Source organism: Tenrec ecaudatus, chromosome 1 (assembly GCF_050624435.1).
Source record: "Tenrec ecaudatus isolate mTenEca1 chromosome 1, mTenEca1.hap1, whole genome shotgun sequence".
NCBI classification, from domain to species: domain Eukaryota; kingdom Metazoa; phylum Chordata; class Mammalia; order Afrosoricida; family Tenrecidae; genus Tenrec; species Tenrec ecaudatus.
In genome coordinates this window covers 144554356-144624236 of record NC_134530.1, presented here as the reverse complement: position 1 = coordinate 144624236, position 69881 = coordinate 144554356, and the positions used below count along the sequence as shown (strand labels likewise).

General features: G+C 55.6%; 1 protein-coding gene across 3 annotated transcripts; it reads right to left on the bottom strand.

The window, feature by feature from the left end:
* Positions 1-36271: 36271 nt before the first annotated feature.
* On the bottom strand, positions 36272-60753 carry KCNC4 (potassium voltage-gated channel subfamily C member 4). 3 transcript variants are annotated; one of them, XM_075540297.1, is made up of 4 exons: positions 60076-60753; positions 45402-46338; positions 42707-42910; positions 36272-36333 (listed from the first exon to the last, which is right to left on the bottom strand). In XM_075540297.1, the coding sequence occupies exons 1-4, from the start codon at positions 60751-60753 to the stop codon at positions 36272-36274; spliced, it is 1881 nt and encodes a 626-aa protein (XP_075396412.1). The 3 variants fall into 3 exon arrangements, with proteins under 3 accessions (XP_075396412.1, XP_075396413.1, XP_075396411.1); XM_075540298.1 differs by lacking the exon at positions 36272-36333 and adding an exon at positions 36340-36395; XM_075540296.1 differs by lacking the exon at positions 36272-36333 and adding an exon at positions 40305-40477.
* Positions 60754-69881: the final 9128 nt, after the last annotated feature.

Below are 69881 nucleotides of genomic sequence, written 5' to 3'. Positions count from 1 at the left end.
TCTGTCCAGAGAATGACTTTGGAGCGAGGTTCTATCTTTGTCACGTCACCTCCGACTCCTCTTCTTATTCCAGTTAATGGTTTACCCATACAGCATTTTTATTCAAAACAAAACACGCCACGTTCTCTTTCCCACACAGACATTCGGTCGTTGCTGCCTGTACCTCTGAGGTGAGGCTGACTTAGAGTGACCCCAGAAGGCAGAGGGGAGCTGCCCCCAGGGTTTTCCAGAGTGTCATCTCATAGGAGCATCGCCAGGTGTTTTCTCCGGAGGAGCAGCCCCGGGGGCTCAAATCATCAGCATTTTGGTTAGCAGCTGAGCGCCTCGTCGTTGTGCCACCAGGGCTGCTGTCGTTCATGATAGTGGCTCCAAAACTCTCTTTCTAATGCACTTCTATTATGCAAGCAGAGTCTAGCAAACCCCTCAGACAGAGGGGTTAGCGATCTCTGCATTTTAGAGCAATTCGATAATAAACGTTCAGAATAGCACACAGTTTGCAATAATATTCATTTCTTTAAAAGTCCAGCAGTGTTTTCGATGCATCTTTGAATAATGTTTGCTGACAAAAGAATACATTTTTGGCCCCACGTTGGTTCTTTATGTAGGACTCCAACAGTTTTTCATGGTCGGAGAAGCAAGTTTTTCCCTCAGGGCATGCAGCTTTTGGTGTTTTGCCATCCTAACAAACATCTAAAGATTCCTTTATCGGTTCTTCATTAAATTTTGTGAAATGCTTTTGAATGTTGGATTAAGTCGTGCAACAAATTTAGTCATCAATGAAAAAAATATATTGAGGTTTAGCTTCATGCTCCCGATGCTTGGTTTTAAATTTTCTTACTAATTGGGGAGCTTTCTGCTATCGTTAGCTAATATCTCAAGGCAAAACCTCTTAGTGAAATAATCTTCATTAAGGATAATAAATGTCAAGCGATATTTTAGGGAATTATCTTTAAAATGTTGATTTTTTTTTTTTTTGCCAACTCCTTTTTAGATTCAATTAGATGGTGATTGTTTGGGCGTCTAATGTGGCTGAGAAAGAACTTGTAGAGAAGCAGCCCTTGTGATGCAGGAGCTAAGTGCTCAGATGCTAATTGACAGCTCAGCTGTCCCGACCTGGAGAAAGCCAGGGCAGTCTGCTTCCATAGCGATTACAGCCTTGGAAACCCCATGGGGGAGTCTGAATCAGTCAGCTTGCTTGGGGCTGCAGAGGAGCACAATCATTCCAGGCATGTTTTAATGGTTCCTTGTGCTTGCAGCGCTGACATTATCTCTGGTTTTTGTTTCTTTGCAAGATCTCCTTGAGCCATTAGGTCATTTCGTGAAGGTTATGGAAACAAGGAATGGGTATTCAAAAAGATGTTGGTTGAATTGTGAAAAATCGAACAGGTGGTAGAGTCACCCCCTTACAAAGCCTTAGGACTTTAGTACCCCAAAAGACTCGTGATCTAGGGCCCATCAGTGAAGAATAGTCTTACGCCATCAATGGGTTGAAAGGGCAAGGGAGAAGACCTTGTTCCTGGCCTGGGCATGGGAAGATCAAGGTTTTAATTCTCTGTCAACTCAGCAGTGACAGTTAGGTTTTAGGTCATCCTGGCTGGGCCAGGATCCTCAGTGGTTGGGCCCAGTCGCAATCCCCCAGGATGTAGGGTAACTTAATGTACTAAACTCCATGACGGCATCTGCTGTGAGATGCCAGGCAGTGTGGGAGGATTGGGGTGACATGCAACCCCCTTACTCAGGTCACAGCCTTGATGGAGCTGAAAGGAAATCCCCTCTGGTGTGTGGCCTCATTCTTCTCTAGGGAGTCACTGCGGGGGAGCTTGCTGACTTCTTGCTGGATCTGGGCCTTGCATCAGACTCCACAACCTCTGGCTCTTGGGACCCGAGTCTGTGGCCTGTCATATCGCCTGCTGACCCTGGGAGCCATAGCAGCCTGCCATCTGACATGGTGACCTTGGCTTCATTGGTCTCTGCAGCCATAAGCCTAATCGGCTGACCTGGAGCTCCTCTACCGCGGTATCCATCAACCACTGTGAGGCCTTCCTGCTTTCTGGTTGGTCTTCCAGCTTCCTGGCTCGTCAACCCCTGCAGCTACGAGAGTCAAGAGAAACGTCTAACACCTGGACTTGAATTGGACTGGACTGACCTACTTCTACAATGGTGTGAGCTCTTCATTTTATTGATACAGATTTCAGTCTCTCCAGATGTATATATGGACATATAAATATTTATAACATATAACACAAATATATATCATGGAATTTAATAGGTAAGGATATATCACTGGTTTGGCTTCTCTGAAGAAGCCAGCCTGACACATCAGCCAACGAACATTCTCTGGCATGCCACATTCTCTCTTGGGAGGAATGAAAACAAGCCAGGAGACTTCCTTCTTCACGGTCCCCCAGAGTGATAGATACAGATGAACAACCAGGAGGAGCCTCTGGGAGTTCTGTCGGGAGGATCGGTGTCTTTCCTTGCTAAAGAGGGTGAGCTGCTCCCAAGCCTGGCCACTCGCTGACTGTAAAGGGCGCGAGCCTGGCTGGTGTGAGTCTGTGACCCTCAAAGACACTGCCTCTGACCATCCGTAGGCATCTGTTCAGACCGCATTTGTTTCCCTGTGGCAGATGCTGCCATCCCCAACCCTGCTGGCTTCCTCAAACGGGCCTTTTGTGTTTGGATCTCACATCTTCGTGCGCTTCCTGCCAACTGTGGCACACAACGGCTGCTCCCTTCTCGGCGCCTCCACCTCACCCCAGGCCGGAGACAGGGTGGATGAGGCCCAGATGCACACTCCTCTGGGACTTGGACCTTTTATCCGGGAACAGACACCCTGCCCACAGGCTCTACCTCTAGCTCCTCTGTCCATCCCTGAGGACATCACAGCCCCAAGTGAGCCGTGGGGGGGGGCGTACTCTAGCCGCACACAGCCCCCCTGCCCCCCCCCCAGATGAAATCGGCGCTCCTTAGAGAAAGAACACGGAGAGAACGAGGACTGGGATAAACTGGGTGCGTCCACCTCGTCTCATAAGTAACCAAGCCCATGTTTCAGTTTCAAATTCGACAGACTGACCGTCACTTTTCCATCTCCTTCTCTTGAAAGCGCTGGCATCATGTCCTGGACAAACTATGACTTAAAAATATTGTTGGGGGGTGGGGCTGTCTGTTGGGAGGATGCCTGGGTAAGTCCCCAGTGTCCCCCTGTCCTGCCCCTGGAATCCTGGGCTGTGGGTGACCAGTGGGGAGGAGGGGAGACTCCTCCACGTCCTTGACCTACCTTGTGGGCACTTGTGGAGGACACCTCTGATTCATAAATAACCAGAGCCGTCCGAGAGGCGCTGCAAGTTCTGAGCTCGCCTTCAGAAGCTCTGCCCTGCTGCTGCTCAGAGTGACTCCCGCAGGCGGGTGGCCTGCAGCCCAGCAGTCCCGAGGGCGTCGTGTTTCAGCCTGGAGGAGACTGTGTGGGAGGTGCTCCCAGACGGAGGAGCCGAGGGTGAGCCGAGGGGGAGGAGCCGGGCTCAGGGCAGGAGAGCTGGTTTTGCCTCAGCCTCCACTGTCTCCAGCTCCATGGTCCGCTGCGCCTCTTCCAAGGGTGATTGGGTCTGCGGCTTTCCAACAACTGCGTTGAGCGGACCCTGGCGTTGTTCAAAGACGACTTTAAGGAACTTGGCGCTGCAAAGCAGAGGGAACTCTGGACCTCTGTGGATGATTTAAAGGAAGCCTCCCCCCACCCTCTGCCCCCCTACCCTTCACCCCGTGCTGCCAAATAAATGCATACACACCGCAGACAGCTTAGAAAGGACAGAGACGTTTTAAGAAGCAGACAACAAACACTGGTCATTTTTAGCTTTTTCCTTTTTTAAAAAAGCTGTCTACCCATTCTGCCAAAGATGGGCAGTTCGAACCCATCCCAGCCCTCTGCAGAAAGATATGTCAGTATGCTTTTGTCCAAGATTATGAGTCCAAATGAACTCTATTATTATTATTTATTCCCAGACAATGCCTGGCAAATTGCCCATGAGAGAGATTGCTAGTCGCGCCCAATCTCGTTCTCCCAATTTTCATTCCTACCACAGTCCCAATTTTATAAGGTGTCCAGGCAAAAGGCATCTCCTAACCTCACTTACTCGCATCGAGGAGCTACCAATAGGTTGTGAGTGGAGGGTAGACAGCTTACAGGGAAACTCCTAAAGGGGCAGGGGCAGGGGCTGGGGTTGGGGCAGGATGGACTGACCAGACAGATCAGTGTGCATGCACTCTCCTGGGCCCCTGTCCTCTTCCCTCTTTTCTTGCCGGGAATGTACATGTGATGGCTTAAAAAAACGACAGCAGCCATCTCGGAAGTATTCCGATGGAATCTATGTCCCAAGAGCAGCCGTCAAGAAAGCGAGAAGGCGCGGCATCCACACTAGTCCTGGAGGACTTGCCTCTGGATTTCAAGAGAACAAAAGCCTAGTTTGGGTCGCTGTGGTTAGATCTGTCTTAATAGCAACTGCATGTAATTCCTCGCTGGCCCAGTGCCTGGCACAGAGCACGTGTCCAGTAAGTGTTGGAAGCAGCAGGTTTCTCGGGTAAAAACTTTGAGGAGAATGAACCAAAGCCTCCTGGCCCTGCCCTACCTCCAACTTCCCAAAAGACCAAGTCACTTGCTATCCCTGGGCCTCAGTTTCTCTTCTGTGCAGGGCGAGGATCAGGCTAAACACTCCCTAACAGCTTCTTTGGACGCTCCACCAACTGAAACTATAGCTTGGACAGACCTACTGGTCCCTGTGTCTCCTGGGCCAGCTCTCGCTGGCTGTTGTAACCAGCCGTGGCCCACTTACTCTCTTGGAGTCTCCGATGGTTCATCCTGGCTGCCTTGCATATCAGGTGCATGGGCCCTATGTGTTGATGAATGGGTAAATGAGGGTTGTGTCACCTGCCTCAGTAGCCTCCCAGAATGGCCTTAAGGACCCATATAGCAGCGCGACCGAGAATGGTAGCTTGCTCCAAGTCATTCACTAAGACTAGGTTGACTTGACACCTCCACGTCTCTCGCAGAGCCCTGCATCCTGGGTATCTACCAGGACTGGTGGATCTTATACTTGGTACTTAATCTTTCCTCCTCAAGCAGTTCCTAGACGATGCCTTGGGTGGCCAAAGCCCTAGGGGCAGGAAGGGACAGAGGGAGAATTACACCAGTCCCACAGCAGGTGTGACGATGCAAACAGAATGCATCTTCCCCTGGATGACATTCCAGAGCCAGTGTGCCCATCTCTAGATTGACTCCTTCCTAGGGACTTCTGCAACTGCTGCCTTCAGGAGAGGAAGCTGGCCATCCAAGGGGCTCCTCCCTCCCCATTGGCCCACAGCTCTACCTGTGCGACTGTTTCCCTACAGGAAGTTCGGTTGCCTTGGCACCCAATCTCCATGGCAACCTTGCTTTGGAGACACTGAATGGAAACTGCTCCAGTGTGGAGACCAGTAGCAGAATACTGATTTGCCCGTGTCTGTAACTGGAACTGCATCTCCATTCCTTTCCAGATACTCAAGGAGCTAAAAATACACCCAGCTCTGTCTAGGGCCCTCCAGCCAGGCCATGCATCTTAAAGGGCCTCTGTGCTGACGCTGGCCTGCTAATGTTAGTTATCTGCTGCGACTTGGGGCTGGGGGACAACAAGGAGGGGAGTGCTGACTGTGTGTCAGCAGAGCCCATGGCTGGAGGGGTCCTCAGAGCCAAGGTGGAATGGTGAGGAGCGTCTCCTGAGAGGGCCCTGGGGCATCCCAGGGCATCACGTCCTGATGCCCTGCAGTGCTCCAGGGAGCGCGTTGGTTCTGCTCAGAGGACCAGCCACTTGTTTGCTTGCTCATTCAACTAGCATGGAGCCCTTTCAGCGGTGTTCTTATCCCGGGAACTTGACAGCACCTCTGTTCCCTGCCCTCTCCCAAGCTTTGGGATCATTTGCTCTCAGGAGGTTCCTAGACAGGCTGGAGGTGCACCTGACATCTCTGCTTTGGGTCGGCTGGTGTCGGGTTACGCATTGGGCGGTGATCCACATGGCCAGCTGTTCTAAACCAGCTCCTCGGGTTTTCTACTCCTATCAACAATTAGTCTCAGAAACCAGCAAGGGTGGTCACGGTGAGCCTGCATAGACCCGGCGGCAGTGAGTCCATCTGTCCGTCGGTTGGTTGGTTCATAACCTGCAGATGGCTTTGCTTTGGATCCCAGCCCCGTTCCCAGCATGTGCCCGTGGTGAGTTCATCGTGGATTGAATGCCGTGGGACGGCACTGCCTGGCCGCGCTGATGCAGCTGTGGCCTACTCCAGCACGCCGCAGGCCTCCCTGTGCCGCCGTGAGGGTGTGCATCGGACGGACGTGGTGGCGGTTCCACTGACACCTGCCAAGGGAGCTCAGCACAAAGTGACAGGGGGGATTAATTCTTCGTCTCCGTGGCAGGACCTAGAGCTAGCCCTCACCCTCCATCTCTTTCGCCCGTAATTGCTGCACAAGTCACTCAGTTACTCTGTGTTTCCCGGAGCAGGGAGCAGGCAGGTTCAGAGCAGGCAGCCCGTACCAGGGCTGCACTCAAACCCAACAGAGGTCATGTGCTCTGCCCCCGTCGCAGCTTCAGGCCTGGCCTCCTCCACCAGGCAGGGAAACCACAAGATGCGGCTGTGACACCCCACTGGCACTGCTCCTGAGCGAGCTCCTGAGCCTCCAGAGGTCAGGCTGCTTGGCTTGGACCAGAGAGAAGGGGCTGGGCTTCTGGAAGCACCCCAAAACCTTGGGGCAGCCTCACTGAGAATGCAACCGAATGCCCCTTTCTGGCAAAGCGGCCACAGATGTGCCTGAGGGGAGAGTGTCCGCGCTACTTCCTCCTGGAGCTCCATGGGCCAAACCCCAACAGCAACCCCTTCTGCCTGGATGACTCCTTCCCTGCAGGCCCTAGCGCCCTTCCCTGATTTCCCTGCTCTTTCCCACTGCAGGGTGGATGGGTAGCTACCTGGGGGTTGTCTGTCACGGATCATTTGCCCCTACCAGTGTCCCTGTGCAGGACATGGAGTGGGGCAGCGACTTTGTCAACCCCAAGAAACTGCCTGTGCCCTTTGAGGCATACTTAAAGGGTTCCTTCTTGGATCAGCATCTCAATCTTGGCTGAAGCTAGACGCACGTGGCCTATCGTCCCCTGGGCTGCTGTGTCAGTCTGGGTAGACTAGAGAAACAAGTCCAGGGAGACTCATATGTCTGTAAGAGAGAACTTTATATCAAAGGGCAATTGTATATTAAGAAACATCCCAGCCCAGTCCAGATCAAGTCCATAAGTTTGATATTAGCCATATGTCAACACTAGTCCATAAATTCCTCTTTAGACTCACACAGCCGTGCAATGACACCAAATACAGGAAGATCACAGGTCAGTGGGTGGAAAGTCTTGTGGATCCCGTGGCGGTGGAAGCATCTCAGCACTGGTGTGGGTCTTCATATGGCTCCTCCAGCTCCAGGGCTCTGGCTCCATCAGTGTGTCTCCATGTAGCTTGTCAACAGGAATGTCTCACAGGGAGACTGTGTGTCCCACCTCCAGGGAGGAAGACTGGAGTTCCCAGAATCCTCAGAAGAAGGCCATGCCCACACAGAGGCCTCATGGGCTATGACCTGATTGACAGCTAGACTCCATCCCTTTGCTCAAGTTGACAGCAGATTATGTAACTGCCATAGATGCTTTTACTACCCCATCCCCTTAGCCAATCTCACCACATCTCAACCAGTCTCCCCAAGGAGCTTCTCACAGCTAACTTGGTGTGAGGAGGAAACAAAGAAGGTATCCGCTGAACTCAAGAGCACCATTCCATTCGCAGTTGACCCTAGGTAGATGACAGATAACTAGACTCAGGAGCAGAGAGCCTGGGTCTGCACCCTCACCAGCTAGTCACCTCATCCTACAGCACCTAACCTCTCAGAACCTGAGAGACCCACTTCCCCAGGTTCCTAGGAAGATTACTCAAGATCATGGAGAGGCAAGGAGCATGCACGTGTGGAGAACTGATGAACCGTGTTTGGCGCTGCCCTGGCTGCTGGGGTAGATGTGAACGTTTCGTCTCCAGCCTTGAGTTGAACCTCAGGGTTGTAAGCAATGTGTCGTCTGTGATGATTGGTTGCCCTTCCTTAGGGAAGACAAGAGGGGTCAGAAACAAGGCTCACACACACACACACACACACACACACACACACACACACACACACAGCCAACTAGGAGGCCACTAGGAAGTGCCCTTATGTTCAGTCTGGGTATAGGAGATGGGGCGGGAGAAAAGCGGGGAGCAACCTGGGCACAAAGGGTCAGGGAACGGTTTGGGGAGTATACGGGTTTCTAGGGGCTACTATAACAAAGCACTGTGAACGGGGGATTTAAAGCAGCAGGGGTGTGTTGCCTCCCAGTTCTGGGGCTAGAACTCCAAAATCAAGGTGTCATCCTCTCTGAGGGCCATCAGAAGGGTTCCTTTTTGCCTCTCCCCACAACTGAGGGACCCTAGAAATGCCCCACGTGCCTGGCCCTGTGGTTGGATCACTCACATCCCCGCCTCATCGTGACATGGCCACCGTCCATCCCTCGGCCTCTCGGGTCTTTCTTGTCATACTGGCTTAGCGCCTCCCTAGTCCCTACTCCTATGGCCTCATGCGAACTGACAGCTTCTTCACAATGTCTGCTTCCAAACAAGGTCACGTTGGTCGTTGGTCAGCACCAGGATGAGGGCTCTAGCCCACCTTTGGGGTGGGGGTTGGGGAGGCCCAAGCCAACTCACAGATGGCAGGAGTCCTTTTTTATCTAGATGGGGAGGTCTGTAGGCTTCAGACGGTTGTCTGGGAGGGTGGGGTGGGAGTGGGGGTGGAGGAGGGCACTGGAGGATTGGAGGGGAAGGAGACTCGTTGAGCAAAGGTGTAGGGGCAAAGTAAGGGTGGCGGAGGGAAGACAGCCTGCAGGAAGGGAGAGCAGATTAGGGGCTTTGGGCTCTCTGGCCGCTCTGTCACTGAGCCCTGTTTGCCTGTGGGCGAGCGTCACTAGCCTGTCTGCGCTCAACGTCTCCACCTGCAACGTTTATAAGGAGAGCTACATGGAAGGACCGCTTTGAGAGCTGCCTGGCCCAGACTCAGGAAACACGCCAAGCCTAAGGGGGCTGATCTCTAGAGTGGGGATCAGAGTCCCTGGGGTGGGGGTGGGGTGCTAGCAGTTAATCACCAGTCAGCTGCTCACCAAAAAGACGGGGTTCGAGTCCACCTTGAGGTGCCGCGGAGGAAAGCCCTGGCTCTCTACATCTGAAAGCGAGCCGCTGGAAACTTCACAGAGCACAGTTCTACGCCGACACAGGTGTCGTCTCCATGAATCACCTCCTGCCCGTCAGTTTACAGTGGAGACGGCGCCTCCTTCACGGGGCGGTGTTAGGATGAAATGAGAAAAATGTGACCTGTTGGCACCGAGGGGATGCTCAGGGAATGGGATGCCACACCAGCGTAGCTCAGGGGAAGCAGGGACTCTGGCCTGCTGGTGGCCAGCGAAAGCGTCGAGGAGGGTCCTGACTGGTCTGAGATCCACCCGTGACAGGGAGTAAGTGTCTGGTGGTGGGGAGCAACCGTCTCCTTGCTGTCCTCCCAAGCCAGTGCCCCAAGTCAGCCAGGCTCCACCACAGCTGCGCGGGGCAGCGACATGCTGTCCCGAATGACAGGCAGGGCAGAATTTGGAGAGGGCTTTTTCCTGGAAACCAGGTTGGGCTGTGGACCTCGGTTCTCCACCGAGGGAAGACACCATCACTGCCGAGGGCTTAAGTTTGTCACAGGCGTCCCGCTCACCAACCCTGGACCTCCTCTCCCAGTCTCCAAGCCTGGTTCCTGGCAAAGTGGATGCCCCCGGCAGGCAGAGTGCTGGGTCAGGGTGCTTTAGTAAGAATGGGGGTCAGAACATGGAAGAAGCACACCAGCCTGTGTGATCACGAAGTGCTGAAGGGATCTGTTTTTAGACATCAAAGAACAAAAAAATCATATCATTGTGTGCTCACCTCCATGGTATGATCGTTGAAGACAAAGCGGGTACATAAGCAAATGTGGCAAAGAAAGCTCGTGGTGCCCGGCTCTCAAAAGATACAGCGTCTGGGGTCTTAAAGGCTTGAAGGTAAACAAGTGGCCTTCTTGCTCAGAAGCAACAAAGCCCACATGGAAGAAGCACACCAGCCTGTGCGATCACGAGGTGCCGAAGGGGTTAGGTATCAGGTATCATCAGAACAAAAAATCTTATCATTGTGAATGAGGGGGCAGTGCAGAGTGGAGACCCAAAGTCCATTTGTCGGCCACTGGAGATCGCCTTGCAGAGGGGTCTCGGAGAGGAGATGAGCCAGTCAGGGTGTGAGGAAAAGCATGATGAAAAATACAACTTTCCTCTAGTTCCTAAATGCACCCCCCTGCCTGCCCCACTATCATGATCCGAATTCTACCTTACAAGTCTGGCTAGAGCAGACGATGTACACTGGTACAGATAGGAACTGGAAGCACAGAGAATCCAGGGCGGATGATCCCTTCAGGACCAGGGGTGAGAGTGGTGATACTGGGAGTGTAGCGGGAGGGTGGGTTGGAAAGGGGGAACCAATTACAAGGATTTACATGTGGGTGAAGGGAGATGTCGGATAGGGCAAGATATGACAAAACAATAATTTATAAGTTATCAAGGGTTCATGAGGGAGGGAGGTGCGGGGAGGGAGGGGAAAAATGAGGACCTGATGCCAGGGGTTTAAGTGGAGAGCAAATGTTTTGAGAATGATGAGGGCCATGAATGTACAAATGTGCTTTACACAATTGATGTATGTATGGATTATGATAAGAGTTGTATGAGCCCCTAATAAAACGATTTAAAAAAATTATGAACAAAAAAATGGGGGTCAGAATGTGGTGGAGGCTGCTTAGGTTAGGGACTCAGTGCCCCTTCCAGTCCCTTTGGTCAATCTCCAGGGAGCTGAAGATCCTCAAGAACCCACGAGGTGCCCTTTTGGGGCAGTCAGGAGAGACCACCTGGAGTGAGCCAGGACCAGGTACAGAAACAAAGGTTCAAAGCCCATGGCCTCAGCCGTCCCGGCTTCCCTCACGGCGGGTTCTGCCTGGCACATTCCATGAGGGTCATGTGGGGTCTTTGGGGTTAGGGTTGTCAACTCTTTGTAGGTGGTGGAGTCTCTTCTGACTCACAACAGCCCTATAGGCCACAGCTAGAATCGATCTTCTCTCCCGTGGAAGCAGCTGGTGGACTTGAACGGCCGACCTACTGGGTCACAGCCAAGTTCTTCACCAATGTGCCACCTGGGCTTCTTTGTCCGCATTAACCTCGCACAAATAATCAGGAGCCACGGAAGCTTCTCTGACTCTCTTTAGCAAATGAGCCCCTCCGGTCAAGCGCAAATCCTATCCCTCCCTGTGACAAATTTGCATTTGGGACCCATGGGACTAGCATGAAGCCCTCTCAACCGCAGTCCCCCCTCAACCAGGCCAGACTAGTGTTGCTGTGGTGGGGTGACCTCATGGCACGCCACCCCTGCCCCTGGCAAGCGGCGCACCTATCTGTTTACTGCCCCACACCTCTGAGTGGCTGCCTGGTCTCTTCCACTAGCCCTGATGTCAAGGCTGCCTGTGAGCTGAGCTTGCAGAAGGCGAAGTCAGGCTTCGCAGCAGAGCAGGGGCGTGACGGAGGGAGCTGCCACCTGCTTCCTTGCCCTAGGGGCTAGGCTGACCTCCCTGCCCAGCCTGCTTGGTCCCTGCACCCTGACATGGGTGGCCTGGGCTCTCCACGGCGTAGGCCCTCTCCAGATGGACAGGCTGGGGAGTAGATCTGTTAGATTTGTATTTGTTCTTATTGTGGTCAAATAAACATAAGAAAGCATCTGCCATTGGCGACCATCTCTTGGCGTACCATCCAGCGACGTGAACTATGTCCAGAGTGCTGTGTCTACACCACCACTCTCCAATTGTGAAGGCTTTCATCTGAATTACAGAAACTCAGCGGCTCTGGTGGCGCACATGGTTAAGTGGTCAGCTACTAACCGAAGGGTTGGTAGTTTGAGTCCACCCAGAGGAGCCGAGGAAGAGAGACCTGGAGATCTGCCTCTACAAGATTAGCCAGTGAAAACCCTGCGGAGCCCAGTTTGCCTCTAGTCACATGGGATCACGTATGAGAAGTCTAAGCATCCTGGCTCTAAGGGACAATCTGTCTGTACCTCTTCCAAGACAAATGAAATTTTCTTCTGGTAGTCCATGCGTGGCCTATTCAATATTCTTCACCAGGACCATAATTCAAATACACAAATTCATCCTCCATCCTCCTTTAAGGTCCAGCTTTTATAGGCATATGAGGTGACTGAAGAGACCATGACTTGGGTCAGGCACATCTTAGTCCTTGTGGTAGTGACATAATCTGTTGTCAATCTGAGACTTAGGAGTGAAGGGGTGGAGTTTACCTGTCAATCAGGCCACAGCTTGATGACCTCATTTGCAGGGACTAAGGAGGTAAATAGCTCTTTGGAGGTGAGACACTGGCTCACTCCCTGCGAGACATTTCTGATAAGAAGTCACATGATGCTTTCTCAATATTCAATTACTCTTTATATAAAGCTCTTGCCTATACACATATGAGTGGCTATGAATGAATTTGTTTCTCTGGTCAACCGGCCTAACACCGTCCTCAAAGTGCCTTCTTTGATTTTTATTTAATACTTTAAAGAGGTCTTTTGTTGCAGATTTTTCTGTTTGATTTCTTTTTAAAAACCAATGAAAAATACTTTTATTGGCCTATAATTCACATAACATGCAACAATAGTTCAATATATTAAGAAGAGCTATATAATCATCACCACAATCAATTTTAGAGCGTTTTTTCCTTTATTGTACTTTTTGCTATTAGCTTGCTATTTCTCCCCCAACCTCCCATGCTGTACCCTGAAGGATCCCCTCATCCAGGTACTGTCTCCATAGATTGAGCACTCCTGGATTCATGTACAGAAACACACAAACACACAACAAAAACACCACCACCAACACCAAAGTAAAGCAAGCAAACAAACAAAAAACCCTCAATTGAAAACAAAGCAGAAAATATTAAACACTAGAACAAGTGAAACATGGGTCAGAAAGGAGATCAACTGATACGTTATTACGTTTCAACCTCTCCGGCTCTGCTGGAATCGACTTTACGACTCTACCGTGCTCTCAGTGGGAGAGTGAGGCTGTTCATCCTCCTGACTTCCCACTTGATTTCCTGATTGCCGCTTCATGAGTGTCAATCATTTCTTCCTTCATCGGGATGTCTATTGTTCCAGTTGTGAGGATTGTTTATATCTTTCTCAACTATACTAGAGGCGGCAGTCTTTGATCTTCATCAGTAAGAGCTTCAAGCTCTCTTTGCCTTCAACAAGCAAGGTTGTGTCATCTGCATATCCCAGGCTGTTAATGAGCCTTCCTCGAATCCTACTTCCACACTCTTCTTCACAGAGCCCCCTTCCTCGGATTATTTGCTCAGTTGACAGATGGTTGATTTTGGAGCACATGGTTGCCCTTGTTCTGTTCCAAAGCCTAGCTCCTCGTCTATGAGCACGATTGTTTTGGAATTCCCATTCGTCACCATGTTACCATAGTGTAAGCTGATCGAGTTTGCATGGTCAACAATACACACGTGAACATCTTTCTGGTATTCTCTGCTTTCAGGTAATAGCCACCTGTTGTTACACATCCGCCTCTGAATCTGGCTTGAAATTCCGACAATTGCTTGTCGATGTGGTCTTGAGACCATTGAGTGGCCTGTTGAATGATCTTCAACAGAACTTTACTTGCGTGGGATAGGACTGATAATCTTAGATAATTTCCAGATTCCATTGGGTCACTTTTCTTTGGGATGGGCACAGACTTGGCTGGCCACGGAGCTGTCTTCTAAACATCTTGACATGGAGGAGTGAGTGCTTCTGGTAGTGCATCTATTTGTTGATGCATTTGAATGGACATTCCATCATCTCTTGGAGCCATGATTTTTCACGTATGCCTTCGGTATAAGTTGGACTTCTTCGTTTACACTGGTTCTTGATCATATGCCATCTCCTGGGATGGTTAAACACCGCCGACTCTTTCTGGTAAAGTGACTAGAAGGTGGGGGAGGGGGTAAATACAAACCGATAGCTCATTATCTTCTGTCACTTTGTTTTGCTGTGAGGCTGGAACCTGTGCCAATGACATTTCAAAAATAACAAACAGCAAGACAGCCCAAGGTGGGCAGGTTTGAGCAGAACTTCCAGACTGAAATACACTAGGAAGAAAGGTCTGGTGATCTATTTCCAAAAATTCAATGAAAATCCCATAGGTCACAGTAAGAAATGCTGAATCACCAATGATTGTGAAAATGGCCCAGGACCTGGCAAGGTTTTGTTCTGTTAAAAGTAGAATTGCCAAGAGTTAGATCAGTAACAACAAGTCCACAGCCCAGGGTACAGGGTGGCCTACTAGAGGTGGGGCCAGGAGTCCAGGGAGGCTGGGAACACTGCGGGATGGTGATGAAGAAATTGGAGCTGAGTCATGGAGACATACACCGGGGACATTAGGGGGTTCTGGGAATGCTGTAAGGAGACTTGGTGGCACTGTGAGCTAGGCACTGCGCTATTCACCACAAAGTCTGCTATTCAAACCCACCAACCTTCTCCTCGGTGGGAGAAGGATGAGGGCGGCTGCTTCCATCAAGGATTGCAGTCTTGGAAACACACGGCGTCGTAATGCACTCAATGTCAGGGGTTAGGATGTGGAGGAGGAAGGGTAAGAGGCACGGGGAAGGAGAATTTTGTCTGGAATCATCTGAAAAACAATGTTTTCTTCTTCAGCACAGGACACATAAGTGATGTCCCATTCCTGCCATTCCTGTGTGCAGGTTAGCAAGGAATTCCTACCAAGGTGCTAATTGTTAACTTAGGAAAGCGCTAGGTGCTCACTGCTTTAAGGTGTGGCCCCCTGCCTCCTAGACTGTCTGTTTTCTTTACTCACCCGCTGGTGTGAGGACAGGGTGGCTTTGGAAGGAAACAGACGAGTTCAAACTATGATTGCCATTCACTAACAGTGACCTTGAGCAAGTCATGTTCCGGGTACCTCCAGATCCTGTCAAATGGAGACAATCATGCCATAGGGTGTTGGGTGGGTTCAGTGGGATGCCCTAGAGCCTAGCCAATCTGCAAAGGCAGTCTACTGTGTCACATGAGGACACCCACCCTGCGAGCCAAAATCGACTCCACAGCACCCAACTCAACAGCAACATGCGAGGGCCCTTGCTCAGAGCCAGCACCAAACCCGGTGTTCATGCGTGCTGATCTCATGACGCTGCTCCAAGACCACAGCCTTGATCATCATAGACCAGCAGTTCTCAGCCTGTGGGTCATGACCCCTTTGGGGGTCGAACAACCCTTTCACAGGGGTCACCTGATTCATAACAGTAGCAAAATGACAGTGATGAAGTAGGAAGGAAAATAATTTTTTGGTTGGGGGGAGGGGTCACCACAACATGAGGAACTGTATGAAAGGGCCACGGCATTAGGAAGGTTGAAAGCCACTGCCGTAGAGGAAGGGGGTGCGGGGCGGTGCTGGAGGAGGAGTGGAACAAGAGCAAATTTGCTGTCATTTCTACAGGATCATCAACTCTGAGCTCGGCACCTAATTATCACCTGGGCCTGCCTGGAATCCCAGAGCAGGGATTGATTAATCAATGTTCTGTCCGACTCTCAGGCTCATTGGGAGGAAGCTGACTGTGGTGCCAGAGCTGGGGGCAGGGAAGAGGCCCGGATTAGTATTCACCATGAGCAGGCAAAGCCAGGTCCCAGGCATGCAAGCGAAAAGCTTTTGCCTCAAGGAATTTGCAATCCATTTACACCCCCCCCCCCCAGTTGCCAGTCAGCCATCTCAAACTCTGCCTGCGTGGCGGCGACAAAAAAGATAATGTGTAAGTGACCTCTTTGTGCAATTGTCGGGCACTTGGGACTCAGAGATGTTGTCTGAAGATCAGGATGATAATCACAAGGTCTGTGGTTCAAATCCACCAGCTTCTCCTCCAGAGAAAGAAGAGGCTGTCTGCTTCAGTCCAGAAACCCACAGGGACAGGTCTGCTCTGTCCCATAGAGACATTATGAATCAGAATTGACTAGCATCACTGGCTCTCATTGGAGGCACTGTGCCTGACTTCCAACCACCACAGCTTCTCTGTACCCAGACCGTGGAGATCCTGGGTGGTGTGAAAGTGGTACCTGCTCAACTGTTCCCTGAAAGGGGGGAGGTCCCAGTGTACCTGGGGAACTGCTTCCCCAAATACCAGCCACTGAAAAACCCTAGCAAGTACAGTTCTGCTCTGAAACGCATCGGTGCCACCTCGAAAGCAACTGGGTTTTAATCCAGACTTTGAGGTGCAGTTGGGGGGATCTCTATGGTGCTGCAGTTTGCAACAGCCTGGGACACTGGGTAGGTAAGGAAGGAGAACCACACAGGGCCCCCTGATTCCTGCAGGTGAAAGGCCTTCATTCTTGAGCTGATTGTAAAGACTTGCTGTGACAGGTGTCAGGCCCCCAAGAATCTGGGTACCTTCATGGGACCCTCAAAATTGTTTGGTGCCCTAAAAGAAAGTCTCATCTTGGTGTCTACCAAGTCCACATGGAAGACGCGTACCAGCCTGTGTGATCCAAGGATTGCAAATACTGAAACCCAAATCTGCAGGAGGGAATGGTACAGAGTTTAAGTTGTGAACACCTGGTTTGCAGAAGGCTATAGATGACAGTGGAGCCCCAAATCTATTTGCACGGACCCCACATGGATTAAGTCTGTGAATAGCCTTGTAACTAGACAAAGAGCATTGTAAAGTAGATTATTGCAGATATAATTGGGTTAAAATGTAATCTCTTATCACTTGATCTCTCCTTTGACCCATTTTAAATGTGTGCCAGTTTAAAAAAAGGGGGGGAAACATGGATTAAGTCTCCAGTGAAGTCTCTCTGGCCACAGACCAAGGATGTGATGTCCTTGCTACCACGCACAGTGAGCTGGAAAGTGATTACTACAGATGCAACGAGATCAAAGTTTAACACCTTATCGTTTGAGCTCCCTTCTGATCTCTTTTAAATTTGCTCTACTATTTAATAGCGTCTGCTTTCATTTTGATTGAGGCTTTTCTATGTTTTATTTTGTGTTGTGAGTTGTTGTTGTTTGGGGCTTTTCTTTTATGAAATCCTGGAGTGGTAAATCCATAGCGACAGTAACTGGATTAATAGGTGTGGCGGGGGAGGTTGGGGGAAATGGGGAGCTAATAACTGGGTACCAGAAAGCAGGAAGTGTTCTCAAATGGATGGTGGTGATGCTTGCACAACTCCTCTTAATATGATTGAGCTGCTGGATTGATATGTGAATGATATGCCAATTAAAAAAACAGAGGATCTCATCTCTATCAGACACCACTTCAAGGAGGTGCCATTCAACACGTATTGAGCCCCCGCTCAACACCAGGCAAGGCAGTGATCCAGGGTTTGCTCTCAAGCTCTGTCCAGAGAGAGGGCTCTGCTGCCAAAGTATAATTTCCAAAACATCAAAAACGCAAGCCTCACACAACTATAGAACGGACACATGTCACAGAATTGACGGGAGGAAACCATATGATGATAAAACTGGGCCAAGAGCAGTTGAGGAACTAGTGTTTAAAGCGAGGGATCTATCTATATGAACGCTCTATTCTTTACATGCAAGAATATTCAATATCGGCGGAGGTTCGTGCAGCGGTTGCTGGTAGTACGTTGAAAAAAAAGAATATTCAATATCTATTTAACGTTAAAGACAAACTTGGCCTTTTAAAAAGACCTATAGAGCAATGAAATCAGGGCTGTCTTTCCTATTTGGATAAAAATTATTTGAATCTCTACCAGATTAAAAAGTTACCGTGTTACACCACAGTGTGAGCCCTTAATCAATGATAGCAAATAACAAAGTCCAACAAGGATGCAATCTTTCAAAGCAGTGCTTTCCAATGAAAAAATAAAGAACTTTCATATACTTTTAACTTTTCTAGAAGTCACACAGGAGCATTGGTGGCACACGGTTAGGTTAATTGCTCAATGGTGAACCTAAAGGTTGTCAGTTCAAATCCATCCGCAGCAGCAAGGGAGAAGCACCTGGCATTCTGCTCTGGTAAGGAGGTCAGTCTTGGAAGCCCTCTGGGGCAGTGTGACACAGAGACAGAGGGTTGAATCAGAACCAGAGTCAGCTGATGTCCGCGCACCACAACTGCAGCCCCATTTACAGGGCGGGAGATATTAGAAATCACATTATATCCATTTTAACGATCTATTTTATTTCACACAATATATCCCAAAGTATTGCCACTTTTGGCATGAACATTAGCTACATCTTTGGTGCACAGTTCCGGAGAGTTCATCTCTGTGTGGTCTGTTAAACGCAGCTTCAGCATCATGTTGAAGCGATTCAATCATCCTCTTGGCCGTATCTAAATGTTGGATACTTTTCTTGACGTATTTTGACATATCCGTCTCTATGACCCACTTGGTCAGTCCACCATCTGACCCATAAACGACTTTGTGCGCAACCACACGGTGACCGTCTAGTGCAGGGGTGGGGGGGGTCGATACCAGCCAACATCAAAGATAAGCCGCTTCCAGCCATCACATTAGGGTGAGTTAATGAAATACGTGACCCAAATGGCCTGTGAATGGTGTTATAAATATCCAGGCAGCCTTTGGTCAGATAACAGATCCCCCACCTGATAGGGTAGAAGATACGGGCTTGTCAAGGTGTTTAACGCACTGTGGGACATACACTTCAGCTGGTGACAGGGAGCTTGGGGAAAACCTCGCAAGTGGTGAGAGGGTTTCCAGGGGCGGAGACGTGGTTACGGATACACCAAGCAAAGAGAATCAAAGAAACAACCAGATCCACTGCCACTGAGCCGGAAAGTGCACAGATTCAAGAACCCTCATTGGGTGCGGCTGGAGCCGAGGGCACGTGTGGGGAAGGACGGACTAAGTAAGGCCCGGTAGATAGGTTGGGATTTGAGAGTAAAGGGTTGGGGGAAGCCATGCTAGAACATCTAACCTTAAGTCTACAGGTTAGTGGGCACCAGGGCGGAGTGTTTAGTAAGGAGAGATATAGCCCGATCTGTCTCTCAGGAAGCGTCTTCCAGCCACCGTCAGCCCCGTGGTGGGTGCCATCAGCCCTGCTCTCCACCCTCTATCCACCCCAGCCGCGAGTGGGCAGGGCGTGTGGCTCTTGGGTGGGAGCTAAAAATACTTTCTGGGCATCAAGTTACATATGTGATGTCCAAACTCGGAGTGAAGAAAGCCTGCAGAATGGATAGGGTCCAGGTGGCTTCTGAGGACAAGATGGTACGACTCTTTCCTGACCTAAGAAGGCAGGAGGGTCACAGGCTTCGAGATTACCTTGTGGACAGGGGATTCCATTAAGACCACCGCCCTGGGTCAGGCTTGTTTGGGGCCAGGTTAGTTCGAGGCAAGGGAAATCCCAGCCTGGTACCGGTTCAGCTCTAGCCACGTGAGACACAAAAGGAGACTGGGCTGAGCTGCGTTGCCCCCATCATCTAGCTGGAGATAACAGTGACTTTGGTTTCTCTTGCCTTTTACACCTGAGTGAGCATGGGAATGCTTCACGGGCTTAAACTCCTGGAAGAAGCAGGCTAGACCAGTGCCAATGAACAAGAAGGACTCCTTCATTCTCCAAAACATGCCCCCTTGAGCTCCACTTGCTTTCCTCCTAGCTCTACCTGAAGACAAACTAAGTGCACCGAGCAGGTTTCTTAAGCCCGGGAGCCTGGGACCAGCAGGAGGGGGAGAGGCAGTGCAGGGCCGCAGAGAGATTGCAGGATGGCTGTCCTCGCATCTCTCTTGATGGTGTGTGTGGCGGGAACGTAGCAGGGAGGAGGCTCTCACATCAGCTCCGTCCTGGCTGGCTGGTTTCTAAGTGCCTCGTCTGGGAGGACTGTAGGCTCGAGGATCATATTTCCACGTGGCGTTATATAATCGCCATCCTGTCGAAACAGGAAAAAATCGGATCTAATCTCCTTGGAGATAAGACTTCCTCTTGCTTCCGACACTTTTCCCCATGAGCTGATCACCAGCTGGGGCTTCCTGTGAATGTCTTCTGATGGCAGGGAGCAGAGAAACGGGAACACTGCAGCTGAGAGTCACAGCTGAGTTGGAACTTGCGGAATGAACCCGGGTGTGCCAGCCCCACGCTTAGAAATGGGCTCTAGAGAATGCCAGGTATGTGGTCAGAACAGAAATTCCACAGGACACCCGCTGGGCTCCAAGTACCACATAGGGTTAGTTGCCCCACCATACATAAGCAGCTCGCACTTCAACTGAGCCCTACTTACTGCTTCCATCCCTGCTTCCATCCCTTCTTCCATCCTCCATCAACCCTGGTTCCCTCTCCTCCAGGTGAGGCTGCCTGGAGGTATAAGTGGGTAACACAGTTGGTAGGAAAAAGGTCTGCGATCACCCTTGGGTGCCTCAGAAGAGAGGCCTGGCATTTGCTTCTGTGGAATCATTCCCTGAAAACCCTCTGGGGCACCATTCTGCCTTGACCCACATGGAGTCGCCATGGATCGGCATCACCCGGACAGCAACAGGCTGGCTGGCTGCTTCCTGAGAACATTGGAAGGGGTCTTAGAGTTCATCCAGAAAAAAGGGAGGAGAGCACAGAAGGAAATTAGGTTTTACGAAATGTCAGTGACGGAGCTACACATGATGTCAGTCGTTGAAGCCATGCAAGGACTAACGGACATGGGGACAGGGCCTCTGCTTTTAGAAACGGGGGAGTGAAGCTACAACACGGGGCATGGCTGTGAGCTCATGTCTCTCCCTCCCCACCCACCCACCCCCACCCCCCCGCTTCTGTCAACAATTGGTCCGAGTTGGAGTTGAGCTGCTCTGGTCTCTGGAGAAATCGGCGATGGAGCCATGGAGCAGTAGCTCCTGGATTCCTGCTGAGTCCTTGGGCTACCCTGAAACCCAGCGACCGGGTCCCAGGCTCCAGCCCCTGGTCGGCATGTGCTTGCCCAGTGTGGCCCTGAGAGCCGAAGTTCTCCACATTTGGGAGGCTGGATAAACCCCTCTAGAACCTGATGAACATTCTAGATGCTTCCTCCAGAACACTCTCCCACACATATACTGAATTGTGCCTGAGGTGTCACTGGGCCCTCGCGATGGCTCTGTGTCTTTCATGCAGGAGACCCAGGTTGGAGGTCTGGCCATTGTACCTTGGGCAGGGCCACCCCTGAGTTGATCATCAGGGAGGGCTTGTCTGTTGGTATGGTGCTGCCCACAGGATTCCAGACTTCGATGAACCGTGGAGAAGAGCCTGGTGGTCGCCTTCCTAACCACAGTGCACTTTGTAAGTGACTGTGGGGATGGCATAGGACGGGGTGTGTGGGTCTGAGTCTGAGGGTCGGCTACGTAGTGTGGAAGCCCACGGCCTCCAGGGGCATATCAGTAGGGAAGGAGAGGAAGGGCTTGGGAGACTACAGGGAGAGACACCAGGCGCCCAGAGAGCAGGGGAAGAGCAGAAAAGGGGGTGTCATGGAGGTCAGGGCAGGAGTCAGCATGGGGCAGCCTCTGCCTTGGGGGCTGGGAAACTCCCAAAGTGAAGTTTGCTCACCTCATGTGAGGTTGTCTAACGGAGAAGGAAGTTCCCAGCCAGGCTCCCCGAGGTCAGTCTTGACGCACCCTGGGGCTGGGCTCAGTTCTAATAAGGGAAGACAGATTCTGTTACATAGCTCCTGGACTCTTGCTGACTCTACATTCGGACAGTGGATTAAGATCCCTTCCCTGAAACCCAGCAGCATCCACAGCTAGAATAAACCCCCAGAATGATCTTGGTCTCAAAGTAGCCTAAACCCTCTGACTGCCAAGGGTGGGGTGGCGCCAGGCTAACCCGGTCGACCTGTTAAAAATGATGATGACGGAAGACTGGCTTCCCCAGAAAGGGAAGCCTGGCTCCTGCCCCGACTCACCTTCATGGGAAGCGCTGTCTCTCCCTGCCCGCGCCACTCAGCAGACGCCAGCCAGGACACTTTGGGTCTGCCCAGCTGTTCTGTTGCCTGTGCTGCTCATATGAGGCCTGGTCCCTCCTCTCTGCCTTCCTCTCCTGCTCCTCCCCGCTTCCCCTCTCCCTCATCTGCCTTCCAAGCTTCCTCCTCCCATGCTGTCTTCTCCCTGTCTTCTCTGGCTCCCATTTCTGACCCTCTTTCCGCACCCCACTCCTCCTCCTCCTCCTCCTCCTCCTCCTTCTCCTTCTTCTTCTTCTTCAGAGATCTTCTCCATTCTCTCTCCCTTCCTGGGCAACCAGTCCCCTGACTCACAGTAGACAAGACCTGAGGGCAGCTCCCAGGCCTGGACCTTAGGGGAGGCCAGAGGAAGGTGGTGGTCTGGGGTATGGCTTCTCTCTGACGCTGGGGAGCCAGCAGACAGGTCACTCTAGCGCCAAGGCCACACCAGCCAGTCATCTCAAGAGCTTGACTGCCTGAGACTCTGCTGCAAGTTGACTGTGGCCTCTTCCCGCCAGCCCAGCCGGCAGTGAGGGGCTCCAGCCGGGATCCTCTAGGGCTTTCTGCTGTGGAGGTCAGCCCCCTTGCTACCGCCCCACATGGAAACGGGGAAGGACAGGTATGCAACTGCAGGATCCATATGCTTCACCTCTCAGTAAAACCTGACAGAGGTGTGTCCTGATTCTCAATTTTATGACGAGGACTTGGGAACCTGGGAGGCGAAGTCATTTGCCTGTGGTCACACAGCCTAAAACAGAGGTGCCAGTGGCAGCCGGGATGGCAGCCAGACGTGGGCTGGGAGTGGTGACCTTAGTGGCGCTGGTGCCCGGGAGCCACCTCCTGCCCGAGGCTCCACCTGGCCTGACAGCTGGTGACCAGGAGAACAAAGGCCAAAGCAGGCCGGGAGATTTGCTGTCTGCGAGCTCTCTGCCTCACTGCTCCCTCTCTGGGCCCCACATCTGTAAAATGGACATGGCAGAAGCAGCCTTTGCCTCCCAGTGCACGCTGCACAGAAAGGAGGGCTCATCTATAGCGAGTGGGCTTGGAATCGTGTCTGATCCCTAGTTAGCGCTCCATCCACATCGACGTTGATGTTTCCAGAGTCACTGCTGTCTGCCGGCCACACACTTTCTCATCCCCCCTAAAGGTGCCACCCACTGCTTCACAGAGGAACCGGAGCCCAGTGAGATGTAGGGGCTGGCTCCAGCCCCGAGAAGCTGGCCACCCAAGGCCCGCCTGTACAGCATCTCAGAGCTCACGCTCGCTCACTCCAGGGACCAGACTAGCCCTTCCTTGGTGCGCGGAGAAGGGCCAGGGACTCGGGGAAGACCATTCTTCATAAAGACTGAGAAGGAGAAAGAAAGAGCCCAGCACGCGGGCCCCTGGCTGGCTGGGGCCTGGGAAGCTTCGGGGGTTGTGGGTTGTGGGCGGGAGTGCCGGTGGTACAGGGATGGGGCAGGTGGAAGTGGGGTGGAGTGGGGCATGGCTGGCACACAGTGATTGGGATGGTACAGTGAGAGACCCAGACAATTGAGCAATCTTCTGAACAAACTCTGAGGGCCAGATGCATGGCTGGAATGACAGTGAGCCACAGGGGTCATCCAAGGGAAGTCACCGGATCACTAGCTCTTCCTTCCTTCCTTCCTTCCTTCCTTCCTTCCTTCCTTCCTTCCTTCCTTCCTTCCTCCCTCCCTCCCTCCCTCCCTTCCTCCCTCCCTCCCTCCCTCCCTCCCTCCCTCCCTTCCTTCCTCCCTCTGTTCTCTCTTGAGATCCTGGGCACTAAACAGAGGCTGGCGATGAAGGCAGTAACAGGTGGAAAACTCAAACCAAACGTCCTGCGATTGAGTCCATTCTTCCTCACTATGATCCTTTACACAGAGAACTGCCCCCTTTGGGTTTCTGAAGTTGTAAATATTTCTGGGAGCAAGAAATCTTTCTCCCACCGAGGGGCTGGTGGATTCGAACTGCCGACCTTGCGGTTAGCAGTCCAGTGCAAAACCACTACTACACTGTCGGGGCTCCTGCATAACAAGTGACACATCCATAAACCAGTAAACTGTAACAGTACCGTAATGGAGGAGGGCACCCGCTGCTGTGAACGTATAAAGGGAAGGTGGACGTCCATCTGAGCGAGCCCAGCAAAGCTTCAGGTCAGGACAGAATTCCTTGTATGACCCTGGCCATTGGTTTGAGCCCCAAAAAGAAGCTGCTGCTTTCTCAGAGAGAGAGAGAGAGAGAAACAAAAAATATTTCATACACCAAGAGGAAAAGAAATCTAGTCTACTCAGAGCTCTCTAGTGCTAGGATTTCTTGTGACAGAGAACAAGGCTCTCATTATGTATGTTGAGAGAAGGTCTAATGCAAGATACACCAACCCAAATTCTTACAAGAGTGTGAATGACTGCTATGAAGTACTTTCTTATGCATAAAAGATGCCATCTCTTCTGAGAAGCTATCCTTCGGGACGAGGGCAGAAGGACACTGAAAACAGGCATGTAGTCTAGCTGGTAGTAAAGTATTGGTTGTTAGGGAGAGTTCCCTGGCATGGCTAGGGTAAAGCCCAGGGAGAGAGATGGAGAGAGATAAGAGGCCAAACTTCTGGTTCCTCATTGAGACCCGGAGCCAGAGTGCTAACAGTGGGGTCTTCTTATTGCTCTCCCTCCTTGAGAACCACCTGCCACCTCTAGTGGGGTCCGGGAAGAACTGGTCCCTACTATACTTGCCAGCAGTACACACAGAGCTGGGTCCTCAGGGGAAGAGGAAGCCCTGAGGCTCGGGCTGGATGGAGCTGGGGAACTGGGGAGGGGCTCGCACACGGGCTGCCTGGTGCACAGGCTGGGCAGCACACATCAGCCACCCAGGCCGACTGGCTAGCAGTCTGGGAGGATTTAGGTCCCAACAGCAACTTCTTTGTGGTGACAGAGGTGATGGCGGCGGTGGTGGTGGCCCACGTGGAACTCCATAGCAACTCCAGAGCCACCACCCGAGGGAAGGGGCCACCATGGCAACAGCTGCTCTGGGAGCAGCCCCTCTGGGGTTCCTAGCCTCCTGGGTGGCCCTCCGGTCTTCCCAAGGGGCAGCTGGCCCAGGCTGGGCTGGGGGAGGAGCGGACGTCTCTTCCCCAAGCCTCCCCTCTGGGGCAACGGCTGTGGGCACGGAGAAAGCCTTGCCTGTTGCTTGTTGGCTGTGACTATTCGGTCACTGATAAAGAATATGAAGTGAACTGTCTTTGCACTTGGGGCCTAGATATGAGGAATGGCAGGGAGGTCTGTTTAGGGGGTGGTCTCTGGGGATGTCAGGATGGAATTGTGTCACAGGCAAGGAGTCCCCCAGCTCTGGTCCCTGCAGAGGGCTCCTTGGGGCTGTCTGGCCCAGGGGTGAGGGGAAGAGGGGGGCAAGGTGTCTGGGAGTCAGCAGTTCAGGATGTCATTGGTGTTGGTGACTGGCTCGCCCCACTGTCCCACCCTGACCTGCACTGGATCAGAAGGCCCAGGAGTCAGGAAAGAATGGGGGGTGGGGAGGGGGGCTGGGGCTGGCTTGGTGACGAAGCCTGAAACCCATGGTGAGTCAGCACCTCCTGCCTCAAGCTTCTGCCCCTTTCCTCACCCCACAGCCCCACTTCCCTCCCTCCTCCTTCCTCTCTTCTTCTCTCCCTGGCGATTCTTCTTTATTTCTTCATCTCCGTCACCTCTTCATTCATTCACCAAACATTTCTCCGTAGCCCTCGCGCGTGCGCGTGTGTGCTCGTGTGAGGGCTGGGTGCCTGAGTTGACCAGCACCCCCTTGTAGCTCTGAGTGAGGGATGGGGGCTGCTCTTGCCAGTATCCACTAATACCAAGTGGAAAGAGCCAAGTCCTTCCCCTCCCTCCCACCCCCCGGAAGCCTCCTTCAGGTCGCGCTCGGGCTCTGGTATCGGCCAGTATCCACCAATACCCGGTGGAAAGAGCCAAGTCCCCCCGGAAGCCTCCTTCAGCTCTCTTGCAGGCTCTCATTATTCTGGCAGTCTCTCCTCCTCCGGTAGGAAGAGCATATTGTAAAGAGAAAGCTTTCTGTTCCCCAGGGGCTCCCAGGAATGCCCCAGAAGCAAGGTGCAGAAGCCAACTGGAGACAGCACGTGGGAGGAACAGGAGAGGAAAGCACTGGCGGCGGGGACGCTGGCCTGGCCCCGCTCCTGGCCATTCATTCATGGCATATTTACTGAGCCCTCTGCACGGTGCTAGACCCTAGGAAGGCACCCTCCAGCCGGGGGACTGGCCACAGCAAGTACACAAATATAGATACTGACCAAGAGTCTGAGAGGCCAGGAGAAAGGGGACGGGCTGTGGTGCTCCGGGGCTAGGCCTAGGGATGAGGGTGCAGTCACACTGGGGGAGCTGCGAGTGGGACCCGAGGGGAGGGAGGGGTCCCATGAGAGGCCCACCCGTGACCCAGGCGTGGCTTGTGTGAGGGTCACAGGGGAGCTGCTGCTTCCCAGGGCTGAGTGGAGGGAGGCCTGGGCCAGCTAAGTGGCACGAGGGTCCCTTGAGGGCCCCCCTAAGGCGTTTGGATTTCATCCAGCCATGGAGGGCTGTAAGCAGGGGTAACCTGATCTGGTCTTGGGTTTAAGTGTCCCTCTCCGGCTGCTGGCAGGGGACTGTGGGTGGAGGGGCAGATGGGGCATAGGAGACCAGGCTGATTGGCAACAGAGACTGGCTGGGAGTGAAGAGGGGAGGGGAGATGGAGACTATTTGCGATGATTCTTAAGTGGTGGAATTCCCACCTCCCAGGCGGGAGATTGGGCCCATGCACCTCTTGTTGGCCTTCCCTCATCTGCCTGCAGAGGGCTGTGGGCTGCACTGCTGTGGAGCGGTTTGGGCGGAGCTTCCAGACAAAGCGGGACGAGGAAGAAATGACTGGCAACTTATGCCCTGAAATCGGCCAGTGCAAGAAAAAAGCCTATATATCCCGCCAGTCCAGTCTGCCCTCGATCATGGGGATGTGCGGATGGTGGGCTGGAACTAGGGGTTGGGGGGAGCTTTCCTTCATGTTAAGAGTGTCAACTCCGCGCGGGCAGGGATCTTTGGCTGTGGTTTCCCCCAGTGGGGAGAGGACCTGGCCTTGGTGAACATTTTCATAAAGATGGATTGAATGCTAACCAAGAGAGAGACTATGAATGAGACAGTGGGCATAGGGTGACATCCAAGCTTCTGGTTCAGGCCCAGGGAAGGTGGATGGTGGTCGCCCATGCAGAGGGGAGAGCGGGAAGCAGAGGCCAAACAGAGCCGGTGTCTGGAAGCGTGGAGACCCCTTCAGGAAGCCCTGGAGGCGGCACTGGGGCAGGGAGGGAGAGGAGCTCGTTTGGCCCACTGTCGTATCGGCAGCCTCTGTGATTTGGCACTGTCGAGTCCTCTCCAAATCAGAGACCCGGTCTACAACAGATGAACCAAACCCAAGACAAATTCACCACCAGCGAGTCGAGGCCGACTCCTCGGGCCCCTGTAAGATGGTGTTGACCTGCCCCCTGTGCTTCTGAGACTGCTCACTTCCCACGAAGCTGGGATGCCTGTGTCAGGAGAGACCAGTCCCTGGGGCGGGACCTTCCATTTGGTAGGGGGCAGTGAGAGTCAGGAGAGGTCCTCACGGCAATGGGCTGGCACAATGGGCTCAGGTGTGGTGACCATGGGGAGGACAGCGCAGGACCGGGCAGGGTTTGTTCGGTGGTGCACAGGGTCACTATGGGCCAGAACCACAAACAACAGCATCCACAACAGAAGGAACCACCGCCCGGTCCTGCACCCTCCTCTCCATTGTGACATTTGAGCCCCGTGCAGCAGCCACGGTGTCAATCCATCTTGCCGAAAGTCTTCCTCGGATGTGCTAACCTTGTATTTGACCAAGCCTGACGTCCTTCTCCAGGGGCTGCTCTCTCCAGCCAACACGTCTGAAGTACATGAGGTGAAACCTTGCCATCCTGGCTTCGAAAGACCATTCTGGCTGCACTGCTTCCAAAACAGATTTGTTGGTTTATCTGGCAGTCCATGGCACTTACATAGCCTTCACCAACACCCTACTTCAAGAGCATCGACTCTCCTTGGTCCTGTGAGTCCCTGTCCAACTTACACCAGCATCCGAAGCCATTGCAAACCCCCTGGCTTGGGCCAGGCACACCTTCGTCTCCAAAGCAGTGCCTGGAATGTTTGATGTCATAGTCAATCATGGCTCCTAGCGAGCCATGTGACAGACGGCCTGTAGGGTGTTCTTGGTTGCAGGACTGATGGAAGCAGAGTCAAGGGGTGAGAGTGGCTGGGTGGGTTCCAACCTTTAGCCTTTTGGAGAGCAGCCAAGCACTCAGCTGTTGCGCCAGCAGGGTGCCCCTCCTGGATCAGAGAGGCTGCGTGCGTGTGTGTGTGTGTGTATGTGTGTGTGTGTGTGTGTGTGTGTAACGGATGGGTGTTGAAAGGATGGAGCTGAGAGGGAGTTCTGGGCAGCAACAACAAATGGCTGGGAGAGTGGTCACCTAGAGGAAAGTGTGTGGGGAGAGAAGGAAGGGGGCCCTTTCTTGCCCCCCCACCACCCTCCTTAAGATGCAGGGGCCCTACCTTGGCTAGAAGCAGAACCCTGCTATTGTGGGAGGCTGGTATTCAGTCGCTGCTGTGGTTGTTGGTGGCTGTTAAGTGGGCAGCACCTCATGGGAACCCCATGTGTGCAGGGTACAGCTGTTACACTGGGCTGCCAGACCAACCACTGGGCCTATCTGCTGGGACGATTGGCGTGTGGTTTGGCACTTAACAATTTGTACCACCCGGAACTCCCCTGGTATGAAGTAGCCCTGTGTGCATTTGCTGACACCTGGAGAGGCTGGCAGACACCGGGGCCTGGGAGCCACAGCCAGGAGAGGCGCAGGGAGAGGCTTCCAGAGCAAGCCTGCAGCTGGATCCTCCTGCTTCTTGTCTGTGAAGCTTTGGCTGGGGCCAATGGAGGTTCCCCGGTGGAGACAAGGCCCCTGGCAGTCTTACCTGGCTTCTAGGTAAAGTGTGTGGTTGCTGCAGCCCCAGGTGACGGAGCCAGCTCAAATGCCACCTGCTGCATGGGTGCCAGAGAGTGCACATGCCAGGACTCGGAGCTGGCAAGAGAAGCATCTTGCCCCTGGCAACCATGCCTGAGGGTCTCCAGGAGGGCAAGGCTACAGATGGCCGGTACCGCTGACATCGCTGTACTACTGCTGATGAGATACCACACACACTGCTCCCTGGGAAGAGCAGAGTATTGGTGCTGAGTGGATCCCATTCCAATGTATCAAGGCCCCGGGTGACACCGGGGAGCGGTTGCATACAAGCTTCTGGGCTGTAAGCATTATGGGGGCAGGGCTGCTAGGTCTTCTCTCCTGCGGGGCTGCTGCGGGTGGGGTGGGGGTGCGGAGTGGCGTCACCCAACCTTGTTAGCAGGCGTGTTCTTCATCGGTGCACCACCGGGCTTAGGGGAGTTTTTGGTGCTGGCAAAGAAGTTCATCGCAGGTCCCTGTTCAGAAGGCCTGGCTCCCCCTGATCCCATCTCCACCCTGAACCAGCATGCAGCCCCACGTCTGAGCTGGGAAGCCACAGGAAGGGAGGAGGCTTCAAGTTCCACTTGCTACGCTGAGCAGGAATCCCAGCCCATGAGCATCCGGGTCTCTCCAAACACTACCCGCAGAGTCCCACCCACGGCCACCAGTCGGTTCCCACTCAGCCACTCTGTCCCGGGCTCCTGAGGCCGCGCCTCTTGCGGGCAGCAGGGGGAAGGGGCTGGTGGGGTTGGACCACCACCTTGCCGAGAGCTATCTAATGCTTAACCGACAGCACCACCAGGCAGCTTGCACCGATGTCATCTTACTTTTTCCACAGGCCGGGAAAGACCCACATGTGTCAGCATCCCCTCTGGCTGGAGGGGTGGGGTGGGGAGACAGTAGAGAAGAGAGGGTGGCAGCTTACCTTGTGGGTTGCTCAGAGGTGCTTCCTAAGACCAGGTGTTCAGTTTGTCACTGCAAGGCAAGCAGCACCAGTAAGGTGGCCTTTATTCAAACATAACTTGCCTTCACAATGAGTCTGACATCTGCCTTCCGTGATCAGATGTCTTGGAAGTACAGGAAGGGGGGACAGTGTGTCTGGTTTGAGGCTAAGCAGCTCCTCCCGGGACTTGGTTATGATCCCCTGCGGTGCCCCAGGGCATGGCATTCCGTGGGGTCACAGAACCAGGAGCTGCGGTCTGGTCCATTGCGGAGAGCTGTCTGGGAGTCCGCTGGGTATGCAGGGTAGAACTGTGCTTTGCAGGGTTCAGGCTGGAACCTTTCACAAGCAAATCTCCAAGCCTATCTCCCAGAGGTGCCTCTGGGGCAGGGGGGTGTAGGGGTTCAGTCCATCAACCTTCTGGTTAGTTGTCAAGCACTGTTTTTGCTACTTACCTCCTGTTAATGAGTGAATGAATGTGAGGAGATAGCCCCCCTTATATATATATATATGTGTGTGTGTGTGTGTGTGTGTGTGTGTGTGTTCAATAGCATTAAATAAAGTCCTCCCTGGTTTTCTTTTCTGTAAAAGAGGAACCGAACATAATGCCCTTGCTTTTGGAATCAAATGACCTTCAGGAAACTCAGACACGGGGGAAAGCACACCTCCCTCCAGCAACAGGGCCCATGGGTGGCGTGGGGACTGCACGTCGGGCTGCAGGTCACGAGGTCAGCACTTCGAGGTCACCAGCTGTCTCAAGTGTGTAAAGAGAAGGCTGTCTGTGTAAAGAATTGACAGTCCTGGCAACCCCAAAGCCCCACAGAGTGAGACTGAGTGGGGGCGTATTGCTTTTACAATCCCTACTCCGTTCAGGAAGCAGCTCAGCACTGGGCAAGCTTGGCTGTGAAAAGAACCCTCAGGCAGCCCTCCTCTGGCACAGGGCTCTCTCGGAGGGAGACCAACTTGACAGTATTCGGCACGCACTCGGCTTGTTCCACCAGCTGCCGCTTTGCTCCTGATCAGCCGGCCGCAGTGCGCTCGCAAAGCAAGCTCGCTGCCACCCGTCGAGTCACGCTCTCAGTGACCGCCGTCCGTCCGGGGCAGGGTAGAACTGCTCCCAGGGGCTTCCAGGATGGTGAGTCTTCACGGGAGCAGGCAGCCTCCACTTGCTCCCGCAGACCAGCTAGTGGGTTTGCACGGCTGACTTTGCGGTTAGCAGCCCAACGCCTCGCCAACTACGGCACCGGGGCTCCTGTCATGAGCGTTACTGCTCTGAAAACCAAACTCGCCGAGGCTGCATTGATTCTGATGCATGACTACCTCACGGGCAGATTGAAAGTGGCCCCTGGGTTCCCACGACTGCAAGTCGCTATGGAAGCAGACTGCCACCAATTTCTTCCGAGGAGCGGCTAGTGGGCGCCAACTGCCAACCTTGGAATGAGCTGCCAAGCCACCAGCCCCTTGACTAACTCTTTGCTGTTTGGCATCGTTAGCTCGTCTTCCCAGCTTGCACGGAAAGGTGCCACTGGAAGAGGGTTGGTTCACAGCTCCTGTCTTGAAAAGCGGGGCGTCAGACCAAACTTCAGGGCCCCTGTGGTCAGGAGTTCTCCCCAAGCAGTTCTAACCACCAGCCCTGTGCAGAGGGCTTCAGAGGAATGGCCTGGTCCTCCCTCCCCACGGCTCAGGGAGGTAGGTACCATGTGACTCCTATTTCACAGAATCGGTAACGGGAGCTCAGAGAAGCTAAACAGCTCGCCCAAGGTCAACCAACTCAGAAATGACAGAGCCTGGACTCAGATCAGTTCTGACTCCAGAAGTCACCACTCAAAACCAAGAGCCAACCTGACTGCCATCAGGCCCATTCCCACTCACGGGGACACTTGAAGGCAGGGTGAAACTAACTGCCCCTGTGGGTTTCTGAGGTTGTGACTCTATGGGAGTAGAAAGCCTGGTCCTTCTCCCACGTTGTGGCTGCTGGTTTCAAGCTGCCTACTTTGTAGTTAGCAGCCCAACTTGTAATCCCACAAGGGCCTGGTGTTCTAACCAGCTCCCTCCTGTGGGCTCAGGGACCAGAGTTGGCTCCGTACAGCTCTGCTGGCTGCTGCCCTGGGTGGAGGAGGTACGGCAGGCTCTGACTTCTCCCCCAAAACTCTGCCCTCCTCCTGCAGGGGTCTGCAGGTGTCACTGGGGACCCCAGCCATTCAGGTCTCCTCAGGACCACCCTGCCCGAGACCCATGCCGTGGGTCCTCAGACAGACTGTGAAATGGTTCAACATTGATCAAACAGCATCACACACACACACACAGACCCAGCCATTTGGCCGTGGGCCCTGGTGCGTAATATCAGTGTGGAGCCAGCAGTGCACTGCAACCCATTATCGCCCAGCCAAGCCTCTCGGGGCGAGCCTGCTTGCAAATGGCTGTCTTCTGTCTGGGGGGCGGGGGTAGGGTGCAGCCCCTCCTTGCCCTCCAGTTGCTGGAGGAGAGATTTTATCTTTAATGGACAACTGGCTGCCTGCCACCGCTTTGCCTCACCTCGCTGGGCCAGGCACAATGCCCAGGTTTCGTCTTCACTTCAGGAATAGGCTTCCCTTGGCTTCTTCCCTTCCCTCAGCCCCTCCCTCCTCACCTGACAGCTTCGAGCTCTCCTTCGAGCTCTACGGTGCTTTCCTGGTGTGGCTGGGCAAGGAGACCCCCTAAACGGTCTCAGCCAATTCTTGTGCACCTACTGTGTGTCCCAAGTGCTGGCTCTTAACACATCTCTGAAGTAGGTACTCTTAGGAGCCTCATTGTACAGACAGGGTTGGGTGAGTGGCAGCAGGTTATTCAGCTAATGAAGAAAGAAACAAAAGGTCCAGGTGACTCTGAATCTATGCCTGGGGACAGGCCAGAGTAAGAGGACAAACATGCACCTAGAACAGGGTCCCTAATTCTCAGAGCTTACTGCAAAATGACGGTGTCCTGGTGGCGTACTGGGATACATAATGACCTGCTACCCATAAGGTCAGCGGTTCAAATCCACTAGCCGTTCCACAGGAGAAAAACGAGGCTGCCTGCTCCCATAAAGGTTTATCGCCTCAGAAACTCCCAGGCAGCGCTTTACTCTGCCCGATCAGATCAGAATGGTCCAGATGGCAGCCGAGTGTGGCGTGCACAATGAAAATGCAGGTGCTTTCAGGTCTGTCTACGTTAGAGAGACTGGATGAACAATCTGGAGGAGAAAACAATGGGACCGACAGTTCTGGGGGTACATGAGAGGGAGATGGGGGGAAAGGTAGTGGCATTAACAAACCCAGGGACAAGGGAACAACAAGTGATCCAAATCAGTGATGAGGAGGGTATAGGAGGCATGGTAGGGCGTGACTAAGGGCAATGTAACCAAGAGGAATTGCTGAAACCCTAATGAAGGCTGAATATGACAGTGGGACAAAAGGAAAGTCAAATGAGATAGAGGAAAGAGCTAGGAGGCAAAGAGCATTTATAGAGGTCTAAATAAAGACATGTACATATAGAAATATATTTATATAGGAGGATGTGGAAATAGATCTATGTGCATATATGTATAGGTTTAGCATTAAGGTAGCAGATGGACATTGGGTATCCACTCAAGTACTCCCTCAATGCAAGAATACTTTGTTCTATTAAACTGGCATTCCATAATGCTCACCTTCCCAACACAATTGCTGAAGAAAAATGGGTGCATAAGTAAATGTGAAGAAAGCTGATGGTGCCCGGCTATCAAAAGATATAGCATCTGGGGTCTTAAAGGCTTGAAGGTAAACAAGCGGCCATCTAGCTCAGAAGTAACAAAGCCCACATGGAAGAAGCATATCAGCCTGTGCGATCACGAGGTGTCAAAGTGATCAGGTATCAGGCATCATCAGAACAAAAAAATCTTACCGTAGTGACTGAGGGGGGGAGTGCCGAGTGGAGACCCAAAACCCATCTGTAGGCAATTGGATATCCCCTTACGCAAGAGTTGCGAGGAGGAGACAACCAGTCAGGATGCAGTGTACCAATGATGAAACATACAACTTTCCTCTAGTTCCTAAGCGCTTCCTCCCTCTCCCCCCACCCATCATGATCCCAATTCTACCTTACAAATCTGGCTTGACCAGAGGATGTACACTGGTACAGATAGGAACTGGAAACACAGGGAATGTAGAATGGATGATCCCTTCAGGACCAGTGGTGAGAGAGGCAATACTGGGAGGGTGGAGGGAGGGTGGGGTGGAAAGGGGGAACCGATTACAAGGATCTACATATAACCTCCTCCCTGGGGGATGGACAACAGAAAAGTGGGTGAAAGGAGATGTTGGACAGGGCAAGATATGACAAAACAATAATTTATAAATTATCAAGGGTTCATTAGGGAGGGGGAAGCGGGGAGGAAAAGGGAAAAATGAGAGGCTTAAGTGGAGAGGAAATGGTTTGAGAATGATGAGGGTAACGAATGTACAAATGTATACAACTGGTGTATGTAAGGATTGTGATACGAATTGTATAAGCCCCTAATAAAATGATTTTTTTTTAAAGAAAAAGAAAATGCAGATGTTTCTTTCCAGGTTACCGTTTCGAGATGGTGCCTGTCAGACACTAGACCAGGTGGGGGTCCTGCTGAGCAACTGGGCCGGTGGCAGAGTGGGACATCGTGTAGCCCTGTCTGAGGTGAAGGACAAGCCACCTGTGGCCCCGACTTCCCACCACCCCTATCCTTCCTGGGCCCAGGATGTGTATATTTCCCACCCCTGCTCCCCAGTGACCTCCCAGCCATGTTGTGATTGGCAGCCTCAGGGTCTGGGCCGATGGATAGCTGGTGCCATATCAGGGAGAGGGTCTGCTTGGCAAACGAGCAGGAACAATGTGGAATTCCTTAAAAAGTCCCAGTCCTTTCTCCCCGGGACAGCAGGGACAGGAGCGTCCACGTCAGTCATACAGGCATGTGGTCTGGGAGCCCAGCATCACCAATCATCTTCCCTTTGTGTGACCTCAGGCTAATCTCTCCCCTGTCGGAGCACTTGTATCTGGAGCAGGAGGTGAGCTGCCTTGCAGTCCCAGGTAGGGCGGCGGTTGCTTAACTCAGGTGATGGGGTGGGAGGCCCGCAGTCCCCGAACACACAGCGCAAGAAAGGAGAGGCCAAGGCAGACAGTCACAGCAGGAGCAGCCAGGTGGCTCCAGTTGTCTTTATTGAGGCTCCAGCACAGCATGACAGTCAGAGGCCTGCAGACAGGGCAGGGGGCCCCGCGTCAGCACACCTCAGACACACACAAGGAGACAGCTCAGAAAAGGACGGACCAACACCAGGGACAGGGCAGGGACGGCAGGGTGGGGACGGGAGTGGGGCTGGGGTGGGGGGCAGAGGCCAAGGCTGAAGGGGTCACCTGGCCTCTGCTATTGCACTCATCCTCTGGCCAGCGGCCAGGAAGTACAGTATTGCAACTGGTCTCCGCTCGCTCGCCTGAGGCGGCCCCTTCTCGGACCCCTGAGCCAGCTGGGCAGGCAAAGCCCGTTCCTGCCTGCCTGCCCAGCAGCATCTTTGAAAGCAAACGGACAAAGGAGACGGGGCAACAAGATGACAGTAAGACAAACCGCCCCCTTAGGCAGGGACACAGGTGGGGCCAGAGAGAGGAGTGGGGGCTGCACGGGAGCCCCTGGAAGGCCCCACAACTGGGGCATGGGGTGGGAGGTAGAAACCCAATCTAGGGTCAGGGGCTAGTGGAGCAGTGATTGTGGGGAGTGGGCAGGATGACCTTCTACTGGCCACCTACTGCCTTAGGAAACACCCCCAGGAGGGAGAGTCAAACACGGGGCCAGCCAGCTGGACCGGCGGCACCCAGGTGCACCTTCCCCAGGACATTTCAGACGTTTTCAGCAAGAAATCTGTGAAGAAGGAAGGGGTGGGGGTGGGGGTGGAGGACGGACTTGGGGAGACACAGCCTAGCAAAGAGGACAGACCACCAATAGCACGTGCACTACACACAAGAGTAGAGTATGTATGAATATAGATACTATATGTGCATATATCTCTCTTCAATGTACAGTAGAACAGAACTTCAGGCCCAGATGGCTCCGGGTCCTGAGGGTTGCATGGGAGGGTTCCCATCAGTCCTGTGCAAACAAGGATATCTGCGTCTTTCCCAGCGGCAGATTCTTGCCTGGTTTCCAGAGTCTCCCTATAGCCTTGGGCTTTCTGTCTGTCTGCCTGTCTCTCTCGCGCTGGTGCCACTTTAAGAGAGGGTGGGAACTTCAGCCTGGGCATAGTTGGACGAGAGGGCGTCTTGGCAGGTCTCTGTGTTTAAAGAGCACAGGTATGAGACACTGGGACGCACGCTTTCGGCTCAACATTGCCTTCTGGGGCGGGGCAAGGAGATCAGCGAAAGAAAGGGGGAGACAAAGAGTGAGATGTTAGGAGGCAGCGGCGGCTGACCCACAGGCTGCAGGCGAAGGAGCAGGCCGAGAGCAGAGCTGGGAGGCATGGGGGACCCAGAACTAAGAGGCCAGGAAGAGCAGGGACGGGTCAGGGAGTAGGGCAGGCCCTTCCAGCACCGGTCTGCCCACCCAGCTCTGGGCCAGGTTGATACATAGCTGATGTTACAGCGTTACATCTCCATGCCTGCTCCAGCGATGGCCGAGGAACACTAGCGCTAGATCTTCACAGTCCAGAGGGGTTAACGCTCAGCAGCCTGGCCTGGAGGCAATGACAGGTTCCCACCTGACCTCCTCATCTTCCATCACAACCCCAGGCTGCCCCCTGCCCCCGGGGCTGCTCCCAAAGACTCCTAAACCCACTGCCTGGACAGGCCTGGCCTGGCCCTGTTCCTCAATCTGAAGGAACGTACAGCCCACAGCCTCCCGGGAATGCTGAAGGGGAAGTTAGGGAGGGCGGCTGTGCCCATCTCCACAGAGAATGCCGGAAAGGAGCCTGCCGTTCAGCAGCCCAGCCCCTCGGGGAGCCTTTCTGCAGCCCATCCTCGGCCCGGGTCTTGGGGGTCTGGTCTGATCTTCCCTCCACTTGGTTTCCCTAAGGAAGCACAGGGAGGGGGCTGCTGCCACCATGCAGAGCTGGGTTGAGAGTGCAGGCTCTGCTCACTCCAGGTCACCTTGCCACAGCCCTGCAGCTACTAAGAGGCTGTGCGGTCCCAGGGCCCCAGGCCAGGCCCCTGTAAAGGTGAAGTTCGCATCAGCGTCCACACCTCACAACATCCATCCTGGACCGCCCAGCCGTGCCCAAGAGTTCCCACTGCTTTCCTTGTCTTGTAATGGCTGCTTCTGCCTCACTGGACTCCCTCCTAGACTGGCCCTTGGCCGACGTGTTCTCTGGCCCTCCGAGTAAGTCTTGGAGAACGGCACAGACGCTCAAGGCTGCTGGCTTCTCTTTCTGGGTGCAAGCAGAGAGCGAGCTTCCATCCTGCCCAGTACTCCTAGCTCCAAACTTTCTAGGTCACTTTAGAACCGCCCGTACACACGCTGATGCCCAACTCATCAGCGTGGGCAGGGTCTCTGGGCCTCCCTGCCAGCAGCTGGGTCCTAAGGCACACCGGTGGCCAGGCTGAGTGGCCGGGGCATCTCGGACAGGCAGAGGGTGAGGTGTGAGGTTGCAGGAGAGCCCAGGCAAAGTGGGGAAGTGTGTGTGGGGGAGCCGGGGAGTGGATGAGCCTGCTCTGGGGAAACAATGACATGAGGATGCCTTCTCCAGGAGCTTCCCATCCTCAGGAGCCTCTGAGAGTTGGGGAGAGAGTTCTTGGTGTGTGTCCCTGCACTCCCCTCGGCTCAGGGATCCATCCAGGAACACAGGCCCTATGCCCTCTGGTCCCGCCTGTGGCCACAGCAGTGGCCTCAGCTGGGGTGGTCTGGAAACAGATAAGATAAAGAATGCCTGCTGGGGCTATTTCCCACCACCCCCCCTGTCCCTCTGCCCAGGAAGGTACTGAGCATTTGATTGAGATGTCCAACCCCTTGGTGAGCCCTTATCTGCACCTCCACCTCAGCCTGGCAGTCAGTGACCTGGGAGGTCCCCCCTAGGCCCAGTCCCCTGCAAAGATCTGGGGACTACAGTGGTCAGCAGAGGTCCAGGAATGCAAGCTGCACTCTCAGTCTGTGGGAGGGAGGGTGGCCCCGGGCCTGGGAGAGCCTGAAGCTCTGCAGGCAGCCTCCTCTGCAGAGAGAGGTTGGTGGGCATACAGTGGGGCTGTTTTTCCCTAGGGCAGCCCCACACTGGCCTGCGCCAGGTCGCTGGGAAGGCCCAGAGGTTCTGAGAGGTAGGCCAGCCCATTCTCTTCCTTGGCGGGGGCCTGTCTCTCCCCTGAGGCACCGGGGCACCAGCCTGGCACTGCTGCATCACAAGCCCAGGGACATCTGTGCCCACCATAGGGGTGCAGCGAGCATGCCCATCCCCGTGGGAGGGGAGGGGCGGGGAGGAGGCGGTGGGTGCTGTGGAAACCTGGGCTCCTGACAGCGAGAGGCTGCCGCAGAAATAGTTGCCTCAGTCCCCTGCACCAGAATGGCGAGGAGAAGAGAAAATAGGTGCGGTGTCCACGCTCCACTGGACGCTTAACCCATCGTGTCCTGTCCAATCTGGGAGCCGGGGGCCCTTGCGGGGGCAGGACTGGGCCTGTCCTCACCAGGGTTCTCAGCCGTGAGGGGAGCGAGCCCCAGCTTCTCCAGCCTGCTCCAGAAGCTTTCCTATCCTGGAAGGGGACCTGTCCAAGTCTGATAAGCCTGCCGTCACCCAGATGCCCCTGAGAGCAAGTGGGAGGTAGGCCGCACAGACTAGAGCAGAGCTAGGGCGTGCCAGGACCCACCTTCAACACCACAGGCCTCTTTCGGGGGAGGGTGGTGCCAGCCTGGAGCCCCAGTGCCTTAGGGAGATGGGTCCCCTCTGGAAGGGGGGCAGGCAGGTCCCAGCCACCCCTCTGCCTTCCCTGCTCCCTGCCCCTTTTCGGATGGCCCTCCGACTCCCAGCCTCCTGCGTCTCCTCGCGAGGCCTCACCACCCCTTTACAAAGAGCAGACGGGGCCCTGCCTTAGTCATTGCCCCCACACCGTCGCAGAACCTGACTCTGAAAATGGCCGGGCTCACGGCTCTCCTGTCAGGTCTAATTCCCATCAGGTGAAGCAGGAAGTGTCTCAGCTGAGGAGTTCCTTGGGTGGGGGAGGCCCCAGAGAGAGGCTTGCTGGGGGCCACCGCTGGGGGATGGGAGCAACAGCCAGGCCTGGCCACAGCATCCCGTGCTGCCTGGGGTCACGTGCAGGAGCAGGCGGGGCCAGGGTGGCACCGTGTGCACACGTTTCCTCAGCTGCCCCTGCCCAAGGTGTACTCCTGCCCTCTCGGTGACTCACAAACCTGGGCTCCCGGGCTCGTTAGGTAAATGAATACGCTTAATTATAGAAATTAGATGAGTCTCCGGTCCTGGCAGGGATGCAGCGCACAGAGGCTGGTGGGAGCGGCAGGTGACTCAGAGGCAGGGCTGGGAGTTTGTGGGGGGCGGAGAGGGAAGAAAACCGTCTGCGGAAGCAAAGGACGCAGCGCGGGGAGCGATGCCGCAGCTCGCAGACAGGGACACAGGGTCACACGTGCTGGGTCTGAGCAGGGTCCCCGGAGGACAGAGCATCTCTGCACTCGGCGGTCCCATCCCAGATGTGAGCCAGCCGTGGGGGGCTGCCCCTGGAGGCCCTGCCTGCGCTCCTGGCTGGAGCTGGAAAGCACCAGGGCTCCCCTGCTCCTGGGGGCACACATGCAGGCCCCTCGATAGTGCCCTACATGGCAGCCTTGGTCCCCGCTGGTGGGGGGGTGGACAGACAGACAGACAGAGACCTTCCATTGCAGCTCATTTTGGCTGCTGGTTCAAAGCCAGGTGAAATGGAAATGCATTCTCTAAGATTAAAAATAGGGAAAGATAGGCTCGGCTCCCCAGCCCAGCGGTCTGGCCTGTAAGTGGGCTTGGCCCACGGTGGGGGTCCCTGAGAGGGGCTCAGAAAGCCTGATTCTGGGTGATCTGGCACCTCTGGCTCAGGAAGGGGCGAGTGGGGTAGATGCCCCGGATGCAATCCCCAATTGCTCTGGAGTGCAGAGCTGGCCATTTGGGGGGCTGGCTGTGTTTAAAAGAGGCTCCGGGGCACATTCCTCTTCCCCATCCCACTCCTCACCCTCAGTCTGTGGGCAGTACTGAGCCCGGGGAGGTCTGGGAGCTGGGAGGCAGCGCAGGGAGGGTATGGGAGTGCCCGTGCCCAAGTGGGAGCCATGCAGAGAGGGAGGCTGCGGCTAAGGGGCAGGGTGTCCTGGCGGTGGGCTAGTGAGGGGGTGGAAGGGGTGGGAGAGCGGGAGCTTTCTCGGAGGGTAGGGCGAGCTGAATCGAGACGTCAGCGGAGACAGCCCCAGACTGGTTCCAGCTGCACCGGCTATGTTGTTTAGGCTCCGGGACTTTTCGCCGCAGCCTTAGTGAAGAAAAGGCACACGGGTCAGGGATGCGATTCTAGGTGACACCGCTCCAGAGGATCCGTGCCTCAGGGACCCTATGGGCAGGCACCGGGCTGGGGTGGAGGGGGCTGGCTCTCCCCAGAAGGCTCTGAAGGACAGACTCTAGGGCCCCCCCCCAGACCCCTCTACTGGCCCTAAGTGAGTTTGCCTCCCCCTCCTCCAGAGCCCGGCTGTACAGAGACCCCACAGCCCTCACTGGGCATCTGTCTGGATGGCCCAGACAGGACCTGCCCAGGGTTCGCCCTCGAACATGTGGGCAGCCTCCAGCTAAGGAGGCCGGTGTTGGCGGTTGGGGAGGCCCTGCGGCTCTGGGTCCTGACTCAGTCTGACTAGGGCACAGTGCAGCGCGGTGCTCGGGGAAAGGTGCTGGCGCACACTGGGAGTTTGGCACCGCTAATTGCCACACTTGCTGAGCAGGGCCCGTTTCCCAGCAACCCACCTGTTCCCTCTCTGAGGTCACTTTGATTGGCTGAGCTGCGTGCTTGTTGCCAAGCTGTGTGGAGGCATCTTGAAATCAGAGCAGCCGGGCCCCATAGCCCCAGAGGGCTGGTGGGGGCCAAAGGTGCCCCCTCCCCCTGGGGCCATGCACTGCACACATGCCACCTCTTTTCCCCAGGTGACACCAGTCTCAAAAACGCACCATCCTTCCATGACTGTAGCTCTCTGCCTCTTCCAGGCCTCTACCTGCCCCGAGCCTCACAGCACATGGATGGCAGGGCACAGGGCCCTCAGGCATTTTGTTCAGGAGCCTGTGTGGTGGGCTGCCCTGCTTCCCACGTTCCAGCTGGACACCCATTAGAAGCACACAGGGGAAGCCAGAGGCTGGGGGCTGGAGTAGGCAGGGAAAGACATATTGGAGCCCAGGGATGGGGTGGACAGAGGCCAGGGGCAGTGAGAGGGACACAGGGGCAGTGAGAGGGACACAGGCTAGGTTCCAGGTCTGCCCACATGCCACCTGCAGCCCCTTAGCAGACAGAGCCTCTGGGCCATCTCCTCCCAGCTGCCGGACCACTGCTTTTGCTTCTGCCACTCGAAATGCCCAGCCAAGCGGGAGACATGCCACTCAGCCCTGGCTGGTGTCAGGCCGGCCTAGAATCCCATGGGAAGAGTGGGCCATGGATGGAAAGAGCCCAGGCAGGTGGGGGAGGGGGGACTACACAGTGCTACACAGGCGGGGTAGGTGAGGGGACAGTCTGAGTGGAGGGAGAGGAGGTGCCCAGCCTATTCCTGCACCAGCCACTGCCCCTCCTCCCTCCTTCCAGGCTAGCTCTGGGGTTCAGGCACCCCAAACCAGCTGCAGTCAGGGGCCTGGCTGAGAAGAGGGCAGAGGAACCAGGGATGTTTTGAGGGGGAGTTGAGGTTTATCCAGGGACTCTGCAAGATGTTTGGAGTCACAAGGAGGACAGGAAGCTGAATGTGAACTGACAGAATGAGCCCCTGGTCTGGAGACCCCTAGAGCCCCACCCCCTCCAGCCCTCAGCCAGCTTCCATGATTTCTGCCTCACCTTTGCCGGCCAGGATGCTCCGCTCCACTGCCTAACATCTGCTCTGCCTCTGCCCCTGCCCCTGCCCCTGTCCTTGGCATGGGGCTGGTGGTGGAAATCCAGCTGCCCTTCCTAAAGCCTCAGATCCTACGCTGCTACAGACAGGACCTCCATCTGGCTCTGGCTCTGGCTCGAGGCCAGTGCTGCTGCAGGGACCTGCAGAGCTGGACGAGCCTGTCTTAGCTCCAGAGCCTCCGTGCAGGACGGGAGGAGGTAGGGCCCAAGGATCCTCTGCTTGCCAGCCTGTTCCTGGGCCTATTTGCTAGGGAGTTCGAGCTGTGCTTATGGGAGGCCTGGGGGTGGGGTGGGGGGTGGAGTGGCCCGGTGGGGCACCCTGATGAGCCAGGCCTGGGAATGGCAGTACACTCAGAGGGCACTGATGTCCACCACCATCTAGAACTGCCTTTCAGAGCTCTTCCGACTGGCCACCTAGGGTGGGTGGGCTTGTGTGCACTTTGGGGTGCTGAAGACCTTACTAATGCAGAACCTGGGTAACCAGGGCACTGCTTTAAAAGCGGGGGCGTGTCCAAGGCAGAGGGGATGGTGGCCATGGCCTCAGCGGGGGCGGGGAGCTCAAGCTCTGTTGGGGAGACTCAGCCCACAGATGGGGGCTCCCCACCTGCCCAGCCTGAGGGGCCGTACCTTTCCGGACACTGCCATCAGCACAGGCGTAGTCCCCGGCGCTGAGCAGGAAGCAGGCTGTGGCCTTCTTGTTTCTGTCTCGGGTGCCCGCTCGGCGCACGGCCTGGCGCTCCTCCGGAGTGGGAGCGGAGGCCAGGGGCTGCGTGAGGCCAGCCCCCTCCTCATCGGACAGCACAGCATTTGCATCCCCATTCTGCTTGGAGTCTGGGGGAGCAGACAGAGGGAGTAAGGGGCTGGCTGCCCACTTGCTTATCCTCACCTGAAGGTCAACACATGCTCCTTTCCCAGCCTTGGCTGAAGGTCTTCTGTGGGAGCATGGGACCTCCCCAGATATCCTCCAGCAGAGAGCCCCCCACCAACCCCGTGCGGAGGGCTGCCCCAGCCAAGCTCAAGGCAGGCTGCAAAGTCAGCAGTTTGAAATCACTTGGATCCGTGGGAGGAAAAGTAGGCTTTCCACTCCTGTAAAGAGTTATCATCTCGGAAGCCCACAGAGGCAGTTCTACTCTGTCCTTTAGGGTCGCTATGAGCCGGCATCAACTCAGTGGCAGTGAGTTTGGAGTTTGGTTTCAAGTCTGGCTCGGACTGACGTGTGGCAAGTCTGCATTTCTGTAGAGAATGCTCGCTCGTGTGTATATGTGTGTGTGTGTGTGTGTGTGTGTGTGTGCGTGTGGTGATGGTGGTAGCGGTGATGGTGGTGGTGGAGGTGGTGATGGTGGTGGTAGTGATGGTGGTGGGGATGGGGATAGGGATGACGGTGATGGTGGTGGTGGAGGTGGTGAAGGCTCTGATTTCTGTGTGGGCTCTGAGCATCAGTGCCCCATCTGTTAGGCAGTAGCTCCGGTGAAGCTGGGTCCTTGGATCTTAAGGGCAAGGACTGCTCCATTGTCTGGAGCTTTGGCCCATTACAGCCAGGCTAAGGGCTGGGCTGGCAGGGCCACCATGAGGCAGACGTTGACCGCGTGCAAGACCTGGGTTCTGACATGAAGATTCTCTCAGAGCACAGCCGAGATGCCCTGGGCTGTGGGTTCCACTACCTGGCCACTGCCGTGGGGCCAGTGTTTTCTCCGAAGGACCCTATAGGACTGAGCAGAACTGGATCTCTGAGGATGTAAGTATTTATGGAGGCAGACTGCCTCATTTTTCTCATAGAGAACAGCTGGTGCATTTGAACTGCTGACCATTCAGGTGGCAGCCTATTGTTTAACCCACTGTGCCACCTGGGCTCCTGGGCTCCCTCAGTGCACTGGGCTAAGGAATAGTCAGGGATAGTGAGTGAGTATCTCTAGCAGAGGGGAGCCTGGTGCTTCTCTATCAAGGTCTTTGATGGTGTCAGCTGATTAGTGAGTGCTGGACTGAGTGGGCATCAGCATGCATGGTGGGCACATAGCAACAGGCCACCGGGGAGGGTCCTGAGTCAGGCACGTCCTCTGGAGAACTAGTCCCACTTCATTGCTAGGGCCAAGCTCCCAGATGGCCCATATGCAAGGGCTCCCACACCAGGAGCCCCCAGCCGCTCCCCAGAGCCCCTTCCATCCCTAAGTCACTGGGCACCTTTCTTCTCTCTGGCCTAACTCCACCCTACCATGGCAACCTGATTTCCTCTCCTGTCTCCTGACTCTGGCGAAGGCTTTGTTGGAATGAGTTTTCCCATCCTCCAAGGACAAGAGCAGCCCCTAGCCCTCTATTCCCAAGGTGCAGGCACCAGCTTCTCCTCTACCCCTCCACGCCAACACCCTCTGGGCTACTCCCTCCGCAGCCCCCTCCCGTGCCATGTCAACCCGCCACCCAGGCCTCCAGTCTCGTTTGTGCGAACAGAAGGCAGCCTCCCACTGCTGTTACGTTATCACATTTATTAGGCCAAGAGACACTAGACTCCAGCGCTGGGGAAGAAGTGATTCATGTGTTGATGCACCTTGGGCGAACAGCTGCCCTGTTCTCCTGCAAATAACGACAGTGCCTGACATTTGTGCGTGCTTCCATCTGTCACTCAGTCAGGACTCATTCATGTCCGGGGGGTAGGGCACTGATACCATCTCCACTTCATAGGTGAGGAAGCTGCCCAGAGAACAGGAGTGACTGGGACCATCTCAAGACGGGATTCGAAACCAGAGCTCCTCATCTACAATCCTGTGCATGGTCTACATTGGGTGGGATGCTCATTCCAAGGGCCTGAGGTTCAGGAAGGAGCCCTGGTGCTGTAGTAGATTGCATACTGGGCTGTTAACCACCAGGTCAGCAGTTTGAAACCACCAGCTACTCCCCAGGAGAAAGATGAGGCTTTGGGCTCTCTTCTAAGATGTATAGCCTCAGAAATGCACAGGGGCAGTTCTACCCTGTCTTATAGGGTCTCTCTGTCAGTCAGAATTGCCTCCATGACAGTGAGGTGGTGGTTGTTGGTACTGTCTTGATGTTCAGGACACTATCAGAGAATCAGAAGAGACAGAAATTCAGTCTCAATACTTGGCCTTCAGAAAACTCACTGCCATCAAGTCAATCCTGACTCACAGTGACCCCATGGGGCAGGGTAGAACTGCCCCTGTGGGTTTCCACAGCTGTCCACCTTTACGGGAGTAGAAAGACTCGTCTTTCTCCCTCTGCCTTCAGACATGCAGGCCTTAGGCAACAAAACCCAATCCCAGATTCCAAGGGCTCATCTAGCTAGGGGGTTTTCCTCAGCCCCCAGAGAGAATCTCACCTGCCCGTTTCCTCTCCAGCATCCCCTCCTCCCGGGCAGGGGGGCTGGTGTCGCTGTAGGTGCTGTCCCGGGGCGACGTCTCCTCGGACTTGCAGTAGATGGGCGACTCGAGCTGGGGCGGCCGCGGCACATGCTTCTTCCGTTTCTTGGGCAGCTTCTGCTTGGCCATGGCCAGGGAGTAGTACATGCCGAAGTTGTTGACGATGACGGGTACCGGCATGGCGATGGTGAGCACGCCAGCCAGTGCACACAGCGCGCCCACCAGCATGCCCGACCACGTCTTGGGGTACATGTCCCCGTAGCCCAGCGTCGTCATGGTGACCACGGCCCACCAGAAGCCGATGGGGATGTTCTTGAAGTCGGTGTGGTCGTTGCCCCGGGGGTCGGAGGGCCTGGCGCCGATGCGCTCGGCGTAGTAGATCATGGTGGCGAAGATGAGCACGCCCAGCGCCAGGAAGATGATGAGCAGCAGGAACTCGTTGGTGCTGGCGCGCAGCGTGTGGCCCAGCACGCGCAGCCCCACGAAGTGGCGCGTCAGCTTGAAGATGCGCAGGATGCGCACGAAGCGCACCACGCGCAGGAAGCCCAGCACGTCGCGCGCAGCCTTGGACGACAGCCCGCTCAGCCCCACCTCCAGGTAGAAGGGCAGGATGGCCACGAAGTCGATGATGTTGAGCAGGTTCTTGATGAAGTCCAGCGTGTCGGGGCAGCACGCGATGCGCACCAGGAACTCCAGCGTGAACCACAGCACGCACACGCCCTCGATGTACGTCAGGATGGGCTCCGTCTCCACCTCCCGCCGCAAGCGCACGCTGGTGACGTTCCCCACGCGGTGGATCTCCGTCACGTTGCGGTCGATGTTGAAGGCCTCGTGGGTCTCTAAGCAGAAGGTGGTGATGGAGACCAGAATGAAGAAGAGCGAGGCGAAGGCCACCACCTGTAGGGTGGGGGAGGCAGTAGCTGTCAGGCAGGCCTGGGCCCAGGGCGCCCCCTCCTTCCCCGGTTTGGGGGGAGGAAGGGGCCTGGGTCACCAGACAGTTGTGTAGACACTTCAAGTGGCGATTAGGACATGAGGGGCAAAGGAGAGTGAAGAACCCGGGCTAGAAGGCTCGGCCAGGGGCCCAACTGCCCACTCCGCTCCCCAGCCCTTCCTGGGCATGCTGTGTAAAAAGGGGGCGGCTCTGGTCCCCACCCTGTGGTGTGACTGTCAGGTCACCTGCACGGCAGGAGCTTGGCTCAGGAGATACAAGTTCTTACTGACATGACTGAGTCCCTGGTTACGTGGTGGGCCGCTAACTTAAAGGTTGATAGTTCAGACACAGCCAGACATGCCTCCGATTAGAGGCCTGGTGATCTCCTTCCAACAGAGCACACCCTGGGCAGCCCTCTGGAGCGGAATCCCCAGGGGGTCTGGATTCCACTGCTTGGCTGCATAAGGTGGTGCTTCCCCGTTGTTACCACCATTCCAGTGCACAGAAGAGGGGGATGGCGGCTGTGCTCTTGGCTGGCAGCCCTGGGCCAGGGAAGTAGAGCTGCCCAGCCCTGCCCTGCAATCTACTCACTCCTCCGTCCACCTCTAACCCATCTGTGGTCTGAGGCCCTTCAAACTGGAACAGGAACCCAAACCGCCTGGGACTCCCACCAGCACGTTCCTCTGCATCAGGTCTACCGCAGGGCCTGGCCATCTGCATTGCTGACAGCTCTCCGCTGAGGCTGTGGGTGCCCAGGCCACAGCAGGAGTGTAAGGCAGTGGCTCCCAAGGGAGCCTTCCCTGGCTTAGGAGCAGCAGCGGTGTCTGGAAACTGGTTCAAAATAGTTGCCTTCAAATCCCCTTTGACTCTGCGTGGGTCCGGTTTCTAGAAAACTTTCAAGGACTGATTTGTTTTTGGGGTTCTCTTTTTAAAACTCACAGGCCTTTCTCCTGACGTATCTCTGGGCAGACTCTTGTCTCTAACCTTTATAGGGAATTGTGCCCTCCCCCCCCCAAAAAAATTGTGTTGGCTTGACTAGCAGGATGTAAACATCCCTCACGCTGCATTCTAGTATAATTATCTTAACTTCTCTGATTCAAACCAAGCATGAGGAAGCAGTTGTGTTAAAAAGGCAGGATACAATCTACCGGACTAGACTGTATCTTAAGCCAACCTTGTTCGAGGTATCATAGACACACAAGAGAGCTGAGACCAGAGGGACCTGATTCCCACCGAGACAGAAGAGCTGGGAGCAGTGCACATCCTCTGGATCCAGGGCCCCTGCACTGAGAACCTAAGAGACCCAGGGAAGAGGGATGCCAAGGAATATGGAGATTGCCAAGGCAGAGTGGCCCCCAGATGTTGAAAGGTGATAGGACCTTTCTCCAGAGCCCATAGGTAGTCTTCCGCCTAGAGCTAGCACTTGGAATTCAGACTTGTAGCCTTCTGCACCGTGAGACTACATTTCTATTTATTAAAAGAATCCACTTGTGGGATTTCTGCTGAAGCAGCACTAGAAAAAGACAGCTCATTAACTGTACCACCCAGAGACTCCAACTGGCTAGAAAGGCAAACTCCTGGGGCTCACCCAAACCTACAGAATAAGATACTCTGGGTGTAGGGTCCAGTGATCTGCTTTAACGAGCCTTTTAGATAATTCTGCTGTATTCTAAGGTTTGAAGTCCCCTGCTTTTGGGAATATGCACAGAGGAGGGGGCTGGGGGAAATGGTGAGGCCTTTCTGACAGTCATGGCTAGCACCTACAGCTCCAGCCACCATGACCCACCCCTCAGGCCACATGCCCCAGCCCTGGCACTTGCTTCCTGCCCCAGGATGTCCCTGATGACTGCCCCAGATGGTGGGGCAGTATTCTGGAGGAAAGTAACACACATGCTGGCAGGAAACAGGGTGGTCTGCCCAGAGATGCTAGCTCCCTCCCGCATGCTGGGGCACGGAGCTCCAGGGAGAAACAGACTGCGCCCAGCAGTTTCTTCAGCGGCAGCTGCTGGCAGCTGCAGGGATCCCGGCTGGAATGAGGAGAGCGGCAGTTGCTGGACGAGCCGCGGGGTTGAAGTGTCCAATCGTTATGAATGGAGATGAGATGCGTGTGTAATAACACCAATTATGCAGCCTTCATCGGCTGTTCACGCCACGCCATCCACCACTGTCAGGACACCAGTTGCCAGGCGCTGGTCTGCAGCCTGTCTTGCTTGGTGGGTGGAGTGGGTGTCCTTCCTAAGAAGAGGACTAGGCATCCTCAGGCAGGTTAGAGGAGTCCAAGGCTCCATACCAAGTGGGCTCCCCCGTCTGCCCCACCGTGTCTAATTGGCTGTGGGCTTCTCCTGGGAACCAGGTCTCATCTGCTCATTCTACACAGAAGCTGACGATCAGAGACGGCCACTGCTTCAGGGGGTATGCACAGTGGCAGGAGGCTGGAGGGAACAACTTGGCTACTTGCCAAAGGTCCCACAGCCTAGAGGGGTGGAGGCCACATGTGAACTCAGAACTCTCTAACTCCAGAGGCTGAGCCTTGTTGTCTCAAGCCATGCTGCCGTCCCCTCTCCCATCGTTGTATGCGTTGATCGCCAACTCACGACAACCCCTGTGCTCTACAGCGTTTACAGTGACTGGTTGATGGAGAATGGGCTTTCAGGCCTTTCTTCCAAAGTGCTTTTGGGTGGACTTGAACTTCCAACCTATCAATTAGCAACTGAGCAACACCCACCCCACCCCCCCACCAAAAAAAGCCAAACCCGCTGCCCTTGAGTCAATTCTGACTCAGTGGCTCTTTCGGGCTGACTAGCACTTCCCCACTGGGTTTCTGAGAGTACCTTTACAGGAGTAGAAAGCCTCATCTCTCTCCTACAGGGAGTGGCTGGTGGTTTGGAACCACTGGCTTTGAGGTAAGCAGCCCACGCATAACCCACTAGGCCACGAGGCAGAGTCAATCTGCAGGCCCAGTAAAGCCTTTTCTGAATTACTGGCAGTGCTCCTGGCCAGCAAGCTCCCTGTTGCCTGCTGCTTCACTCTTAGGGATGTGTACCACTGGCTAGACTGGATCCTGTTCCGTGCTGTATGGCTGATCTGATTCATACTATAGCATGGATTAGTTGACAAGAAGAAGCTGCGAAGGCTGGGGTAGGAAAGAGGGCTAAGGACGGAATTCCTTCCCACCTGCTGGCTTTGCCTGATGCTTCTCCTACCCCGAAAAGCCAATGTCAGATTCCTTTTCTAGCCGCCTTTCCCCTCCTTTGAGAAGCAGACTGACCGAACAACATAGTCCCATGAGACCCTGGATGAATGGCTCTCCCTGGCCACCCAGAGAGAAGTCGGTGTGGGTACTTGCGTGGTGGCGGCACTGGGGAGCCAGGCTTGGCTTTGCTCACCTGCTCTGCCCACTACCAAAGTAGAAGCAGCCCTGGGAGTTGGGGGCAGAGAGAAGTCGATGTGGGTACTTGCGTGGTGGCGGCACCGGGGAGCCAGGCTTGGCTTTGCCCACTTGCTCTGTCCACTCCCAAAGTAGAGGCAGCCCTGGGAGTTGGGGGCAGGGGTGGGGACAGCATAGCCTAGCTCTGCCAGGAAGAGAGAGCTTTTCTCTCCACAGGAAAGTTAGCCAAGAGACCTGGCCCACCTGGGAGCCTGGGCTTGAAGTTAATTAGTGATTTGGAAAAACAAGTTCAGGAAGCGCTGCCAAGGGGGCTGTGCACAGGGCACGGGAGTGGGAGGGGCCTGCCCAGCCACTGGGAAGGGCCAAGGAGACGGCCACTGCCTTGCTTGGCTGCCACCCACAAGGGCTCAGTCCCCAGCAGTCAAAGGAATCCTTCTGATACATACAGGGGTGCACACCACCCCTCCTGGACTCCTGCCGCCTCCACTCGCCTTTGTCTCAGACAAACACACTGGTTCCCTTCCCCACCCCCTGCTCTTTCAGAAGACGGAGGGAGGTCAAGGGTAGCCGCCCTGTGTGCCCATTTCTCAGGGGGAAATAGAGGCACAAGGAGGCAGATGACTTGGTCAGGATCAAACTGCATCTGGGTCTTTCGACAGCTTGGAGCTCTTGCCCCCTAGTCCATCTGGTCAAAGGAACAGGGAGAATCTTTTCCTTAGACGAGAACTGGGTGGGACTCAGTCTCCCCTGAGCCCTCTCCAGGCTGATCTGTGGGTGATGGGGGACCTCAGGAAGCCTAACTCTGAGGAGCTGGAGCCATGCGCCTGGCCTCTGGCAGGCTCTGCGTCAGGCCCTGATTCTTCCCTTAGCCCCAAGGTGCCCCCCTAAGCGGACTTCCTTGGTGAGTGGTTGAGCTGGCTGGCAATCAGGGCTCCCTGGACCTTCTCCCACCTCCCGCTTCCTTCTCACAGCCCCACTGACCTGGGGCCTCCCTGGGCGGAGGGGATCTGGGAGGAGGCAGTGACAACACCTCTGCCTAGAGGTCAAATCTGCTGAGCTTGACCCTCAACTCACACCCTGCCCTCCCCCCCAACTCCAAGGCCATCCTACAGGCCTGACAGTGGGCATCTGACCCTCCTTCCCTGGTACCCCCAGATTGGGCCTCAGGGACCGAGAGGAGGGGAAAGGATGGCTAAAGAACGCAAATGAGAAGACTCGGCCGTTGTCGACACTGGCAAGTTCCTTGTTCCGGCCCTGCCCCTCAGCAAGGTGATGGACGCCCTGCTGGGTCCTCTCTGAAACTGGGGCAGTGCGGTCACCCACCCTGCGGTGTGACTGTCGGCGTAAAGAGCACCCGCACCGCAGTTGCTATTGACACGACGGAGTCCCTGCGTGGTACCGAGGGCTCCGTGCCCGGCCGCTAACTGAAAGGCTGGTGGTTCAGATGCACTCAGACGTGGCTCGGAACAGAGGCCTGGCAATCTCCTTTCAAACGATCACCGCCCTGGCAGCCCTCTGAGCAAGCACAATTCTTCTCTAACATAGACGGGCATATGCCACCCCCACCACACACAGCAACAGGTAAGCAGGGCTGACAGGACAGCTGAGGTGGTGCCAGAGCCCAGTGCAGTTCCAGGGCCGCTTTGAAGGCAAGCTGGATCTAGTTTGTTGAGCTGAAACACGGATGCTATGTCGGAAGGTCATCTGGCTCAGCTCCCTTTCTGCTGTCTTACAGATGCAGAGACCGGGGTTGAGAGAGAGGTGGCTGGCCCCGGCTCTCGTGTGAACTCTGGGGCCCAAGTTGTCAGTTTTCCACAGAAGACGACCAGGCGTCATGCATTCGGCCAGAAACCAGCGCCACCCAAGCAGAAAACAGCTAGTGTGAGTGGGCTCTGCCGGGAGCAGGCCCCTCTCCTGCCTGCTGGAGGACACAGCAGGGCTCACTGGCCTGGACCAGGCCCCCCCTCCACCGCTCAGCCTCCTGAGGAGGAGCTGTCACCTGCTGGGTCCTGGCTCTTTTTTGGGCTACAAAGGAGGACCGGCTTACAATTGCTGCTATTGTTGTTTGAGAGCCCTTTGGGAAGAGTAGCTGACCCATCCATCCCCAAAGGCCCAGATGTTTCAGCTGCTGGGCCAGCCCTGTGACTGGCCTCCTCCCCCAACCCCACCTGGGCTGTTCAAATCCAGCTCGGCTGTCTGTGAAGTGCAACACCTCTGGGACCTTGTTTGTCAATGGAAAACCGAATAGCCAGTATGTGCCCAGCCCTGGCCTGGGTGCTGGGGAGCACCTGCAATCAGACAAACACCCCTGGACCCTTGTGTTCACTTGTGTGTGGGAGCGGGGGCTGGGGGAGACCGTTAACCAACAAGTAAGTAAAAGACATAATATAAAGAGGCTTCAAAAACTTCATGGAAAAACCCCAGTACCTTTGATTCTGTTTTTTTCTGCAAACTTTTTTAAACAGCCCCCCGCCCCCACTGTATGTTGGACAATTTAAGCACCTGGAGGTGGGACATGAAGAGGAAAGGGGGATGAGGACTGTGGAGGTGGGGGGCATGGTTTCAAAGAGGGTGGTCACAAGGCAGCATCTGAGCCCTAAAGGGAGTGAGGGGTGTGAGGAGCTGGGAGCTGTGACAAGCAGGGGGAACAGCAGTGCAAAGGGCCGAGGCCAGACCATGGCGGGTGTGTTTGCAGGATCCTTCTGAGGACTGAATGAAATAGCGCTTGTAAAACTCTGCACAGAGCTTCCTGAATCTGGCTCGGGACGGGCCAAGCGAAGAGGTGACAGACACCAGTCACGGGGAACTGGCTTTTCAATGAGCGGCGTCAGCTTGGGGGTGGGAGGGCCACAAGAAGAAGTGCTGGGCAGACAGATGGACAGATACACATAAGGAAGGAGACTCGGGCACAAAAGCCCAGCCTATATTAAGGACAGCGTGTAGGAGAAAGGAAAAACCGCAAGCACAGCCAAAGACACTTGCAGAGGAAGATCCGTGGGGAGAGGAGCTTTCCAGGGAAGCAAGATCCTAGTGCCCAGGCAATGGTGGAACGAGAGTGGGAGTGGGGAGGAGCACAGCCTGGGCCTTGACGGTTCCACTAGGACCTCCTAAAACTGGGCTGCCCGGAATGGAGGCTCAGCCCCAGAAGAAATTAAGTCCAGTCAAAGTCACTGGCCAAGAACCCACCAAAATCTCTTCGGCTGCAGTTCCTGGTTATAGCCTAGCCAGGTTCCCACGTGATCCCCTCTCTGCTTGGGCTGGTTCTGACTTAGAAGTGCCCTTTGTCCCCAACCTGACATGTCTTCCAAAACCAAACTCGCTGCCATCGAGTTGATGCCAACTCACGGTCACCCTACAGGACAGAGAACTGCCCCTGCAGGTCTCCGAGGCTGTCACTCTCGACAGAAGTAGAAAGCCTCATCTTTCTCCCACAGAGCGGTTGGTGGTTTCAAACCGCTGACCTTGTGGTTAGCAGGGCAGCGTGCGACAACTGCGCCATTCAGGGCTCTTGCAGACATGGCTCAGCGCAACCAAGGCTGAAAGGTGATGTGTGAATTTGCACACGTCTTTGTCACCTGGCTCCTCCCCAGAATTATGTAGTTACCCTCCTGCCAGTCCCAACTTCTATACCCTTGTTGAAGGTTCCCTATCAAGAAGCCCAAACTCATAGCCACCTAATCAGTTCCAACTCAGTCACCATATAGGGGGTTTCTGAGACCGTACATCTTTAGGGGATCAGTGAGTCTCAGGTTTCTTCCCTAGGTGTGGCTACGGGGGACGGGTTTGAACCATCAACCTTGTGGTCGGCAGTCCCACACCTACCCCACAGATCCACCGGGATGGAATAAAACTGCCCCTGGGGCTGCCAAGGCTGCACATCTTGACAGAAGCAGTCTGGCACATCTCACTCCCGCAGTGTGGCTGGTGATGGGTTCGAACTGCCGACCTTCTAGTTCGTATCTGAGCACTTAACCACGACATCACCATTATTCCTGACATGGCCCCAAACCCAATCCCACAGAGAGACGGGGCTGACTGCTCCCTCCTCTGAGCTCTGACTAAGCTTCGTTACTGAGTTTTACAATTCCTGCGCCTCCTCTCACGCTCCATCTCAGGTTACCTTGACCATCCTGGGTCACCTCATTCCCCTTCTGCACCTCTGCTGTGACCTGGGCGCGCTCTGTACTTCAGACCCAGCCTGGAGCCTGGCACAGGAGCACTCAGTGAATCCACCCAGCTCCCAGGAAGCATGCCGTAGGGAAGGACTAGGGCAAGAGGGGCCTAGGGATTGGGCTTCCAGGGACAGCAGCAGTTCACAGGTAGGATTCTGCCCTCTGCAGTGGGGCGTACAGGTTTGAAGCCTGGCCACGACGTAGGGGGGCTCGCATGTGGCTAGGATGTCCAGGGTGTACGTGAGCTTTCCAGGGAAGGCAGGCCAGGGAGAAAGGCCTGGGGCTTACAGCTGTTGAAAACACTATGAATTGCAAATGTTTGGGGTGGCTCCACAGCAGCCAAGCACCTTGGCCTTCAGATCTCCCCTGCTTTCTGGGGTGGGCCTGATGGGGCCCTCCACCAGGGCTGACAATGCCCCCCACCCCCCCACCCCCGGCCTGAAGAAAATGCCAGCACTGAGCGGGGCCAGGGGTCACGGCAGACTGGTGGTGTCATGGAATGATGGCTTGAGTGCCTTGTGGCCCAGAATCCCTGCTGGCCACGGGCGGAAGCGAGGGGCCCATGGGCTCCCCAGTCCCTAGGCCCATCTGCTTGGCTCTGCTCTTCCCTCCATTACCAAAATAGCTCAAGTTTATTTTATTCTCCCCTCGCGCCACACCCCACCCCAAACAATGACGAGGAGAAAACACCTCAGCACCCAAGGACAAGATGTGCAGAGGAAAATGCTGGTCTGTTCCCGACTGAGAGAGGAAAACACGAAACACCCCCAGGAGGAAACCAGGAGGTTGCCTCAGGGCACGGTCTGCCAAGAAGCCTGTGGCCCTGGACCTGGTCCCTTTCTGCCCCTCAGAAGGGAAGGAGGCAGAGAGGTTGTCTGGGGCCTCCTAGCCTCCTGGGGGGTGGGGGGGTGGGTAGATGGTGGCACCTAGCCTCCTGGGCTCAGGTTCCTAGCTCACTAGCCCAGATGGCACTCACTCAGAAGCCAGATATGACCACAGCTGGCTGCCTGCCCCCCCAGGCCATGCCAGGTCCAGAGAAGATGGGGTGGGGGGGAGGCTCCTAAGGGTGCCAGAAGGAGGCAGCACAGAGCTACACCCCTGGAAAGCCTTGACTTCCCTCCTCTGCTTGCACCAGGGGGACCTAGGCCCCCCCTCAACCCAGCCTTTGTCCTTTTGCCTAAGAAAGTCGCAGCCTAGGAGGCTAAACATGAGAGAGAGAACTTAAGATCTGGGTCATTCTTTGGGGGAAGGAGACCCGAGCTTGTCTTCAGAGGAAGATACATCGGAAGGGCTGAGGGGAGGGGGAAAAGGAACAGGAACACCCTCACCCCTCCTTCAGCCTCGTGCTGAGGGGTGCCCTCAGAGCCCCAGAAGCCAGAGGCTCCCTCTAAGCAGCGGGTACAAGAGGCGGCTGAGCCACTGGCGTGGCATCACGGGACCTAGCTTTGAAGCTGTTTGCCACTGAGCAAGCTCCTCTCTGGGTGCTACCTTTTCTGGAAATGGAGGGTAATCATCCCGGGCTCACTCGGACCAAAGGAGCATCTCACACACTAGGGGCGCTTCTTCCTGCCATCGAGTCAAATCCGACTCGCAGTCGTCCACAGGTCAGGGTAGAACTGCCCCTGTGGGTCTCTGAGACTCTAACTGTTTACGGCAGTAGAAAGCCTCATCTTTCTCCTGTGGCGCAGCTGGTGGTTTCAAACTACCGACCTACCTGCTAGCAGCCAGACGCATCACCCACTAAGCCGCCGGGGCCCCATGATGAATTATGCGTTGGACTGCTAACCACAAGGTCAGCTGTTCAAAACCACTAACCACGCCACAGAACGGTAAGGCTTTCTATTCCTGAGAAGGAAGAGCTACCATCTCGGACACCCGCAGGGGTAGCTCTACTCTGTCCTGTGGGGTGGCTATGGTTTGAATCCACTCCATGGCAGCGGGTCTCGGGGGAGTAGATGCGAAGCCCAGCCCGAGCTGCATGCCTGGAGCCCTTGGGAAGCCATGGGCCACTTCAGAGCAGGAAGGCTTGTGGGAGAGCGCGGTCTGTAACGCCGGACTGCTAAGCACAGAGTCAGCAGTTCGAACCCACCGGGGGAGAAAGATGAGGCTGTCTGATCCTGCAAGATGTCAAACTGCCCAAAGAGGGCAGTTCTTCGTCCTACAGAGTCTTGTGAGTTTCAGTGGACTTGATGGTGGTGGGTTTGGTTTTTATTGTTGTTAAACGTTGTAATAGGGGCACCAAGTTAAAGCTCAATCAGCCCGAGGTCTCTCTGGAGACTGAGTGTGAGGAAGGGTCCCCATCCATCAGGTCCTCAGAAAAGGACAATTCTGTAGGTGTGGAGACGGTCCAAGCCTCTGTGAACCCCCTTTGAGCCCTGAAGCATCCCGGCTGTTGTTAGTGAGGCTGCCCTCTGCCTGGGTGGTGGACAGGTGGACACAAGAGCCGCCTGTCCCCACTGTGGTCAGGCCACAGCAGCTGCTGCCCATGGGCCAACCACAGTGAAAGGAGCAGTGGGGAGCACCCCAGGCCGGGAACCTGACTTACCGGGAATGGCTCCACAGGCCAGGCCGGTAGCTAGGCAACAGGCTCCCATAATCAGCTCAGCTCACTTTCCGTTTGTGTCTGCTTTGCTCCTGTCATAACGCGCTACTCAAATGACCAGACCGCTGTGTGAGAAGATGCCTCAAGACGGGCGGGGCGTGCTCCTCTGCCCTTGGTCGCCCTCGGCCAGCACCCCAGCCCTCCCCGACCCAGCTTGGGAGCTCAGGGCTGCAGGTCCCTTCCAGAGAGGCAGTGGCTGGGGGAGGGAAGGCTGCTGGAACACCTAGGGGAAGGAGGGGGTGGTGTAGTAGGGGGAGAGGCGCAGTGGTACTGACGTGGACAGAGGAAGTGGCAGGGGGAGGGCTTAAGCCCAGGACCCCTTGAACAGGACTGTCCCTTAGGTATAGAGGGCAACCAGAGCAAGTTCCTTTTGGATACCCCATCTGACCCCTACGTCTCCTGCTGTCACCCGTAGGAGGAAGAGAAGTTCCAGAACAACTCCCAAGCCAGGCCAGCGGGAAGACTAGGTTGTCACCAGAGGGCCAGGGGTTGGGAGGCAAGGAGGCCCAGTTTGGAGGCCCTCTGTAGCCAGGCGATCTCTGGGAAGCTGTTTACCCCTGAACATCCTGCTTCCCAATCCCTTCCATGGGAACAGTATCTCTTCCTCTCCAGCTGAAGGGTGATCATATCTACCTCTTGGCACCATGAAGTATTTGGGGCTGCAAAGCACAAAGTCGGTCGGTTCAAAGCAACCAAGCGCTCTGAGGAAGAAAGAGGAGGCTCACCTGTGCCCATGAAGATCAACAGTCTTGGAAACCTAATACAGCATCACTATAGGTCAGAGTCAACTCATGGCAGTGGGTTTGGTTTGGCACAAGGGGAGGTACCTACACAAGGTGCTCAGTCAGCGGCAGTTAAGACATTCTTGTAACCCTCATTGTGTGTCCCTGTGAGCAGCTGCAGGGCTGCCCTCCCCGTATTCCTAGCAGTGGGCACATCCTTGCTCGCAGGTCGGTCCATGTAGCTAGTCACACTAGAGGGAAGAGCTGGACGACGGGAAAGGGAGGGAGACTTGCTGGCTGGTTCAGTGTCTCTGGCCAGACCCTTCACTGCCGAGGCTCTGTTCCCTCGTGGCAGAAACGGGGAGAATTCATCCTGCCTTGCCCCAGACTTCAGATCTCAACCGGAATGCCCTGGCTGGTGTGATTTCATGACAAAAAGGCAGCGTTCTGCTGCTGTGCCAGGGAGCCCTGATGGTGCTAGGGTTCAGCGCTCGGCTGCCAATGGGAAGCTTGGCAGTTCGCATCCACACTAGGAAGACCTGGTGGTTTGCTCCAGTGGAGACCACGGCTAAGAAAACCCCAGGGAGCAATTCTACTCTGTCACATGAAGCCACTCTGGATTGAAAAATGCGCTTACCACCTTGGGCTCCTGCAAGGGTAACAACGGGACAGCCCAGGCCCTGAGCCTATTCACAGAGCCCCCTTGGTTGGGTTACCCTGCTGTGAGCTAATGAGAAACACACTCACTGGTGGTACTCTCCCCTGGAACTCCAGAGGGACACATCCGAGCAGGTGAAAAGCCTCCAGAGATCCCAGAAGGCTCAGCGGTCGGGTCTGGCTCCCCTAATCACCTCATCTCGGCGCTGCTTCTCTGGCTGTCCCCTTTGCCCAGCTCCATCAAGCTGAATGCCTCTCTCGCTCCCCTCCTCCTCGTTTTCATAGAGGGGGATATCTGTGCTTGTCCCTCTGGGGCAGCCAGACCAGAGGTGCCACTAGCAGGCTGCGTTTACTGTGTGGGACGCCCATGGACAGCACTCACCCGGCACTCCGGCCAGGCCACAGCACGCCATGCCATTGCCACGCTCGCCCCTCCGGAGCTGCCCTGGGGTCAGGCTTGTAAGGGAAAGGTGAGGGCAGCTGCTGCAGGCTTCTTCCTCAGTGCTCAGTAAGGTCCCTTCCCTCCTGGAGACTCCGGGGAGGCCACAGCCCGACACCTCCCTTCTCTGGCGAGTATGCCAGCCTGGGCCCTCCTGGCAGCCCTCCTGCCCCCCACTGTCTGACCTCCCCTGGGTTGGGAAGTGGAATGTTTCCTTTCATGACTGGGTAGAGGCCCAGTACAGGTGAAGCTGGGGGTGGTGGCAGGGCTCTGAGACTCATTAGCTTGACAACTTGGGAGAACAAAGGTGACAACCTGTGTCCAGGGCAGGAAGCAGTCCAGATCCAACAAATCATGTGGCTTTCCTTTTGGCCAGACAGACCCAGCTATGCCTCAGGATGTCCCGGGAGGCCAGCGTTGGGCCCCCAGGGCTTTCTTGTGCTGAAGCTAAAGCCGGGAGAAGGAATCCACTATACAGCAACTGTTTGCTGTCATCCTTATTGCTAAAGCCAAGCTTTAGGGTTAAAAACATTTTTTAACAGCTGCCCCATTATAATGGGGAGAGTTTGAGTATCTCTCCCACCAGCCCTTAGATAGGAAGGGATGAAGGGGACCTAAATTGATTTCTGAGGAGCCTGGTGGCGTGGCTTCAGGGGAATATGCATCGGAGTGCTAACCATCAAGTCAGCCGTTCAGACCCAATGGACACGACGGGAAAGATGAGGCTCAGAAAGCTGTACAGCCTCAGAAACCCACAAGGGCCATACTCCTCTGTCTCACGGGGTCCCTCTGAGTCAGAATCAACTCAGTGGCAGTGAGTTAGGTGGGAAAGGCTTAGGTCTTGCTTAAATCAACCTGTTCTCACACACAATTCACGCAGGAATGTGCCCCAGGGGGTTCTGGGAAATGCGTGTTGCAGCCAAGGAAAAACAGCAGTGACGAGTCTGGTACCACCACCACCACCACCACCCCCTGCAGCCTTTGGCTCCCCTCTAGCTGTGGGGGCTCAAAGGGCCCAGAACACCAGGCCCTGCCTATTGGTCCTCTTTCTGTTGAAGCCAGGACATGCCACATGTGATCCTGGTCAGGTTTGTGTACCCCCCGGGGGGTGGGGCCTGGCATGGGCATGCATCTTGATTTATCTTCTCACAAGAGAAGGCCTCACCAAAACCTGGCCCAGAGGCCTGAGCTTTGGTCCCACCACTGCCTGTCCTGAACCGAAGATGCTGGAAGCCTGTGGCCTAGAACCAAGGAATCATTCTTACTACCCAGGGAAGCATCTAGCTGGATGCCCGCTGGCCAGAGAAGGTGCCTAACACACCCTGGTACTCATCTCCTAAACCCTCCTTGACCCCTGCAGAGGGTCTAATCCCAGATCTCCCACACAGAGGCTCTGTTGAGGCATGGGGGGCATGAGACAACAGTCCAGACCAGAGACCAGAAAAGGGGGTGGAAGAGAGCTAAGAGCACCCCACTCTGGGGGGGGGGGCGGTGCTGCAGGGAGACTGCTGGGATTAGATCCAAGTAGTGTGTGAAGTGTGTGCAAGCTCCCACGAGGCATGCTGAAGAGGGTGGGAGTGTGTACCTCCCCAGAGGTGAGTTGGGAGAGAGCAAAGCAGCCAAGGGTAAGGTAAGCCACAGCCTCTCCAGGGTCCCTCTCTGGGCCCTGTCCCTACCCACCACCTCCTGGGCCCCTTCACAGCCCCTGCATTCTGCCACTCACCCTGGCCGCACGAGATGAGTAGGGATCCTCGAAGAGCGCCCACATGCGGGGCTGCCAGCTGCGGCAGCTCCCGGGCCCGGCACCCTGGCCCGGGCCGCCCTCGTGGGGGCCCAGGCGCTGCAGGGCCAGCTCCCGCTCATCTTCGCCGACCTCGTCGCTGGGCCCAGCGCCGCCGCCTCCGTCCGGGCTCTCGAAGATGTCCAGCGCCTCCTCGGCGTCGCGGTGCTGGCGGTAGGTCATCCAGCAGCAGGGCTCCACGTCGGTCTCGTCAATGCCCCAGAAAGTGAGCTCCTCCTCGAAGAGCGGCCCGCACACGTCGGCCGGGCAGTGCAGCTTGCCCGTGCGGTAGTAGTTGAGCACGTAGGCGAAGACGCCCGGGTGCCGGTCGAAGAAGAACTCGCAGCCCCCGCCGCCGCCACTGCTGCCGCTGCTGCCCGCGCCGCCGCCATCGGATTCCGGCCGGCCCCCGCCGTCGGGATCGGCCAGCCAGGCGAGGCGGGTGCCCGGGAGGGTGCGCAGGGTGCTGCGGTAGGTCTCATGTCGCGTGCCGCCCACGTTGATGATGATCTTCTCCGACGCCTCGCCCTTGGCCATCTCTTCCTTCAGACATGTTTTGGACGGAGGCTTGTTCCCCGACTTGCGCCCGCGGTAGGAGGAGACACACACCGAGCTGATCATAAGCAGCGCTGCGGGGCTCCGGCTTGGGGCGGCCGCTGCCCTCCAAACACCCTTCCCGAGGAGTCAGCGTCAGACGGGGGCGGGGGGAGAGGCGAGCAGGCGGAGGCAGGAGGCGGCGGCGGCGGCGGGCCCCCTCTGCGGCGCGGCCCTGCCCCTGCCGGCCTGCCCCCCGGGCGCGAGCGGGAGGAGGTGCACAGGTGGTTGAGGTTTGGGCAGGCAGCGCCGGGGCGGGAGGCGGGCGCGGGAGAGGTGGGCCCGAGGACGCAAGTGAGGGGTCTGCGGAGGCAGGGGCAAGCGCACACACGCTCCCCACGCGGGCACAGGACACACAGACGCTCGGGGTCGGGACACACACACCCCGCACCCCCAAGAAAAGACGAGGAAGCGCACAGGACGAGCGCACTGCGAGCGGCCGGGACGCGCGCGCTCACTCTCTCCCGGACCCCCCTCCGGCTCCCCGACCGCACCGAGCTCCGGGAGCTGCCCGCTTCCCCGCGGCGGCCGCAGCGCAGCAGCAACAAGTCTTCCTGGCGGCAGCCGGGGCCGGGGCCGGGGCGACGCTCTCACCGCAGCGGGAGCTCCGCGAACCCGGGCTGCGGGCGGTCACCACGAAGCGGCGGCGGCGGCATGTGGCCTCTTCCCCCCATTCATAAATCCAGCGGAGGGCGGGCGGGGCGGAGCGGAGCGGAGCGCTGCGGCCCGCCGGCCGGCCGGGCGGGGGCTGCGCAGGGCGAGGCGGCGGCGGCGGCAGGAAAACAAGCGCATCCGCAGGAGCGAGCCTCTGGTCCTGCGTCCGCGGCTCGGCGGCGGCAGCGAACGGGACTGGGCTGGGCGCAGCGCTGCGGGGGCCGCGCCCGGGCGGGGGGGCTCAGACGGGGCGTCCTGCGCGGCGCCGAGCCAGGGGGGCGGGGCCGCTCCGGGGCGCGCGGCGCTGGGCACTGGCGAAGGAGTCTGCCGGGCGGCGGCGACCGGGCGCCCAAGGACACCTGCAGGCTTCCCGGGCCGCGCCGAGCGGGAGCCTCAGCGCAGCGCCCCGGCGCCGGGCTCCTGCGATCCGGCGGCGCGGGGAGCCTCGCCATCCACGCGTCTGCCCATCTCCGGGCCGGGGAGGTGGCCTAGGGGAGGGGGATGCCTGGCCGCCGGTTGGCAGGCGCTCAGGGTGCGCTCGGTCTCCCGCCCGCGATGGCTGCGGTCTCCGCGCTCCAGTGGCGCCTTTTCCTCCGGGCCCCGCCTCGCCCGGGCGCGCCCTCCCCGGGGCGGGGTGGGTGGGTGGGGCGTGGGGTCGGCCCGGTGCGCTGCTGGGCCCCAGTGGCCGAGCTCAGGCTGCCGCCGCGGAGCCCAGCCGAGGCGCGCAACCCTCTCGCCGCCCGCGCCCAGCCCTGCGCGCCGCCCCTGCGCGCCTCCGCCGCCATCCCCTCCCGCTCCCCCGCAGTCGGGCTCCCCACCGCCCCGGAGCCCGCAGCTCCTCCCACTGCAGCCCGGGGACGCGGATGCGCCCTGGACCCCTGACCTCTAACCTCAGCCTCGCCTCTGTCCCGCTCGCGCGCCTGGGCCCGTCGCCCCCTCCCCGCCAATCTGGTCGCTTGGTTGCCGTTTCACCGCGGCGGACTGGAGGCCGGGAAAGGAAGAGAGTGGGGAGACGGTGTCGCTTAGAGGAGGCGGCTCCAGACACCATATTGGGACCTCCTGACCATCCCTCCCCTATCCTGAGGTTCAAGGCCATAACAGAGCCCAAGATGTCACAGTGACTGAGCAACGGGCGATGGGATGGGGGGACACGGCAGTTTAGGCCATAGAAGCTACTCCTTTCCTGGGTGATAGGAAACTAGACCTTGGGGTTGGGGTGGGGGGGGGGGGGCGGCGCTCGGTAAGGTAGTATGTGGCCCTGAAGGATCATTATGTGAAATTGCTCTTTGCTGCCTTAGGTGGGCACTAGAAGGTGCCTGCCTTGTGAGGGACCCATCCTGGTTTCGGTCCTTGTCCTTTGCCTTTACCCAGCCCGTGAGCCGCTGCCCTCGCTCGCTGCCCAGAGTCTTCCAGGCCTGCACTGTGCATTCTCATCTTCTCATCTTGCTAGCTGCCACCGCACAGAGCCTGCCTGGGAGAACCTATTTGCTAAGTGATTGAGAAGCTGCCATACCAAAACATTAGGCTCCAACCCGACTTTCTGGCCCAATATCAAGAACCATTTCCAGATTTATTTGTTTCTGTTTTTAAGGTCAGAACCACTTTTCTGTCTTGGATCCCCGGTTTTGATTGCTTGAGGAAGCCTCCCTGTCAGTCTTGGTGATAAAAGGTGGATTGCTAAGGAAGAAATGCAAGGCCGCTGAGGCATCTGCCCTGGACACCGGAGGGGCCTCCACCTTCTAGATCAGGCAATGCCAGTGCACCCTGGGAAAACCAAGGCAAGCGCCTGGTGAAATGCCCAGTGCAAACGCAGGGATCCTACAAAGTCAGTAACGAAGTCAGAAAACCAAAAGGACAGTGAGCTTTGGTGATCTGAACCAATATGCCAGGGGGGTGGGGGGCAGGGACCCTCTTGGACAGCTATCAGAAAGACATGTTTGCAGGCACGGCCTGTGTGCCCAGTCCACACGCACGTATGCACGCACCAGACCTGGTGTCTGCATTTTAGCAGGTAGCTGGCTGAAAGCTTGCTGTGGTGACACAGGACTATCCTCCGTGTGGCAGGGCAGAGATGGCCCAGGATGAGCCGGAAGCTGGAGGGAGGAAGGGAGAGCCACAGAGAGGATGTTCAAGGGTCGGCCTGTAAGGCCCTGTTTGGTTGGTGTCCTGGCAAAGCCCCTTGGGGTCCCTCCTATTTCGTTCATTCTTTCAGCGGGGTAAATTCACTCCTCAAAATGGGAGAAGGGGGGAAAGGGGAAAGACCACCCTAGTAGCATCCTGTTCCTGATGCATGTAATTGTACTCCTTCAAGAAATCCTTCTTGAGTGCCCCCAATGTGCTAGAAACTATTCTAGGACCCCTCCCATTGACCTCTGCCCTCTGGCTTACTTCCCTGGAGAGACGGAGGAGAGAGAAAGGTGCTGGCCAGCAAAGGGCTGGGAGAGAAGCCAGGGAAGGTGGACTGGTGGGAGGGCCTGAGGTTCACAGCACTGACCCCCTCCTGGAGGGGTAAGCTCAGTCTCAGAGCAGAGGCCACCCCAGAAGGCCTCACCACTCACTGGCTGCAGGTTGTCTTTTAGAGTCCTGGGCTAACTTGTTGCCTGGGCCTTTCTGGGGGAGTCAGGGCACCACAGCCAGCCGGGTCACGTAGCTTGTCCCCATTAGTTCTCTGCGTGCTAGGGCATGAGAGTCCCTGACAGCTCAGAATCCAGGCAGGAGAGCCCTGCCCAGCCTACACTGTGACCATGGCCTGTGGGTAGGTGCGTGCTGCCCCCTGGTGGTAGTGGGAGACTGGCTCCAGCCAGGAAAGCAAATCAACTGGGAAAACAAGTCCTTGCCTTGGCCTGCAGCAGATTAGAACTGCCCCCACCCCAGCCCCCCACACCCCCAGGTATACAGGAGCAGATGGTCTTATGCTTCTCCCCCAAAGTGGCTGTTGAATTTAAACCACCAACCTATTGACCTGCTCCCCGGGCTGCCATCGACAGGTTCCAACTCATAGAGACCCTACATGTACAGAGTAGAACTGCTCTGGAGAGTTTCCAGTGCTGAGCCCTTTAGGGGGCAGTTCACCAGACCCGCCTCTGGGTGGGTCTCAGCTATGAACCTTGCAGCTATAGGACACACATTTAATCTCCTGTGCTACTGGATTTATGGGCTCTGACTGCGGAGAGAAAGGGGGACCCGCAGTACTGGTTCCTGAGCAAACACATAGTCCTCTTGACGACTCTCAGGAAAATGGGAAGTTCCAGTCTACCCAGAGGCACGTCCAAAGAAACCAGCCTGGGGACCGTGACTTCTGAAAAGCCAGCCGTGGAAAGCCCGGTGCAACACTGTGCAGCTCAGACACACGCGGGGGTGTCGGGCATTGGGATGCACTTGACAGCAGAGGCTGTGGTTTCATGTTTAAGCCTGGCGTTGACCTGGGTGGGCCCTGATTCTCCGCCTCTATGAACTTGAGGACCTCAGACATCTCCCCCAGCCTACTCTTATCTTGCGACGCTGCTCATTCGTTGTTCCTCCAAGCGCTCCGTCGCTGACCAGCAAATCCTTGAAGCGGTCCCAGTTAGAACTTTCTAATTCCTTAATCTTCCTGTCCATGTCCATTGCCTTTTCTCCACCTTCCACCTCCTGTGCCCTGGTTTCTCTTTGCGGTCTGGGAAGAGCATCTCTCTGGGAGCCTGGCCACATGAAGGCTTGGCCTATACAGTGGGTGTCTCCCTGGGTCAAGGCAGGGCAAGCGGCTAGGAAGACAGCACTGTCTGATCCCAGAGTGATAGATGAGGGCCATCAAGCAATTGTAGCCGTTCCGATGCTGTGGTTAATTGCTGTCAAGTTGGCTCGAACTCCTGGCGACATCGCGTGCAACAGGATAAGACGTTTCCCAGTGCGGCGCCACCTTCATGACCACTGGTCTGCTGTGCCCCTTTTTGCCACCCCTGTGCATTGTAAATGCTTCCAACCTAGGAGGCTTGACTCCTAGCCCTGTGCCAGGCCACAGTCTGCTGCCATGCAGCTGTTTTCCTTGACCAATGCTTGGGACTCGACCACCAGGCCTTTCTTCCTTGCCTGTCTGTTCTCTGGAAGCTTCTCAGAAACTAGCCTACCAGGGTTGAGCCTGCTGGCATCTGAAATACTGGTGCCTCTGGCTCTAGCATCAAAACAACACGCAAACAACCATGGCCCAACAGCACAAAAACCGACAGGCAAGCAGTAGGTAACTTAAAAAATTCTGACGCCCTGGAAACTCGATGTGTTAGAATGGTGGTTCTCGACCTTCCTAATGCCTCTGCCCTTTCATACAGTTCCTCATGTGGTGGTGACCACCCCCCCCCCAACCATAACATTATTTATGTTGCTACTTCATAACTGTAATTTTGCTACTGTTATGAATCGGGTGACCCCCGTGGAAGGTTCATTGGACCCCGCCATAGGGGTCGCGACCCACAGGTTGAGAACCGCTGTGTTAGTAGACCTGCAATGTGGGGTTTCCTTGGCTGTAACCTCAACAGAATCAGGTCACTGGGTCTTTCTTCTGTGAGACTAGTCGGCGAGTACAAATGGCTTATGCTGTCCAGGGATTGGCCCTTGCTTTCTGAGCGCTGGGGCTGCCCCTGCCAGGGATTGGTTTCAGGTCAGGAGTCTTCATCCCAAACCATTTCCTTCCTCCCACCCAGGTGGTGTTGCTGTAAGCACTGGGCTGCTAATTGCAAAACTGGCCCCTGTTCAAACCCACCAACCACCCTTTGGGAGAGAGAGAAAACCGTCTGCTCCCGTAAAGATTTCTCCCATAAGAAACCCCCGTATAAGGTCAATATACATTGAAATCCGCTTAATGGCAATGGGTTAGTTGGCTGGCTGGCTGACGTGTCCCATGGAGGACTTTGTGGGGGCTCCGCTTCTTGTGGGTGTCTCGAGCCATCTAATCTGCCTTCTTAGCTTGGACCCCATCTCTTTTGTGGGGCTCCCCTGTAGCTGCCAAGGCAAAGTCCCATCCTTTGACCTCCCCTTTTTGCCCTTCCCGTTCCTGCCAGGTCTGTGCCGAGCAGCCGGCATCCTTTCCCGGCACACCCTGCGCTGCCCCAGCCTTGTAAATCGAATTGCTTTATCTGTCATCATCATTGGCCTGAGGTGACAGTGCCTTTCTCTCCATGGAGGGCAGAGAGGAGAGAAGAATGGGGAGAGTTAGGGGCCTCCGTTTGGTTATCAGCTCGTTTTATCCTGTCCAGCCCACCTCTCCCCCATCCCACTCACCCCCAGACAGACTCCAAATCAAATGCTGAGTGCCTTCCAAAACGGCATCCGGGAGGGCTTCGCTTTGGAGGGCAACTGGAGAGATGGCCTGTGAATGTGTGCTGGAAGGGCTCTGCCATGGCCTCAGGCGGGGGAGGGGGGTGCTGCAAAAATGCCAGTGAGCGTTTATGTGGCACCTGCGTGACTCAGGACAGTCTGTGACGGCCCGCTGCTCTTAGGAGGAAGGAGCCAGAAGGGCAAAGAGCATAGTTCAGCCAACCAGGTCCCCTTTCTCTGCCGTTGGGTCAATTTCTCCCCATCTTGGCCCTGTCAGGTGAGAACTGCTCCTGTGGGTTTCTGAGACTGTAAATCTTTACGGGAGTAAACAGCCTCATCTTGCTCACAAAGAGAGGCTGGTAGGTTGGAACCACTAACTTTGTGGTTAGTTAGCAGCCCAACCCACCATTCATTACGTAGGGCTCAGGGTCTCCCAAACCATGGGCTTGACATCATAGGGCTGGAAGGGTGTGGGAGGCGGGGAGCAACTCTCAGCTCATTCCTCTTGGGGGGCTTCAAGCTGCTCCCCAGAGCAGCAGTGAACACTGGAAGACTGAACCAGAATGGAGTGGCCAAGGCAGGAGATAATGTGGCCAAGGCTCGTGACCTTCTCATGGGAGAAGCTATATGACCAGAGGCCATCTTTACAAGGCTCCTGGGTTGAGACACCAGCCTGGGTCCCCCTGAGAGCCTGCCCCACCTACCCATCCACCCACCCAAGGCTCAGCTGGCAAGATTCCTTGGCACTCAGTGTTTCCCCATCTAGAAAAGTACAGATTCCTCCCACCTGGGCTCCACTCCAGCAAAACTGGTTCATTCCATTAGAGTAGGTAATTAGCCCTGCTGGGCCCAGTCCCCCCAGCAGTGGCCTGGGGAAGAAGGAAGCAGTTGTCTAGAGAGACAGAGCAAACTGGTCCCTCTGGGATGCTTGTGACACCCAGGGGGTTCCTTCCCTGCTCAGGCCAGCCCCGGATACAACAGAGAGCCTCAGAACCTGGCCAGCTGTGACCTGGGAGCCAGTGGGAAGATCTCCACTGAGGTTTTTTGCTTAGTAACTGGCGCTGTGCCTGGCACAGAGTATTCTTAAAAACAATTGCTTGTTAAGTTGCTTGAGGAACCCTGGTGGCATAGTTACACATTGGGCTGCTAACCTCGAAGTCAGCAGTTCGAAACCACCAACCACTCCTTGGCTTTCTATGCTGATGAAGAGGTACCATCTCAGAAACCAACAGGGGCAATTCCACTCTATCCCCTAGGGTTGCAATGAGTCAGTTGAGTGACAATCTGCCCCTCAACTCCTTGCTTTGTTCTCACCTAAGACAAGGTCAATAAAGCAGGCACCTGGGGCCCCGGGGCTCAGTCTGTGAGTGGGCCGCTGGAGTCAGGTGGTGGCTGCCTCCACAGGTAGGGCCTCCCAGTGTCTGGTGCTTGGTCGAATGTTCCCTGTGCTCAGCACGGTCCCGGGCACACACAGGGCTCTGCTCACGCTCAATGCCTGCAGTGCAGGGTCCCTGAGCTCTCCCTCTCAGTGCCTTGTGTAGTTAAACAAGCACTGGAATGGGAGACAAGGAACGAGCTTTGGCCCAAGTTTCCCATACTTTGTTCTGGGAATCCTGACCAGCTCTTATCCCCCTCTGGGCCTCAGTTTCCTCAGTTGCTCTATAGGAGGTTGGACTCAGCTAACTACTGAGTGGCAGGCCTTGGATGTGATTGCTATAAAACAAATCACTCCTCCCCATGACAAGCAGTGATGTAAATACTCCCGCCATTTTGCCATATGACAGGTGGGCAGTGCTGGCGTAGCACCCCCCATGCAGCTGCATCTGGTGTCAACCAGGGGGCGCTGCAGTGGTCTGGGCTGAGCATCCAAGAGGAGGTTCTTTTTTGTTTTGTTTCTTAATCGTTTTATTAGGGGCTCATACAAATCTTATCACAATCCATACATATATCAACTGTGTAAAGCACATTTGTACATTCATCTCCCTCATCCTTCTCAAAACATTTGCTCTCCACCCAAGCCCCTGGCATCAGTTCCTTTTTCTCCCCTCCCTCCCCACTCTCCACTCCCTCATGAACTCTTGATAATTCACAAATTTTTATTTTGTCATATCTTGCCCTGTCCGACGTCTCCTTTCACTCACTTTCCCACTGTCTGTTCCCCAGGGAGGAGGTTATATTAGATCCTTGTAATCGGCTCCCCCTTTCCAACCCACCCTCCCTCCACCCTCCCAGTATCACCACTGGTCCTGAAGGGATCATCCGTCCTGGATTCCCTGTGTTTCCAGTTGTGCATCCTCAGTCTTGCCAGATTTGTAATTTAAAATTGGGATCATGATAGTGGGGGGGGGGGGGCGGGGAGAGGAAGCATTTAGGAACTAGAGGAAAGTTGTATGTTTCATTGTTGCTACACTGCACCCTGACTGGCTGTCTCCTCGCTGAGACTCTTCTGCAAGGGGATGTCAGTGGCCTACAGATGGGCTTTGGGTTTCCCCTCCGCACTCCCCCTCATTCATAATGAATGATTTTTTGTTCTTTGATGCCTCATAACTAATCCCTTCAGCACCTCATGATCACACAGGCTGGTGTGCTTCCATGTGGGCTTTGTTGCTTCTGAGTTAGATGGCTGCTTGTTTACCTTTAAGCCTTTAAGACCCCAGACACTATATCAGCGTTCTTCACCACATTTGCTTATTCGCCCGCTTTATCTTCAGTGATTGTGTCGGGAAGGTGAGCATCATAGAAAGTCAATTTAATAGAACAAAGTATTCTTGCATTGAGGGAGTATTTGAGTGGAGGCCCAATGTCCATCTGCTACCTTAATACTAAACCTATAAATATATGCACATAGATCTATTTCCCCATCCTCATATATAAATATATGTACATATGTACATGCCTTTATTTAGACCTCTATAAATGCCCTTTGCCCCCTAGCTCTTTCCTCTATTTCCTTTGACTTTCCTCTTGTCCCACTATCATGCTCAGTCTTCATTAGGGTTTCAGTAATTCCTCTTGGTTACATTACCCTTGATTATGCCCTACCAGGCCTCCCACACCAAGGGGGAGGTTCTTATGGCCGCCAGTGGTTGCTAGCCATCCAGGGAAATACCTGCAGCTCGCAGCCTCTCCAGCACAGCTCCGTCAGGGCAGGGGGCTTCTTATCAAGGAGCTCTGGTGGCAGAGCAGGTTACACGTTGAGCTGCTAATGCAAT

Coding starts and splice junctions, on each gene's coding strand:
- KCNC4 (XM_075540296.1), bottom strand. CDS start 60,753: ATGATCAGCTCGGTGTGTGTCTCCTCCTACCGCGGGCGCAAGTCGGGG. Junction 46,339..60,075: donor ACTCATCTCGTGCGGCCAGG/GTGAGTGGCAGA, acceptor CCCACCCTACAG/GTGGTGGCCTTCGCCTCGCT. Junction 40,478..42,706: donor TGATGGCAGTGTCCGGAAAG/GTACGGCCCCTC, acceptor TTCTTCACTAAG/GCTGCGGCGAAAAGTCCCGG.